This window comes from Lithobates pipiens, unplaced genomic scaffold (genome assembly GCF_037356315.1).
Source record: "Lithobates pipiens isolate NorthernLeopardFrog02 unplaced genomic scaffold, aLitPip1_a1.2 Scaffold_18, whole genome shotgun sequence".
In the NCBI taxonomy this organism is placed as follows: Eukaryota; Metazoa; Chordata; class Amphibia; order Anura; family Ranidae; genus Lithobates; species Lithobates pipiens.
In genome coordinates, this window is record NW_027507758.1 from 643449715 (window position 1) to 643510662 (window position 60948).

General features: G+C 45.8%; 2 protein-coding genes across 2 annotated transcripts; both read left to right on the forward strand.

The window, feature by feature from the left end:
- Positions 1-10829: 10829 nt before the first annotated feature.
- On the forward strand, positions 10830-47022 carry LOC143989781 (uncharacterized). The gene is made up of 7 exons (XM_077490052.1): positions 10830-10845; positions 12207-12334; positions 12423-12546; positions 12663-12760; positions 12848-13069; positions 13337-13478; positions 44549-47022. Exons 3-7 carry the CDS (start codon positions 12462-12464, stop codon positions 45445-45447), a joined length of 1446 nt encoding a protein of 481 aa, XP_077346178.1. The 5' UTR covers positions 10830-10845; positions 12207-12334; positions 12423-12461; the 3' UTR covers positions 45448-47022.
- LOC143989648 (uncharacterized) lies at positions 15927-19507 on the forward strand. The gene has a single exon (XM_077489903.1). It carries the CDS (start codon positions 17544-17546, stop codon positions 19215-19217), a length of 1674 nt encoding a protein of 557 aa, XP_077346029.1. The 5' UTR covers positions 15927-17543; the 3' UTR covers positions 19218-19507.
- Positions 47023-60948: the final 13926 nt, after the last annotated feature.

Consider the following 60948-nt stretch of genomic DNA (forward strand, 5'->3'; position numbering starts at 1 on the left):
TCTGACGTCCAGACTGGTCCCCTCTGACATCCAGACTGGCCCCCCCCTGACCTCCAGGCTGCCCCCTCTGACATTGAGACTGCCCCCGACCTCCAGGCTGCCCCCTCTGACATTGAGACTGCCCCGACATCCAGACTGCCCCTGACATCCAGACTGCCCCCTCTGACATCCAGACTGCCCCCTCTGACATCCAGACTGGCCCCTCTAACATTCAGACTGCCCCCGACATCCAGACTGGCCCCCTCTGACATCCAGACTGCCCCCTGACATCCAGACTAGCCCCCTCTGACATCCAGACTGCCCCCTCTGACATCCAGACTAGCCCCCTCTGACATCCAGACTGGCTGCCCTCTGACATCCAGACTGGCCCCCCTCTGACATCCAGACTGGCCCCCCTCTGACATCCAGACTGGCCCCCCTCTGACATTCAGACTGCCCCCCTCTGACATTCAGACTGCCCCCCTCTGACATCCAGACTGGCCCCCCTCTGACATCCAGACTGGCCCCCCTCTGACATCCAGACTGGCCCCCCTCTGACATCCAGACTGGCCCCCCTCTGACATTCAGACTGCCCCCCTCTGACATCCAGACTGGCCCCCCTCTGACATCCAGACTGGCCCCCCTCTGACATGCAGACAGGCCCCCCTCTGACATTCAGACTGCCCCAGACATCCAGACTGGCCCCCCTCTGACATCCAGACTGGCCCCCCTCTGACATCCAGACTGCCCCCGACATCCAGACTGCCCCCTCTGACATCCAGACTGCCCCCTCTGACATCCAGACTGCCCCCTCTGACATCCAGACTAGCCCCCTCTGACATCCAGACTAGCCCCCCTCTGACATCCAGACTGACCCCCGACATCCAGACTGGCCCCTCTGACATCTAGACTGCCCCCCAACATCCATACTAGCCCCCCTCTGACTTTTAGACCGTTGTTGCCGCGCGGAAAGAGATTGAGCTGCAGCGCCGCCCATCTTCCGCCCCTTTCCATTACAGTGCACAGACACTGGCAGCGGGGCAGGGGTGGGCGGAGCCGCAGCATCTCTTTTGTAGACTTCTTTAAAATGGCGGCCGGAGGTGAAAAACCGTGAAAAGCCAAATTTCCCGGGACAAAATTAAATCGGGACAAGGATCCTAATCCCAGGAATTTCCTGGGAAATTCGGGACAGTTGGCAACTGTAAGGTGTTCGTCTTCTAGATTCCCCTGGATATCCTAGGCTGGAGTGGCTTAAATGGAGGTCCCATACGCCGGCGGTTAATCAATACACATACACTCCATTTGTACGTGGTGAAGATTACAAGGTTTAATGGAAAGTGGACCTTCTTTTAAATGGTATTTCACAAAGCCCTGCCCAGTGAGGGGCCAATCGGGTGATTTACACATACATCGTCAATTTCTTAACTCATGACATTAGTTCTTTCCTGAAATGTAAGTCAAAGGTTAATACAATCTCCTGACAGTTATTTTGCCCTTTCAGCATCTACTGACTGACCATATTCTTACGTAACCAGTCCTTATCTTAGCTTTGTGCCTTTCAATAATGTTCAGAGAAGAAAACACAGGCAGATATTTTCCTGAGATATCAATATCTTACATAGACCCTCTGGAGAAACATACAGCTATCTGTCATTTAGTCACGTTATCTATATAGTTTGTCACGTAAGCCAGTATGCTTGTGTCTTAATTCTGAACCTATTGAAATGCAAGCCTAAGCATATTGGTACTCGACTTAGTATATCTTTTGGTAATTTCAATAAGTATTCCCTTATAATCCTCCCTTTGATCATTCTGTGATTTACATAATGATCATTCCTTTTCTAATTTAATAGCACAGGCTTCATACTCCGAACCCTCGTGCTCTTGGTTTTTATACCATACCGTTGGACCTTTAACAATGGAAGTGAGTTTCAGATCCTCCGGAGCGGCCGTGTTTCCCTTTTTTTACATAAACATTTGATTATCTTATAACAGGCATATAAAAATAGAATGAAGAGAATCACAGTGACAATTGTCATGGCAGCATTTCGGAGCCAAGATATTAATCCCCCAAAACTAAAACTGCTCGAGAAGGGATCCCAGTTTTTTCCTATGTTCCTTGCCTCTTTCTGTAGTTTATTTACCTCTTCCCTGTGTTGGGCAATAACGTCATAGTAGTCTGGGACTTCGATGCTGGTATTATGAATCCAGGTACAGCACTCATAATCCTCAGTAGTCTCACAGAGGCCAGTAAGGGCTGCACTCATACTTTCTATAGCTAACTCATGTAGTTCTAGTTGCTTCCTAATTGCCCTAGTTTCTAGATTTAGTTTGGTTATATCATCAGAATTTTCCTCCAGAATCTCATCAATTATGCCAGTGTAATTATTTAATCTTTTCATTAGGTCAATTCCCCATCCTGTCCAGGAAGGGAACCATGCCCAGGCCATATCTTTTTCTAAAAACAATTCTCGTTTATTACGGTGTCTAAGGGGATATCTAGGATGCATGCTAGCTTCAAGGAGGTGACTTCCCTTGTTATCCCCTAATACCCCCATGATAGGAACCAGGGCTGCAAGGTAACACCACCCCTGGGGTTTGGTTGGGATCCAGGGGTGACAGAGTTTGCCGCAGCATATATATATGGTATTTCCTAGAGCTAGGGGCCGTTTATGGAACACGTTCCTAAGAGTATCAGAAAGGCCAGAGAGTATCAGAATTGACATTAATTGGTGTATTGTAGACTTAGTACTGGAGCTAAGGAAGTCTAAAAAGGTGGCATTTAGGGTGGGATCTGAAGTATGGAAGAAAGAAGGACTGTTAAGCGATGTCATCGAAATGTTAAGTTTTGCTTGTTTGCAAACCTCGGCTCCATCTGTGGTGTTTCCCAGTCGGAAACACCAGTCTGGGAAGTGGCTTCTACCTATAATTTGGAAAGTGAGGGTTTTATTTGGAAGGGTCCTAGTAACATTCGTTAGGACAATAGGGGGTGTTCCATTAAGGAGGGGGGTAAAATTCAAGGGGACTGCCATGAGAGGGATTCTAGCTGTACTGGGATGTAGCTTGCTGCAAATCCAGCATTTCTCAAAACCGGATTTTTGAGCATAGCTATATTTGAATTTTAGTAATAACATCTTGTCAGTCAGTCCCTTAGGTGACTCATTAACGGGTATAATACTTCTAATATGTCTTTGGCCGGGGGTATTATTCATCTTAGGTGGTCCACATATCCCTTTTAATAGACCTAAGTCTTCTGGATGATATATACAGTTGGCTATAAACCATGTGGGCAGGAATACAAGTAGTACCAGACTACCCCAGAGGCATACAGCCTTCCCTGACACTGAAGGTAAAAACATTTCTACAAGTTCTTATGCTTGTCCTTCTTCTTCGCTATCATGTAGGGTTTCAAGGGTTAATTGTCCAATGCCTTCCTGAATCTCTTGCAGTTCCGGTAGCTGTTCGGGTGGGTCGGGTTCTTCTTCAATAGGTGGGGGGTCGGGGGTTGTGGGAAGCGGTGGGCACTTTTTCAGCCTGCTGGCGTGGATCCAGGTGTTTCCTTGGTCAGTCAGGACCGCAGTTCTGGACACCTTTTCAACCTTCCAAGGTCCAGAGTAGATTGGTCCGATCCTCTTTTTGTGGGCCAGTTGCTTGACTAGCACTTGATCTCCTGGGATGAAGGGGTGTGTTGGCTCTGTGGAAATAGGAGAAAAGGTGACAGAAACTTGTTCGTTCGTTTCATGAAGCATACTTACCAGGTTTTTCACGTACATTTCCTGTTGGGAATAAATGTCAATATCAGTGTCTTGGTCTAATGGGGGTAGTTCTATGTTTGCGGGGACTCCCATCAAAATTTCAAAAGGTGAAAGTTTCGTTCTAGCGTGGGGTGTCGTCCTAATCTGGAATAGCACAGAAGGGAGGTGATCAAGCCATCCCTTCATTGTGCCCCCTGTGGCCTTTTTCAATTTATCCTTTATATTTCTATTCATTCTTTCCACTACCCCTGCGCTTTGAGGGTGATAGGGGATGTGTAGTTTCCATTGCAGCCCTAACAATTTAGCCACAGCCTGGGTAACGGAGGAGCTGAATGCAGGTCCCCTATCTGACCAAATAGATGTTGGTATGCCAAACCTACAAATCCAGTTATTCAGCAAGCATTTTGCTGCTATATTGGCTGTCTCACCTGCACAGGGAGTGGCTTCAACCCAGCCTGAAAATTTATCTACGACAACGCACAGGAATTTTAGGCTCCCCTTTTGTTTTGGCATGTGTGTGAAGTCTACTTGTAAATCTGTAAGGGGACCTATTGGTGGGGGTAGATGACCATGTAGGCCATGCCGTTTGCCCTGCACATTGTTTTGAGCACAGGTAAGGCAACTTGTGGTCAGGAGTTTGACTTGTTTATTCAAGGCGTTTGTGCAGAAAGATTTGGTGTACATAGTGGCTAAAGGGACGGCACCTATGTGTCCTGGACCATGAAGGTAGGAGAGAATTAGAATACTGCTTGCCTCAGGTATTCCCAATATCTTCCCCTCTTTTGACCACAGACCCTCTGGGTCTTTGGTCAAGCCAGCCTTCACCCAATACAAGACATCTTCCTCAGTGGCTAATGATTGCATTTGAGCCACTACAGATTTAAAGTTAGGACAGGTGAAATGATCCTTAAAGTACATGGACGTGGGGGTGGGCTCCTGGGTGGAGGACTGGGCTGCCTTTTTCGCTTCTCGGTCAGCTAAAGCATTTCCCTTGGAAAGTTTGCTATTATCTGAAGAATGTGCTTTTACTTTAATTATTGCCACCTCTTTTGGGAGCAAAATAGCCCGAAGAAGTGCCTGAATCTGGGTAGCATTGGAAATAGGTTTATTATCTGCTGTTTTAAAACCTCTTTTTGCCCATATTACTCCGAAGTCATGCACCACCCCAAATGCATATCTACTGTCTGTGTAAATGTTCGCCTTCTTATCTGTAAATAAAATGCAGGCCCTGGTGAGGGCTTCTAGTTCAGCCACCTGAGCCGAAGAGGGGGGCAGTGGTTTGGCTTCTAATACCTTGTTCGGCAACTGGACTATTGCATATCCTGTTTGGAAGGTGGAATCAGAGGGACGGGAGCAACTACCGTCCACAAAAACATCGTCTGCATTGGTAATCGGTACGTCGGTGAGGTCTGGTCTTGGTGATGTGATAGACTCCACTTGTGTTATACAGTCATGAAACTGGTCTGGGTCTTGTGGTAGGCGTAACATGGAGTGCAAGAGACGGACGGCAGGGTTGTTGGCGGGAACATATTTGAGAGACAGATTGTCTGTGTTCATGAGGGAAATCTCATATCCACTGAGTCTTTGTGAGGTCATGTGTTGGGTGTTCATGTTCTGTATGAGGTGGGTGACAGAATGTGTGGTGTAAAGCGTCATCGGGTGTCCCAAGACCATCTTGTTGGCATCTTGTACGGCCATAGCACAAGCGGCTAAATTCTGAAGGCATGATGGCATGCCTTGAACCTGAAGGGGGAGTTTTTTAGATAGGTAGGAGACAGGGCGGTAGCCTGTTCCATGCTGTTGTGTCAAAACCGCGGCAAAAGAGGTCCCCGAGACTACACAGTATAGTTGAAAAGCTTTACCATAGTCTACCAACCCCAGGGCGGGTGCACATGACAAACTGTTCAATAGGGCCTGGAAGGCCTTAAGCCGTTCCTCTGTCCAATCAACCTGCCTAGGTGCTGTTGAGGCGGTGGCCTCTCTTAGTATGCCATCATAATGAGAACAGTCAGGGATCCACTGGCGGCAATATACCACAGCGCCCAAGAATGAGAGCAGGGCTGCCTTGTCTTTTGGGGGGCTCAGAGCTTGTAGGGCTGCGGCGCGTTTGGGGGAGACCATCCTTGTTCCCCCTTTCAGTATGCACCCCAAGTATTCCACTTGTGGCATACACCACTGTATCTTCTTTCTGGATGCTAAATGCCCGATGTGGGCTAGATGGTTCAACAGAGATGTGGAATCGACTGCACAATCTTCAGCAGTGCGACTGCACAAGAGCAAGTCGTCCACATACTGTATTAGCACCGACCCTCGCTCAGGCGTCCAAGACTTGACAGTCTCATTGAGTACCATAGAGAAGGCAGCAGGACTATCAACATACCCCTGAGGCAGGCGTGTCCAGGTTAACTGACCCGTCAACTGGCCCTCCGTCCAGGAGAAGGCAAACATAGGCTGGGCCTCTTCCGTAATGGGAATGCTAAAGAAGGCATTTGCTAAATCAATCACTGTGTAGCATAGAGAATGTGCCGGTATACATGAGAAGATAAAAGTGATGTCTGAGACTAGGGGTGGAAGTGGAATCACTTGTTTGTTAACTGCCCTTAGGTCTTGTACAAGTCTCCACTCCCCACTGGCCTTTTTTACGGGGTAAATGGGCGTGTTCCAGGGACTGATGATTGGTCTCAGGATAACTTTTGATATGTAATCATTAATTTGAGGGGAGATGCCTTTGACTTTCTCTGGGGGTAGGGGATACTGTTTTTGATATTGTATCCCCGCATCTGATCGCATTTGGGGTGCATATGGTGTGCAATTAATAAAGCCCACACTACCTTTGTTTTCTGCCCAAATTGTGTGATGGTCAAGGGAGGAAGGTATCATTAGAAAGAAACTCCTGTGTGCATGTCTTTTTGGGCTGTGTAAGTCACAAAGAGGGGAACTCGCAGTGAGGGAGCCGTCTTTGTCAAACTTAATGGTAATGTTCAACTGGGACAGTAAATCTCTGCCCATTAGGGATACTGGACAGGAAGTCAGGACAGCGAAACTCTGCATACATAGCTCTAGTCCATCCGGGGTAGAGACTGGTAAAGGCGGGGTGACAGAATGAGTAACCGATGTCCCATTTATTCCAATAGAGTGTCCCTCAGTACACAGTGGTGTGTCATACCTCTCATCATTTAATGAGCTAAAAGTGGCACCTGAATCAAGCAGGAAACACACTATGTGGTTGTCTACGCGTAATATAACTTGTGGTAGACTCTTCCATGATAGGTTGTGGCACACCAGACTGAGGGAAGGGACATACTCTAGGCATCCCTATTGGGGGTGTGTTTGTCGGGTAGACGGCCACTGCATAGGGATTCGAGGGGGAGGTCTGTTAGAGGTTGGGGTGTAGGGTGGCTGTGCGAGCGCATGGTTTTGAGATGGTGTTTGGGGAGGTTGCGGGTATTGGGGGTACCTTGTAGTGTGAGGGGGGGGGCGATTAGCAGTGTTGTACCCCCTTCCCCTGCCCCTTGGATAGCTCACCCTCTATCTATTTGGGCACTGTGATTTCCAATGTCCCTGTTCCCCACAATTAAAACATCCTTGGTCAGGTGGGTAGGGCTGCATGATCATGAGGTGCGGTGGTGAGGATGAGGTTTCAGGTGTGACTAGGGTTTGTGTTTGTGTCAAGGAGGGGAAAATTCCCCCTTTTTGTTCAAAGACCCCTGAAGTCTCTCTGGACCTGGCGTCCTTCATAAATTCATCTGGTGCTTGCTCCGCCCATTTGGGGTTTGTGAATTTGAGCAATTGCGTCACTTTGGGATCGCCTCCCGACATGATGGTAGTGGTAAATAATTGTGGTGTGGCCCCATCTACAGCTTTCCATAGGGAGTATACTCTGGTACAGTAATCATAGAATTTCTCTTTAGGTCCCTGCTTGGCTAGGATCAGTTCTTGGAGTGCAGATGGTCCTTTGTATAATTTGGACCAATGACCTCCCATGCCTTTCCAAAAGGATATCCAATCCTTATCGGTCTGGATATGGGTTGTCCATAGGTCGTCTACAGGGGCTACTTCTGGGCTGTCTGGGTCTACAATGCTAAGAATACCTTTTATGTCATCCTTGTCAAGCCCTGTGCCTGCACTATACTTTGCCAGAAAGGTACCTGCATCTCGTGGATACTTCTTGGGATTGGGACATAGTTCTTTTATTTTGGAGAGTGTACCCAAAGGTAATGGTATATGCACTTCGGTGTCCCCTATGGTCATCAAAGGTGCTTTGAATGAAGCCCCTACTGCTTCTTTCTCAGTTTCCTCTTCTATGGATGATGTCCCTTTTTTACTAATTGGACCTGACTCCTCAATTTTGGGAATAGGTGTCTCTTTTGTATGGCTTCTTGTAGTGGTGGGGGGCAGCGCTATAATCCTATCCTGCGCTTCTTTTAACATTTCCTCCTTCTTCCCTAATTGCCTTTTTATCTTTTCTAGTTCCTTTTTTAAGTCCTCCATCCTTTGTTCCTCTCTCTCTTTTCCCTCCTGGAATTCCTTCACCCTTTCTTCCAAGTCTTTCTGATACCTTTCTAACTCTATTTTCCTATCCACTTGTACCTTTTCTGCCTCATTGAGGACTATTTCTTTTTGTTTTAGGTCTTCCATAAGTGTTTCTAACTCAGTTCTCCTTTTCCCTATTCTCTCTTCTTCCTCCGTTTTCTTCTCTTCAAACTCTTTTATTTTTGCCTCTAATTCCTGCTTTTCGGGACTACCCACCTCTTCTTGTCCTGTAACTTCTTCCTGTCTCCCCTCTTCCTCTCTGCCCCTACTTACTTGTTCCCATTGGGCCACTTGTTGTGGTGTTGCTGTGGTGTGTGCTATGGCGGCTAGGACTACAGGATCCAGTGAAGGATATAGTTGAAGGTATGAACCTGGCGTCCCATCCTCGTTTTTTACCATAACATAAGGTGGGGGTGGACATTGAGGCGGGGGAGGTGAAGGGGGTGCAGGGGCTTCAGCCATAGCACTGGGTCCTATATTTGGAGTAAGCTTTGTAGTTTTATTAATATGCTTCTTTTTATATTTGTGTAGACATTTATCCCATGCATGGTAACAATCTTTTATATATTGAATATTTTCCCACTTCCCTGGAGGGTACGAATTTTTGTGGATTTGGCATATTTTACTTACTTCCTGCCAGTCTTCCTCAGTACAAGGACCATATGGCCCTGGGTCATGTATCCCCAATTGCTGACACCTTTCTCGGACTTGTGTCCAAAATGGTTCTACCTGGGGGCCAGGGATCATATTACTGACAAATTCATAGGGTGATGGGGTGGCCATGGCTTGGGTTGCTGCAGAATTCCCCATCTAGTAGTCTGGGCAGTGTGTCTAGTGGCAGGACACAGGTGATAACACCCGGTTTGTTCAACAATCCGGTCTCTGGTCTGGGAGTAGGATCCCTGATCTTTTTTGGGGCAGATGGACTTATATAAAACTATAAAGATTTACCCTTAATATACGATGAAGGGTAAATCTTTCCTGGTGGCGGGATATACCCCTCTTACACCAAGTCTGCAAGAGAAGCCTGTAGGTCTAGTGGTCAAAAGAATCTACCTTTCATAAATGCTAAGAAAAAATAAACCTAGCGTGCAGTGTGAACAGGCGGGTGCTACCTCACTACAATCTGGTTCTTAATACTCTGTATTCATTTAACAACATTTGGGTTTATTCAAACAGATATCCACTCTATATAATTATATCTTATACAACGTTAATACTCTATATACTTACGCTTGCACCTAAAGAGAAACAGACATATTTTTATGGTTTAAGATTTCAGCTTTAAAACATTACATGTACATTTATCAAGTAATCACATCATGATGCATTTCATTATTTATAGTGCACTTTTAAAAGTTCTCAAAGTGGGCGTCCATTTAGCCAATCCTTATGTCACGGGCGTATATGATACCTCCCGTGTTAGAATATAATCATAAATATCTCTCTTAGGTTATAGTCGGACCAACCTAGTCAGACTCCTCAATACCTGCGAACCCTTTTCACCCCCCAAGGGACCAGCCTAGTCCGTTGCGAAGGCACAGTTTATATATATATATATATATATATATACAATTAAATTTCTTATAATGGTTGTTTGGACAGGTCAAGCATAAACGCCAATTACCATAAAAAGAGGTAAAAGGTGTAAATATGACTTACCTGTGCAAACCCCACTTTCTGGTACCAAAACTGTAAGGTGTTCGTCTTCTAGATTCCCCTGGATATCCTAGGCTGGAGTGGCTTAAATGGAGGTCCCATACGCCGGCGGTTAATCAATACACATACACTCCATTTGTACGTGGTGAAGATTACAAGGTTTAATGGAAAGTGGACCTTCTTTTAAATGGTATTTCACAAAGCCCTGCCCAGTGAGGGGCCAATCGGGTGATTTACACATACATCGTCAATTTCTTAACTCATGACATTAGTTCTTTCCTGAAATGTAAGTCAAAGGTTAATACAATCTCCTGACAGTTATTTTGCCCTTTCAGCATCTACTGACTGACCATATTCTTACGTAACCAGTCCTTATCTTAGCTTTGTGCCTTTCAATAATGTTCAGAGAAGAAAACACAGGCAGATATTTTCCTGAGATATCAATATCTTACATAGACCCTCTGGAGAAACATACAGCTATCTGTCATTTAGTCACGTTATCTATATAGTTTGTCACGTAAGCCAGTATGCTTGTGTCTTAATTCTGAACCTATTGAAATGCAAGCCTAAGCATATTGGTACTCGACTTAGTATATCTTTTGGTAATTTCAATAAGTATTCCCTTATAGCAACTATGATCACTGCACGTCCCTGATACACACACAGTACAAGGCCGTGTTCACACTACCAGACATTTCTCTGGGCTGCAGTTCCACTGATCTCCACAAGGTGGTGATCTCACTTCTAACCAGGAAATCTCTATGGAAGACAGGAAGTGATGTCAGATACACACAGGAAGTCTCTAAGGAAGACAGGAAGTGATTTTGGCACACACAGGAAGTGATGTCAGATGCAGACGAAGACGATCCATGAGGTACAAAGTACAAAGGAGACATTGCTGGAAGAGGCAGCAGAGGAGGTAATAAGATCTTATTTTCTATTTACACCCAGTAACCCCCCCGTCATGTCCGTCCTCTTCCTCCATAGTCACTGTGATGTCTTTTATCTCCAGCAGATGATGATACACACATATATAGTGTGGAGACCTAGATTAACCCCTTCAGGGGGATCAGTTGATGATGAATATATCTTCCTTCCAAAGCTGGCCATACATGGTTCAGTTTTATCATTCATCCAGCGGGATGAGAGGAAAAAACGGAAGTGATTCCCCCATCCACACATTGGAGGGGGATGGGGGAATCCTCCCCGCTGCACTATTGTATTCTGACAATGGGGGGCGCTCCTCTGCTCTCAGAATACACAGATCAGTGATGAAGCTATTGGCTGCAGCCGCTGATGGAGTGACTTTTATCTGGCAGTGACCACACATGGATGGAAATGTGACCGATCCCTGCTGAACCAGCTGAATTTCCATGTCTCTATGGTCACCATAAGTGACTTCCTCCCCTCCCCCTCATCTCCTTCATTATGTAAGTCATGCTGAGATCATCTCCCATTGGCTGAGCAATATTCTCATTTGTCTCTGAGCTCCTTCTTGCTATTCCTCGTCCTGCCTGTTGTTTCCTTGGATTGATTTTCTGTGTAGTGACCCCGGCTTCATCTCTTGGATGCGCTCGTCTGTTGCTTGTCCTGACCTTTATCCTGATTCCTGGATCTCCTCCTCATCTCTCCTCCATATCCTCTTACACAGCTTTTCTCCACACCTGCAGTGACCCCGGGGGGGGGGGGGGGGGGGGGTGGGACTTGGCACCAACACTCAGCAAAATCCATCCCCACCATAAGGAGCTCTGGGGAAATTGTCTGCTATTTACACTTTGTTCCTCCGCACGTCACCTGATCACATGAGAGCTTACTTTCACAGATTTCTGTATGGTAAAGGTCAAAGTTCACTCTTCAGTTTAGGAGAGGAAGGATGCACCCAGGAGCAATGATTTGGTTTGTACAGGAGCCTCATATAGAGGACCCCTCAAATCTCCCCATCCAAATTTCCCTCCATCCAGAATCTATATGTCCTATGACATCACACTGACCTCACAGCTCCTCCTCCCAATGTCCCTCTATCTGGATTTTTTTTTTTCTGATGTTCTTAGGATGTGGGCGGACCCTTGGTATCCTCAACAGAAAACTAGGACTGTTGGTCCTGCATTGTATGTAATGACATCAGAATACCTGCTACAAGCTTTTATCCTGCATAGTGTGGGGGTCCTGTGTGGGTAAATCATATCTCAGTCTGAAGTGGGGCTTTAATAAAATGGAGACCTGAATGGAGAGGTGAGGAGGATTCTGGGAATATCATTTGATTTTACTATTTGTGTTCAGATCTAGAGTTTTCCTCCTGTGAAGTCTGGAGATCATATGACCATCACATTGCCTCCACCTCCCTCCCTGATAGAATAGAGAAATACAAAGAAGATTCTAGAAGTCACCAGAGAGATGATGGAGGAGAGGTGAGGAGGATTCTGGGAATTCTGGGACATTATCCAGTAACAGACAAGGGATGTGTCTGGATGGTGACTGTATCATTGTGTGTGTCAGGTTCCTATAAGGTGTCAGGATGTCACTGTCTATTTCTCCATGGAGGAGTGGGAGTATTTAGAAGGACACAAGGATCTCTACAAGGACGTCATGATGGACAATCAGCCGCCCCTCACATCACCGGGTAAGAGGAGACTTTATTGTAAAGGAGAGAGCAGTACGGAGGCTCCACCTAGATCCCCCATCATCTGATAAACACATAGAAACAATGTATTCAGTCAGTGTGTGTGTTTCCTACAGATGGATCCAGTAATGGGAACCCACCAGAGAGATGTCCCCGTCCTCTGTATTCCCGGGATTCCACACAGGAAGATCACACCATCCCCCACCATCATCAGGTAGATGAGGAACAATCACTGATAGTATCATTAGGATCTGTACATTATCTGCATTGTTACCATTGATGTCATTTTTATTATATTCAGAGTGGAAACCTGAGAGATTCTAAAGTTGATGCTCAAGAAGAGTTTAAAATGGCGGATGAGCAGTATAGGGCGATGAAGGAGTTTTTTGAAGGAAACGCGGATCTGTATAAGGATTTCATGATGGGGCCACCAAATACCAGGAACCCACCAGAGAGATGTCCCCGTCCTCTGTATTCCCGGGATTCCACACAGGAAGGTCACACCATCCCCCACTGTTACAAGGTTGGTGGGATGGAGATTATAAAACACAGACTCGTGCAGACAATTTGTGGATTTTCTATGTCAGTGATGGCGAACCTTGGCACCCCAGATGTTTTGGAACTACATTTCCCATGATGCTCATATACTTTGCAGTGTAGTTGAGCATCATGGGAAATGTAGTTCCAAAAAATCTGGGGTGCCAAGGTTCACCATTACTGTTCTATGTGATGTCACAATAATAAATCTTCTATCTTACAGATGATATTCTCTCTCATTTTCTTGGTTTAGAGTGGAGATCCAATGGATATAGAATTTGAGGTGAAATCAGAAGAAGAAGAGAGGTATGTGAGGGATGATCAGCAGTCTATGGAGGAGGATGGAATAACGGGGACATTTATAGAGGAGGACACTCCTACAGAGATCAGCACAGGTGGGTCATTAACACTAAATCCATTCCTCCACCCATACTGCTCACTGATTGGTCCAGAGTAGGGCGGGGACTGGATGATATCAGCCTATAATACCCTGGTCACTTTCCTGAGCTGTGTTCCCCGTCCTGTATTCCTGTATTTCTCTCAGATAGTCTTCCTTCTCTGTGCTGCCGACACAATTTATGTATCTAGACTAGACATGTGCAGAGTAAAATATTTCGTTTTGGAATTTCGTTTTCGTCCGAAAACTTAATTTATTTAGTTACTCCCGAAATTCGTTTTTATTTATTTCGTTTTTCGTTCAAAAATTGCATTCGTCCGAAAATCCACATGAATTACGGTCGAATCTGTCTTTAAAGCTTATGGTGTCTGTCGAATGTATAAAGAAGATTCGACGGAGCTAGTATATAGCATACTTTAGAACCCTATTAAAGTCTATGGGACTCCAACATTCAAAATCTAAAGTGCTCATTTTAAAGACTAATTTGCAAGTTACTGTCCTAAAAAGTGTTTGGGGACCCGGGTCCTGCCCCAGGGGACATGTATCAATGCAAAAAAAAGTTTTAAAAACGGCCGTTTTTTCAGGAGCAGTGATTTTAATAATGATTAAAGTGAAACAATAAAAGTGTAATATTCCTTTAAATTTCGTGGGGGGGGGGGGGGGGGGTGTTGTCTATAGTATGCCTGTGAAGGGGCGCATGTTTCTGGTGCTTAGAACTGTCCCTGCACAAAGTGTCATTTATGCAGGAAAAGAAGTCCTTTAAAATCATTCGCAGCTATTATGAATTGTCGGCTCTGTAATACAGAGAACACTCATTGAAAGTCATTGATAAAAAAATAAATAAATAAATAAATAAAAAGTGTGGGGGTCCCCCAAATTCAATTACCAGGCCCTTCAGGTCTGGTATGGATATTAAGGGGAACCCTGCCTCAAATTTAAGAAAAAATTTGACGTGGGGGTCCCCCTAAAAATCCATACCAGACCCTTTATCTGAGCACGCAACCTGGCAGGCCGCAAGAAAAGAGGGGGGGACGAGAGAGCGGCCCCCCTCCCTCCTGAACCGTACCAGGCCACATGCCCTCAACATTGGGAGGATGCTTTGGGGGTCTGTGACCCCTCAAAGCACCTTGTCCCCATGTTGATGAGGACAAGGGCCTCATCCCCACAACCGTGGCTGGTGGTTGTGGAGGTCTGCGGGCGGGGGGCTTATCAGAATCTGGAAGCTCCCTTTAACAAGGGGACCCCCAGATCCCGGCCCCCCCCTGTTTGAAATGGTAAGGGGGTACAAAAGTACCCCTACCATTTCACAAAGAAAGTGTAAAAAATAGTTAAATAAGACAAACACACTTTTGAAAAATATCTTTATTAAAAATAAAAAAAAGATTCCAGCGGCGGTAATCCACTCTTGCTATCCAGCGACGGACGGTCATCTCTCCAGCGTTGGCTCATCTCATCCAGCGCAGCGAATACATCCTTCTTCTGTCTCCGCGGAGGAGACACCGAAAGGATTCCGGCGGCCTGACGTTTCTTATATATGGAGGGCGGGGCCACCCGTCACCTGACCCCGCCCCCCTCTGACGCAAGGGGAAACCCGGTGTTCCCCGTGACGTATGGGTGACCCCGCCCCCTCTGATGTAACGGAAACCTGCCTGTGTTACATCAGAGGGGTGCGGGGTCACCCATACGTCACAGGGAACACCGGGTTTCCCCTTGCGTCAGAGGGGGGCGGGGTCAGGTGACGGGTGGCCCCGCCCTCCGTATATAAGAAACGTCAGGCTGCTGGAATCCTTTCGGTGTCTCCTCCGCGGAGACAGAAGAAGGATGTATTCGCTGCGCTGGATGAGATGAGCCATCGCTGGAGAGATGATCGTCCGTCGCTGGATAGAAAGAGTGGATTACCGCCGCTGGAATCTTTTTTTTATTTTTAATAAAGATATTTTTCAAAAGTGTGTTTGTCTTATTTAACTATTTTTTACACTTTCTTTGTGAAATGGTAGGGGTACTTTTGTACCCCCTTACCATTTCAAACAAGGGGGGGCCGGGATCTGGGGTCCCCTTGTTAAAGGGGGCTTCCAGATTCTGATAAGCCCCCCGCCCACACTTTTATTGTTTCACTTTAATCATTAAAATCACTGCTCCTGAAAAAACGGCCGTTTTTAAAACTTTTTTTTGCATTGATCCATGTCCCCTGGGGCAGGACCCGGGTCCCCAAACACTTTTTAGGACAGTAACTTGCAGAATCTTTTCTCTCTGTCAAATCTTTTTTCTCTGTCGAATATTTTCTCTATATAATCTTGGACTAATAGAGGTAAGGTTAGGCACATTCGACCACAGGTTCTATAGACAGATTGTTATTGTCAGAGTCATGTCGAATCTCCTATTCTATATCGAACTGTTGTAACAATGAAAACGAAAATAAAGCATTTATTTATGTCGGATCTTTCGTTTTTCGGATTTTGTGCTTTCGTTATCGTTTGTCAAAACGAAAACGAAAATAGCTGAAATTCGGACGAAAACGAATGCACATGTCTAATCTAGACTGGATTTATGGAGATTCTGGGGATCAGCTGGCAGCAAAATGTTCATTTTCCCCATAGATGTTACTAGATCTAGGCACCTGGGGTATGTGATTTGGGTCTTCTGCCCCATACCCGGGTATGACAAGATCTCTGACAGAACAATCCCCCCAGGATTACTTGTTGTGTTGTCTGCTGGTTGTGCCGGGTGGAGGGATATGTCTGTATAGTCTCAGACCCAAGTCACTGAGTGCAGTCTCAGGAGATGGGAGGCAGCGGTGTGGGACCTCTGCAACTTGTCTCATGTAATCATTTCATCTTCCACTGATTACTGAATACCAATATTATGAGTCCTGACCCTTACACTGTATACTTTATATTCTACATTACATACTCCTGACCCCTGCACTATATACTCTATGTTGTACATTACATCATTCTGATACTATATAGTCCTATCTGTTGTATCTTATACAATATGTTGTACATTACATAGCCCTGACTTCTGCTCTCTCCCCTCCCCCCACTGCTATATATACACATCATATGTATTCTCTTTTGTTACACCCATTTCCTACCAGCTGGACATTTTATATCTGATGATTTGATTGGAGAACAGGCTTTTATATGTTGATAATAGTGTGATAACATCTTCAAACTCTAGAACTTTAAACAGGAAGTGATAATGAGGGAGGAGTCAATAACCCAATGATGGGGGTCTTCAGGATCAGTCCAGTCTTCATCTTGGTTGTTCTCCCCCCATCCTCACTCTCTGACCTCTGGTGGGGCTCAGCCCCGCTGTTATTCATGACTAAATCATGGAGTAAATAAGGAAGTGCAGGACTTCTTGTGTTGGGAAGATGTCAATGAGTGATAGAGGGGGAGGGGACACTAGTCATTCTGCCCATATATTATCATAGTAATATGTGCTATGTGCTGTTACAGATTATACTGAAATGTTAGTTTGACGTTGCTGCCATCTAGTGGTCAGAGTTAGTTATTATTTTGCCACAGCTTGACAGGAAGTGATATTTTCTTCACAGTGAAAGGTAGTGACCTTTAACCTGGAACTGTATTTCCTTCATTTCATGATCGGTCCTTGATCCAAGCAGTCTGCATGCAGTAGAGATCTTAACTATTCCTAGAGTAATGGTGGAATTGTCTGAGTTCTTTCACTGATAGAGTGAGGCTGCTGTATAATGTTGTAATGTACTGACACATATGTTTTTTATGCTCATGTTGTAGTTTTACAAAGTTATTCGGAAAAAAGATTAGATACAGATCTGATGTCTCACGTTTCTTGACTTCTGAATTATTGTTAAGCTGTCTGACTGTCTGTGTTATAAAACAGTTCAATAACGAGAAGCAGAACACTCGTCCTACAATCCCCTCATCACTGTCACTCCTATAAAAGACAGTTCTCGTTGTTTCCTCACTCTCTGACTAAGGTCCATGAATAAAGAAATGATCTGGTAGGAGATCAGAGGACCCATTTACTAGTTACCTTGAGGGGGGAATTGTAAGATCCTCAGAGACAAAGCTGCCTGATGTGGGCGGAGTCCTGGTTTAGGGGAACCAATCAGCTGATGTCTAGTAATAATCTTTGTATTTCTATTTTAGTAGATGGACGGGAGATGAGGAAAACCTCAGAGGATTGTCTCACTTTGTCTCCAGACTGTAAAGTAGAAGATGAGGACATCACACAGTATAGTCCAGGAGAAAACCTGACTACCTCAAATGTCCATCCGGCACCACACAGTGTAGATGGACCATCGTATTCCTCTTATCCTGAGGAACCTCAGACTGTGAGGGACGGTGCCGTCCTTCCGACAGAGAAGAGGCTTTCCTGTACTGAGTGCAGGAAGTGTTTCCGTTCTAAATCTAAACTTAATGTGCATATAAGATCTCACACAGGAGAGAAGCCATATTCCTGTCCTGAGTGTGGGAAATGTTTTTCAGAGAAGTCCAGTCTTTCCACACATCAGAGATCTCACACGGGGGAGAAGCCGTATTCCTGTACTGAGTGTGGAAAATGTTTTTCACAGAAGTCCGATCTTTACAAACATCAGAGATCTCACACAGGGGAGAAGCCGCATTTCTGTCCTGAGTGTGGGAAATGTTTTTCACAGAAGTCCGGTCTTTCCGCACATCAGAAATCTCACACAGGCGGGAAGCCATATTCTTGTCCTGAGTGCAGGAAATGTTTTTCAGAAAAGAGCAATCTTTCTACACATCAGAGATCTCACACGGGGGAGAAGCCGTATTCCTGTCCTGAGTGCAGGAAATGTTTTTCACAGAAGTCCGGTCTTTCCGCACATCAGAAATCTCACACAGGGGAGAAGCCATATTCCTGTCCTGAGTGCAGGAAATGTTTTTCAGAGAAGTCCAGTCTTTATATACATCAGAGATCTCACACAGGGGAGAAGCCATATTCCTGTCCTGAGTGTGGGAAATGTTTTTCAGAAAAGAGCAATCTTTCCACACATCAGAGATCTCACACGGGGGAGAAGCCGTATTCCTGTCCTGAGTGTGGGAAATGTTTTTCAGAGAAGTCCAGTCTTTCCGCACATCAAAGATCTCACACGGGGGAGAAGCCGTATTCCTGTCCTGAGTGCGGGAAATGTTTTTCAGAGAGGTCCGGTCTTTCTGCACATCAGAGATCTCACACAGGGGAGAAGCCGTATTCCTGTCCTGAGTGTGGGAAATGTTTTTCAGAGAAGTCCAGTCTTTTCAGACATCAGAGATCTCACACGGGGGAGAAGCCGCATTCCTGTCCTGAGTGCGGGAAATGTTTTTCAGAGAAGTCCAGTCTTTACAAACATCAGAAATTTCATGCGGGGGAGAAGCCGCATTTGTGTCCTGAGTGCGGGAAATGTTTTTCACAGAAGTCCGATCTTTACAGACATCAGAGATCTCACACAGGGGAGAAGCCGCATTTCTGTCCTGAGTGCGGGAAATGTTTTTCACGCAAGTCCTATCTTCACACACATCAGAGATCTCACACAGGGGAGAAGCCGTATTCCTGTCCTGAGTGCGGGAAATGTTTTTCAGTGAAGTCCCATCTTTCCACACATCAGAGATCTCACACGGGGGAGAAGCCGTATTCCTGTCCTGAGTGCGGGAAATGTTTTTCATTGAAGGCCAATCTTTCCAGACATCAGAGATCTCACACAGGGAGAGGCCGTATTCCTGTCCTGGGTGAGGGAATTGTTCCTCACTGAAGTCCTGTCTTCCTGTACATCAGGGATCCCACACAACCCTTGAGGTGTATTAGTGCCTTGAGTGCGGGAAATGTCTTCTATATGAATGTTGCTGGACATCACAGCTCTCATGTGGGGAAGAAGCACACCCAGTTGATAAGGAGAACAGAGATCACCAAAGACATGGATGAAGTGTTGTACCGTGTCGGCCATTGATAGCAGGAGAAAAATAAAAATGGAGTCATTACCTTTCATCCATTTTGTAGCTTTTGTAAATATTTAGCGGACTATTAAAAAAATTGTTAAATGAACGTTGCACGTATTCCTCCCACTGTGAGTAATATTGGTCATTTTTCTTGTAATTCTTAAAACATGTTATGATAAAAGAGGTGAAGTCCGATGGCACAAAGGCCTCGGAATACACAAAGGGGCAGTGACTCCAATCATCAGTAACATGCGATTGTAGAAACAATATTCAGCATAATAAAGACATGTGAAATGTGTTGATATTCGGAGACTGTGACGGGGCGAGCGTCTTCTCTCTATGGACAACATGTCAAAGCTGGTCTTTAGGGATGCGCTTGGTGTTCGAGTCGAACGCATGTTTGAGTCGAACGCCGGCTGTTCGCCCGTTTGGCGAAGTCAGAACTCTGTGGGCCGTTCGCGCCAAATTCGTGTGGCGCTCACGGCCCACAATGCACTGCGCCATCGCAGTGCATTGCTGGCTCATGATTGGCCAAGCATGCACTGTGACCCCGCATGCTTGGCCAATCACAGCACCGGCAGCGAGGAGAGCCATGATTGGCCACAGGCAGGATGCCTATGGCTAATTATAACTCAGGCTGTGTAGTACACGCCCCACACTATATAAGGCCGCCAGCGCGGCGGCCTTGTGTAGTATTCCGGCGTCTGCAGGAGTTAGTGGGTGTTGTCGGTGTGCCTTTAGCGCAGTATACACCTGTTTCTAAATATATTGCTATATTGCTCTTCTCTAATTGAGCCATCTGCAGGAGTTTGTGGGTGTTGTCTGTGTGCCTTCAGCGCAATATACACCTATATCTACATATATTGCTCTTCTCTAATTGAGCCATCTGCCATCTGCAGGAGTTAGTTGGTGTTGTGTGCCTCCAGCGCAGTATACACTTGTAGCTACCTATATTGCTATTCTCTAATTGAGCCATCTGCAAGAGTTAGTTGGTGTTGTGTGCCTCCAGCACAGTATACACCTGTATCTACCTATATTGCTCTTCTCTAATTGAGCTATCTGCCATCTGCAGGAGTTAGTGGGTGTTGTCTGTGTGCCTTCAGCGCAGTATACATTTGTATCTACCTATATTGCTCTTCTCTAATTGAGCCACCTGCAATCTGCAGGAGTTAGTTGGTGTTGTGTGCCTCCAGCGCAGTATACACCTGTAGCTACCTATATTGCTCTTCTCTAATTGAGCCATCTTCAGGAGTTAGTGGGTGTTGTGTGCCTCCAGCACAACACAATATACACCGGTATCTACCCTTTAATTGCTGGTGTTCTATAATAAAGGCATCTGCAGGAGTTAGTGGGTGTTGTGTGCCTCCAGCACATCACAATATACACCCGTATCTACCCTTTATTGCTGGTGTTCTATAATAAAGGCATCTGCAGGAGTTAGTGGGTGTTGTGTGCCTCCAGCACAGTATATACCTGTATCTACCTTATTGCTCTTCTCTAATTGAGCCATCTGCAGGAGTTCGTGAGTGTTGTCTGTGTGCCTTCAGCGCAGTATACACCTGTATCTACCTATATTGCTCTTCTCTAATTGAGCCATCTGCAGGAGTTAGTGTTGTGTGCCTCCAGCGCAGTATACACCTGGAGCTACTTATATTGCTCTTCTCTAATTGAGCCATCACAGGAGTTAGTGGGTGTTGTGTGCCTCCAGCACAGCACAATATACATCTGTATCTACCCTTTATTGCTGGTGTTCTATAATAAGGGCATCTGCAGGAGTTAGTGGGTGTTCTGTGCCTCCAACACTGTATACACCGGTATCTACCTTTTAATTGCTGGTGTTCTATAATAAAGGCATCTGCAGCAGTTAGTGGGCGTTGTGTGCCTCCAGCACAGCACAATATACAACTGTATCTACCCTGGCTGGACGTGTTGAGCCGCATCATGCCGAAGACTTGGTAGAGTGGATGACCAAGCCCTCTTCATCATCCTCATCCGCTCTCCCCCAGGCTTATGGTACTAGCAAAGCAGCTGCCAACGCATCCCCTTCCCTCGTCGCAATGTCATCATTAGTGAATCCTTCGCTAGACCCACCACATTCTCCTGAGGAGTCCCCCGAACTCTTTGAGCACAGTGTTGGGTACATGCTCCAGGAGGATACCCAGTGTTTTGTAGGCTCTGATGATGATACACAGCTAGAGGAAGGCAAAAGCGTGAGTGCAGAGAGAGGGGATGCTCAAGAAGGACAGCAATCTAGAAGTCATGTTCCACAAGCTGCAGCATACTGCCAGGTTTGCTCCAGTGATGAAAAGGTAGGGGATGATGAGGGCACTGACTCCATGTGGGTGCCTGGTAGGAGGAGGAGGCACATCTCCAACGAGACAGGCTGCCCTCCGGGGGCCAGCTTAGGAGCATCACTGTCCTGTCACCATTTGAGGAGGCCACAAGGATGGTGAGCAGTGACAGTGCATGCATCAGTGACACTGTACCTCTTGTCCACCTCTTGGAGCATATGCTGCGTGGAATAATGGACAGGGCACTTGAGGCAGAACAGAGGCAGGAAGAGGAGGACTTCCTTGCCTCTCAAGGCCCCCTTTATCCAGACAGTGTTCCTGCTGTCCCACCCATCACACAGGAGGAGGATGATTGTGTCAGCATGGAGGTGGAGCCTGGCACTCAGCATCAGCAGTCTTGTAGGGATGATTTACAGTCCCAAGAAACCCCTGGACTTGTACGTGGCTGGGAGGAGGTAGTTGCGGATCATGTTGTCCTAAGTGACCCAGAGGACACCGGACCAAATGCCTCAGCTAACCTACGCTGCATGGCTTCCCTGATCCTGCAAAGCCTGCGGAAGGACCCTCATATTCTTTGGATCAAGGAGAGGGACCATTACTGGCTGGCCACTCTCCTTGATCCACGGTACAAGGGTAAGGTTGCCGACCTTAACTTGCCGTCGCAGAGGGAGCAGAGGAGGAGACATCTCCGGGAGGCCTTGCAGAAAGGTCTGTGCAACACGTTCCCAGAGACTGGGAGGTTACAAACTCCTGGTCCTGGACAACGTGTTGCTGAGGCATCGGTCAGAAGGAGCGGTGGAGAAGGTGGCCGTCTGATGCGTTCAGACAATTTTTTAGTCTGCAGCCCCAAGGTATGATCGGTTCCAGCAACCATCGCCAGTGTCTGATTTACATGGTGCAGGAATACCTAGGGGCAAGGTCAGACATGGACACCTTTCCCACCGAAAATCATCTGGCTTACTGGGTCTTGAGGATGGATCACTGGCCAGAGCTTGCACAGTAGGGATGAGCTTCGCGTTCGACTCGAACATCGGCTGTTCGCCCGTTCGGCGAATACCAAACATTATGGGCCGTTCGCGGCAAATTCGTGTGGCGCTCACGGCCCACAATGCACTGCGATGGCGCAGTGCATTGCTGGCTCATGATTGGCCAAGCATGCACTGTGACCCCGCATGCTTGGCCAATCACAGCGCTGGCAGCGAGGAGAGCCATGATTGGCCACAGGCAGGATGCCTGTGGCCAATCATAGCTCAGGCTGTGTAGTACACGCCCCACACTATATAAGGCTGCCAGCGTGGCGGCCTTGTGTAGTGTGTTGGCGTCTGAAGCAGTTAGTGGGTGTTCTGTGTACCTTCAACACAGTATACACCGATCGTTATCGGCCGATTTTTCGATCTTGCTCTTCTGTAGTGGTTGTTGTCTGCGTGCCCTGACCGCAGTTTACACCACTATATTCACCTCACCTATATAGCTAGCGATATATCTATCTTTTATAATAGAGCTTGCAGTCAGTGTTAGGAGCTTGTGCGTGCTGTCTGCGTGCTCTGTACCCAGTACACACCGCTATATCCACCTACATAGCTCTTCTCTATTTGAGCCATCTGCCATCTGCAGGAGTTATTGGAAGTTGTGTGTGCCTCCAGCACAACACAGTATACATCTGTATTTACCCTTTATTGCTGGTGTTCTATAATAAAGGCATCTGCAGGAGTTAGTGGGTGTTGTTGCCTCCAGCACAATATACACCTGTATCTACCCTTTATTGCTGTTCTCTAATAGAGCCATCTGCAGGGCTTAGTGGGTGTTGTGTGCCTCCAGTACAGTATACCCCTTTATCTACCCTTTATTGCTGGTGTTCTATAATAAAGGCATCTACAGGAGTTAGTGGGTGTTGTGTGCCTCCAGCACAATATACACTACCCAATTGCTGTTTTACCCAACTCCCTTCAGGCCATTACCATGTCTGAAAGGCCAGCAAGGAGAGGCAGACAGGCGCGAGCCGATAAAAGAGGGCAAGCAGGCTCTGTGTCTAGAGACAACAGTGCTGGTCGTGGACGCGGTGCATCATCATCATCAGCACGTGGCCATGGGACATGCTTGTCCTTCTTTTCGGCAGCTGGACATGTTGAGCCGCAACATGCCAGCGACTTGGTAGAGTGGATGACCAAGCCCTCTTCATCCTCCTCATCCTCTCTCACCCAGTCTCAGGGTACTAGCAAAGCAGCTGCCAACGCATCATCTTCCCTCGTCTCAATGTCATCATCAGTGACTCCTTCCCTAGACCCACCACGTCCTCCTGAGGAGTCTCCTGAACTCTTTGAGCACAGTGTTGGGTACATGCTCCAGGAGAATGCCCAGTGTTTTGTAGGCTCTGATGATGATACTCAGCTAGAGGAAGGCAGTAGAGTGAATGCAGAGAGAGGGGATACTCAAGAAGGACAGCAATCTGGCAGTCATGTTCCACAAGCTGCAGCATACTGGCAGGTTTGCTACAGCGATGAAGAGGGAGGGGATGATGAGGGCACTGACTCCACGTGGGTGCCTGGTAGGAGAGAGGAGGAGGCACATGTCCAACGAGGCAGGATGCCGTCCGGGGGCCAGCTTAGGGGCAGCACACTGACTGAATCACACCGCAGGGCGCTGCCTCTGTGCGTTATTCTAAAAGTTCTTTGGTGTGGGCCTTTTTTGAGACGAGTGCATCAGATCGCACCGCTGCTATTTGCAACATATCTCTCAAACGTATCTCGCGTGGCCAAAACATCAGCCGCTTGGGCACCACATGCTTGACCAGACATATGTTGACCTGCCATGCAGCTCGTAGGCAAGCGTACCTCAAAGACCCACACCAAAGTACAAAGCGGACCTCTCCTTGCTCCTCATCAGTTGGCATCACCAACCCCACTAGACCTTCAGTCCTCTCTGAAACCTGCTCTGAGAGGAATGAAGGTGTAGAATTAGGTGTGTCACAGCCAAGTGCTTCCGGGCACTCTGCTAGCAGTACACCCACGTCCGATTATAGCAGGCAAATGTCCCTGCCCCAGCTGCTGGACCGGCGAAAGAAGTTCACTCCCAGCCATCCACATGCCCAGCGGTTGAATGCTAGCTTGGCTAAATTGCTAGCACTTCAACTGCTGCCTTTTCAGTTGGTAGACTCGGCCCCCTTCCGTGAGTTTGTACAATGTTTGTACATCACACAGGAAGAGGAGGAGGAGGATGATTGTGTCAGCATGGAGGTGGAGGCTGGCACTCAGCAGCAGCAGCAGCAGTCTTATAGGGATGATTTACAGTCCCAAGAAACACGTGGACTTGTACGTGGCTGGGAGGAGGTAGCTGCGGATCATGTTGCCCTAAGTGACCCAGAGGACTCCGGACCGAATGCCTCAGCTAACCTATGCTGCATGGCCACCCTGATCCTGCAAAGCCTGCGGAAGGATCCTTGTATTCTTCAGATCAAGGAGAGGGACCATTACTGGTTGGCCACTCTCCTTGATCCACGGTACAAGGGTAAGGTTGCCGACCTTATGTTGCTATCGCAGAGGGAGCAGAGGATGAGACATCTCCTGGAGGCCTTGCAGAAAGGTCTGTGCAACGCGTTCCCAGAGACTGGGAGGTTACAAACTCCTGGTCCTGGACAACGTGTTGCTGAGGCATCGGTCAGAAGGAGCGGTGGAGAAGGTGGCCGTCTGACTGATGCTTTCAGACAATTTTTTAGTCCGCAGCCCCAAGGTATGATCGGTTCCAGCAACCATCGCCAGCGTCTGATTTACATGGTGCAGGAATACCTAGGGGCAAGGTCAGACTTGGACACCTTTCCCACCGAAAATCCTCTGGCTTACTGGGTCTTGAGGATGGATCACTGGCCAGAGCTTGCGCAGTATGCAATTGAGCTACTGGCCTGTCCTGCATCCAGCGTTCTTTCGGAACGCACCTTTAGTGCTGCTGGTGGCTTTGTTACCGATCACAGGGTGAGCCTGTCCACCGAATATGTTGGAAGAACATTTCTGGTTCTAGGTGATGCCATCAGCCCAATTTTTCTGCCCCTGTTTAACAGGGGCGTTTAATTTAAATTTTTGATGCAATGCTTTGCAGCAGGGCTAATTCCTGCAATAAAACTAGAGTATATGGGAGAGGTTGCAGTGTGGTGGCACCAGCAGCAGTGCCTAAGGCCCAATTTTTCTGCCCCTGTTTAACAGGGACATGTAATTACAATTCTTGATATAATATTTCACAGGAGGGCCCCTTCCTGTGCCCACCCAGAGTAACGGTGAGGACTTATAGTGTTGTGGCACCAGCAGCACAACCACCAAAGGTCAGTTTTTCTACCACTGTTCAACAATGGCATGTAATTACAATTCTTGATATAATCGTTCACAGCAGGGCACTCCAGCGTCCACCAAGAGTCACTTTCAGGGCTTACAATGTTGTGGCAAAACCAACACCTTGTTCCGCCATTTCTGCAGAGCATATAGGGCAGGCCCCTACTTTCAAACATCCAATTTACAAACATCTCCTACTTGCAAACAGAAGGAGACAACAGCAAGTGAGATGAAAAAAGATGGACGACAAAACAAATTATACAGGGGTGATAACCCTTCCCTATGTTTTCCAAAAAGCTTAAAAATTGTTTTTTTGACTGGAGCTACACTTTAAAAATGTACCAGTTGAAAATTACAAACAGATTCAACTTAACACAACAAACCTACACAGTCCCTGTCTAGTTTGCACCGCCTGTATACTGCTGTTCTGAGTATATAGGGCCTGGGGGCCACACGCATTTCCTTTTTTTAATATGGGTACAGGGTTCCCCTTAATATGCATACAAGACCCAAAGGGGCTGGTAATGGGCAGGCGGGCTACCCATGCCATTTTTCTCAATGATTTTCAACCATATTGCAGGAACCAGATATAACATTAAAAACGCAAGCAGTTTTAAATGATGTTATTTCCGTTAAATGTCATTTTGTGCAGGGACTGTTCTAAACACGGGAAACACGTGGCACTTCACAGGCATACTACAGACACCCCCCAGGCACCATATTTAAAGGAATATTTCACTTTTTTTTTCAATGTAATCATCAATAAAATCAGTGCTCCCGCCAAAACTGCCATTTTTAAAAACATTTTAGGCATTGACCCATGTCCCTTGGGGCAGGAGCCAGGTCCCCAAACCCTTTTTAGGACAGTATCTTGCATATTAGCCATTAAAATTAGCACTTTTAATTTCGAACGTTCGAGTCCCATAGACTTCAATGGGGTTCTAAAGTTCATACGAATTTGGGGTCCGTTCGAAAGTTCTGGTGCGAACCGAACCGGGGGGGGGGGGGGGTGTTCGGCTCATCCCTAATCCTGAACACAAAGCACTTTATGTTGTATATGAATTTGCACATTGATCAGTTTACTTCATTTACTGATAAACACCATAAGATCAGTGAAGTAGGTGTAAAGTGGAAGCAGTAGATCTGCAGAGAATAATATTTGAGCCCCTAGCACTTTATATATGAATGTTCCTCTGATGTCCACAAGGTGGTGATCTCACTTCTACCCAGACAGGAAGTCTCTATGGAATACAAACAGGAAGTGATATGAGGAACGACAGGAAGTAAAGTCAGCTAGCGATAGGAAGTTCCATGTGTTAGAGGACACCTTGTTGGATCTGGTGGCAGAGGAGGTAATATGTAGATTAACCCCTTCAGGGGGATCAGTTGATGATGAATATATCTTCCTTCTAAATCTGGCCATACATGGTTCAGTTTTATCGTTCATCCAGCGGGATGAGAGGAAAAAACGGAAGTGATTCCCCCATCCACACATTGGAGGCAGATGGGGGAATCCTCCCCGCTGCACTATTGTATTCTGACAATGGGGGGCGCTCCTCCGCTCTCAGAATACACAGATCAGTGATGAAGCTATTGGCTGCAGCCGCTGATGGAGTGACTTTTATCCAGCAGTGACCACACATGGATGGAAATGTGACCGATCCCTGCTGAGCCAGGTGAATTTCCATGTCTCTATGGTTACCATAAGTGACTTCCTCCCCTCCCCCTCATCTCCTTCATTATGTAAGTCATGCTGAGATCATCTCCCATTGGCTGAGCAATATTCTCATTTGTCTCTGAGCTCCTTCTTGCTATTCCTCGTCCTGCCTGTTGTTTCCTTGGATTGATTTTCTGTGTAGTGACCCCGGCTTCATCTCTTGGATGCGCTCGTCTGTTGCTTGTCCTGACCTTTATCCTGATTCCTGGATCTCCTCCTCATCTCTCCTCATATAGTTACATAGTAGGTGAGGTTGAAAAAAGACACAAGTCCATCAAGTCCAACCCATGTGTGTGTCTAAATGTCAGTATTACATTGTATATCCTGTATGTTGCAGTCGTTCAGGTGATTATCTAATAGTTTCTTGAAACTATCAATGCCCCCCGCTGAGACCACCGCCTGTGAAAGGGAATTCCACATCCTTGCCGCACTTACAGTAAAGAACCCTCTAAGTAGTTTAAGGTTAAACCTCTTTACTTCTCATTTTAATGAGTGGCCACGTGTCTTGTTAAACTCCCTTCTGCCAAAACGTTTTCTCCCTATTGTGGGGTCACCAGTCCGGTATTTATATATTGTGGGGTCACCAGTCCGGTATTTACATATTGTGGGGTCACCAGTCCGGTATTTATATATTGTGAGGTCACCAGTCAGGTGTTTATATATTGTGGGGTCACCAGTCCGGTATTTATATATTGTGGGGTCACCAGTCCGGTATTTATATATTGTGGGGTCACCAGTCTGGTATTTATATATTGTAAGGTCACCAGTGCGGTATTTATATATTGTGGGGTCACCAGTCCGGTATTTATATAATGAAATCATATTCCCTCTCAGGCGTCTCTTCTCCAGAGAGAATAAGTTCAGAGCTCACAACCTTTCCTCATAAATAATATCCTCCAGACCCTTTATCAGCTTTGTTGTCCTTCTTTGTAGTCGCTCCATTTCCAGTACATCCTTCCTGAGGACTGGTACCCAGAACTGGACAGTATACTCCAGGTGCGGCCGGACCAGAGTCTTGTAGAGCGGGAGAATTATCGTTTTATCTCTGGAGTTGATCCCTTTTTAATGCCGATATTCTGTTTGCTTTGTTAGCAGCAGCTTGGCATTGCATGCCATTGCTGAGCCCAGGGGTTGACAAATTTGCTTTGAATTTAGGAGCCAGTTAAAAAAGTTAGGAGCCAGTTTTTTTTTTTTTAGAGTGGTATGGATTGTCAGCTCCCGGGGTACGGCCACTCATTTTCACCCCCTATCCCTAACTCACAATGGAGCACCCAGTCAATAACTCCAATGAAACACTGTTACATCAGGGTTATGGGCTGACCAGAAAGAGTAAGGCTGGCAGGTGGCACTGGCTGGTGGCACTGGGTGCCACTGGCAGGCACGTGGAACTGCCAGATGGCACTGGCAGGTGACACTGGTTGGAACTGGCAGGTGACACTGGTTTGGCACTGGCGGTGGCACGTGACACTGATTGGCAGGTGGCACTGGTTTGGAAGTGGCAGGTAGCCCTGGTTGGTGATGGCAGGTGGCACTAGTTGTCACTGGCAGATGGCACTGATTGGCGGTGGCACTGGTTGGTGTTGGCAGGTGGCACTGGTTGGCGGTGGCACTAGTTGGCACTGATTGGCAGTGGCACTGGCAGGTGGCACGTTGCACTGATTGGCAGTGGCACTGGTTGGCACTGGCAGGTGGAACTGATTGGCGGTGGCAGGTGGCACTGATTGGCTGTGGCAGGTGGCACTGGCTGGCACTGGTTGCCACTGGCAGGCACGTGGAACTGCCAGATGGCATTGGCAGGTGACACTGGTGGGCATTGGCAGGTGACACTGGTTTGGCACTGGCAGGTGGCACTATTGGCACTGGCAGGTGGCACTGGTTTGGAAGTGGCAGGTGGCCCTGGTTGGCGGTGGCACTAGTTGTCACTGGTAGATGACACTGATTGGTGTCGGTGGTGGCAGGTGGCACTGGTAGGTGGTGGCAGGTTGAACTGATTAGCGGTGGCAGGTGGCACTGGTTGGCACTGGCAGGTGGCACTGGTTGGCAGTGGCACTGATTGGCGGTGGCACTGATTGACGGTGACACTCGGCACTGGCAGGTGGCACTGACTGATGGTGGCACTGGCAGGTGGCACTGATTGGTAGTGGCAGGTAGAACTGATTGCCACTGGCAGGTGGCACTGGTTGGTGGTTGCAGGTGGTATTGATTGGCAGTGGCACTGGTTGGCACTAGCAGGTGGCACTGGTTGGCACTGGCACTGGTTGGCACTGGCAGATGGCACTGGTTGGCGCTGGCAGGTGGCACTGGCAGGTTTCACACGGGACACTGTTACTAAAATGTAACAGAGGAGCTGTCAGAATTGAGCTTAATGTCAGAATGGGCGGGACCCGGCCGGGGTGGGCGGGACTCAGCAGCTATCTAACACCAGCCAACGATTGGGCTGCTTAAGAAAAGGGGCGGGCCACATACACGCAGCGACCCGCCCATATCCCATTGGCTGGTGTTCGATAACTGCCGGGTCCCGCCCACCCCGATATCAAACTGAAATCTGACAGATCCTCCTCTCTCCGTTGCTTGTCAGTTTCACACACTTAGCGTGGTGCCACTGAGTGTGGAGGAGGACGGCAGTCAGTGTTCATGCGCTGCATGTCTGGGGCAACAATAGTGAGTGGGCTGGTGGCAGCTTAGGCGCCAGGTTGCGAGTTCTGGTCGCATTGGCGACCTGGCGCCTCGGGTTTGTCGAGCCCTGGCTGAGCCTATCATCTACTAAGACCCCCAGGTCCTCCTCCATCCTAGATCCTCCATATCCTCTTACACAGATTTTCTCTACACCTGCAGTGCCCCTGAGGAGGGTGGAATAGGGTTGCCACCTTTTCTTCAAGTCAAACCTGAAGACTTTAGTGGTGGCATTTTTTTGCATATACGCTATAAGATTGTAAAAGACCTATGACACTTTTGGTGGCCCGAAAGAGAGCAATATTGTGGCACGACTTCCGTGCCATGGTGAACGGTACATGTGGCCAAATTGTGAGTGCTCTGCATGGAAAGTGGGGGCAGAAATAAATAATGCACAAAATGCAGGGGTCAGATATGTGGGGGGGGGGGGTGCTTGGGGATCTGATATGTGCTGGGGGGCACTTTAAGAGGGGAGAGGGCTAGTGCAAGGGTGGGTTGGATATGTGCTGGGGGTTGCTTAGGGGTCTGATATGTGCTTCGGGGGTGTTTTGTGAGTAGAGAGGGCTAGTGCAAGGGGGTTAGATATGTGCTTGGGGGAGTTTAGGGGTCTAATATGTGTTGAGACGCTTTGGGAGTGGAGAGGGCTAGTGCAAGATGGGGGTGGGGGTCAGATATGGGCTGGGGGAATGCTTTAAGAGAGGAGAGGGTTAGTTCAAGGAGGGGGGGTCAGATATGTGCTGGGGGGGTGCTTTGTGAGGGGAGAGGGCTAGTGCGAGGGGGTGGGGGTTAGATATGTGCTGAAGGGGTGCTTTGTGAGGGGAGAGGGATAGTGCAGGGGGGTCAGATATGTGCTGGGGGGCGCTTGAGGGTCTTATATGTGCTGGGGGGGTGTTTTGTGAGGGGAGAGTGCAAGAAGGTGGGGGTTAGATATGTTGTGCTGGGGGGCACCTTGGGGGTCTAATATGTGATGGGGTCCTTTGGGAGGGGAATGGGCTAGTGCAAGATGGGGGTGGGGGTTAGATATGTTGTCTGGGGGGGGGCGCTTTAAGAGAGGAGAGGGTTAGTGCAAGGGGATCAGATATTTTCTGGGGGGCGCTTGGCGGTCTGATTATCCTCTTAACCCCCCAATCACTACACATTATTTTATGTTTTTCTCCTTCCCAGCCACTCTCCCCCTCCTCCCTGCCCATCTACAGAGCATAGAAAACTTTGTACAATCCTCGATCAGCACGTCCCCCTCCTCCTCCATGTGTGTAAACAGAGCGGAGAAGGAGGGGGGTTGGGGGGGCTTTGATGGAAACCCCTGGAAACCCCTGGCTTCCCTCGCTAGCGTCAGAGTGGGTGGGGGTCAGGTGACGGGTGGCCCCGCCCTCCTAATATAAGAAACGTCAGGCGCTGGGATCCCGCAGTGTCTCCTCTGTGGAGACAGAAGATGGATGCATGGATGGACTGTGCTGGACTGAAAATCACCCGTCGCTGGATCAGATCAGCCATCGCTGGACCCCGGAGAGATGATCATCCGTCGCTGGATAGCAAGAGTGGATTACCACCGCTGGAATCTTTTTTTTTTAATTTTTTTTATTTTTAATAAAGGAATTTTTCAAAAGTGTGTTTGTCTTATTTAACCATTTTTTACACTTTCTTTGTGAAATGGTAGGGGTACTTTTGTACCCCCTTACCATTTCAAACAGGGGGGAGGGATCTGGGGGTCCCCTTGTTAAAGGGGGCTTCCAGATTCTGATGAGCCCCCTGCCTGCAGACGCCCACAACCACCGGCCAGGATTGTGGGGATGAGGCCCTTGTCCCCATCAACATGGGGACATGGTGCTTTGAGGGGTCACAGACCCCTAAAGCATCCTCCCAATGTTGAGGGCATGTGGCCTGGTACGGTTCGGGGGGTCGCTCTCTCGTCCCCCCCTTTTCCTGCGGCCTGCCAGGTTGCGTGCTTGGATAATGGGTCTGGTATGGATTTTTAGGGGACCCCACGTAATTTTTTTTAACTTTGATGCAGGGTTCCCCTTAATATCCATACCAGACCTGAAGGGCTTGGTAATTGAACTTAGGGGAACCTTTTTTTTTATCAATGAATGAATTGTTGGCTCCCATAATACAGAGAACACTCATTGAGTGTTACGGGAGCCGACAATTCATTATAGCCGCAAGTGATTTTAAAATACTTTTTTTCCTGCAGAAATGACACTTTGTGCAGGGACAGTTCTAAGCACGGGAAACATGCGCCCCTTCACAGGCATACTATAGACACCCCCCAGGTATGAAATTTAAAGCAATATTACACTTTTATTGTTTCACTTTAATCATTATTAAAATCACTGCTCCTGAAAAAACTGACGTTTTTAAAACGTTTTTTTGCATTGATCCATGTCCCCTGGGACAGGACCCGGGTCCCCAAACACTTTTTAGGACAGTAACTTGCATATTAGCCTTTAAAATTAGCACTTTAGATTTTGAACGAGTCCCATAGACTTTAATAGGGTTCTAAAGTTCACACAAAGTTTAGGTCTGTTCGCAGGTTCTGGTGCGAACCAAACACGGGGGTGTTCGGCTCATCCTTAGTAAAGACAAATGGATTAACATATCTGTGTTGATTGCATCATTATGTATTTACATTAATTATATGATATATGTTACATTCATCAACACTCTATTTGTAGAATTCACACATTTACATCTGTGCTATCATCAAGGCCCTGATGAAGCAGAATCACCCGTGAAACGCGTAGCCCATTTTCTATATAACTTGCTGGGAACTAGCACATCCCTGAACTCAAATTAAATCATTAAGACTGTAATGTATCTTAAATTTAGTTTTTTTGAAATATTATTTTTTATTTTTGTAGAATTATATTGTCTTTCAATTTTTTGTACTCCTCTGATGCACAATTAGTGTCCTACTTTATTCTATTATTTTTTCCCTCTTTCGTCTTTCAGGACAGCACACTTGAGACCTCAGCTCCTCCCTTCTCAGGTAACACCGCCTCCACCAGATCTTAAAAACCACTCCTTCCCTCCAGCCCTTCAGTTTTGGTGTTTCCTCCGGCGAGGAGACATCGCTAGGAACCTGGGCTTAATTCAGCTGGGGAGGCTGAGGCCCGTGTTATCCTGAAGGTGAATCGATCGTTCTGGCCGAAGGGATGTCTAGAGAGATGGAGGTCTCTCATACACAGCAGCAGGGCTGGGGAGTCTGTTACCTGCAGTGTTTGGCGCGTCCCATCCTCCCTTGGGGAAAGTGGAGGCCTGGGACGTTCATTTTGGCGCTGCCTGGGGAAGATGTTTACTGGAGTGTCCGAGTCTCCCCCTCGTTAGTGCGGCCAGCATGGAGCTCAAGGCTGGGTCGGATGATGGGCGACGTCTTTTCCGACGGGAGAGGTCACTTCCAGTTCACCCGTGACTTCTGGTTCTGGTCGTGGGACGCTAAAACAAACAGCGCGAAGGCTGGTGTGTGCCCCATTCAGGCTGTAGCGACAGCTAAGAGGAGCAGTTTTGTGGCAAACCGATCATTTTGGCCGAAGGGATGTCTGAGACTGACGGTTCCTGTTCGGTTCCGGGTGATGCCAGCACTAGCCATTCTATGGTAAGTGGAACCCTAGGGTGGTGTTCCCTTACTATTTTCCCACTTAGCTCTACTGGTGAACCCCCTCATTGGTGGGAGGGGAGGAGTTGCACGTCTGGGACCCTTGTGGTGGTCGTTCCTGGGAGGTGCACTCCTGGTGTTGGTCTGGTGTTGATTTTTTTTCTGGCAGGGGCTGATGCTGGTGGGGTTTTTTGTTGTTGTTACAGGACAAGTTCATGGAAAAATTTAAGCTCTCAAAGAGGTCCAAGAAGAAGTGCCCCTTATGTAGAAGTGTTTTAGGGGAATCCTGGGGGAAAGTGTTATGCAGGAATTGCATTGAGGGCTTAGTTAGGGATCATGCTGAGGAACAAAGTTCTGGTCTGGTAGCTTCTGTTAAAGAGCTTTCCAGCACTTTTCAATCTTTTAAGGCTTTGTTTGAAAATGTTCAGCCTATGCAACCCCCAGCTAGTCCTCTGCCAGCGCAGCAAGGTGTCAAACCTGGCCCCTTAGCAGGTCCCTCTGCTAATGAAGGGTTACTTGGGGGTAACAGAACGACATTAGAGGATGATCCTGACAGTGAATCCTCAGACTCTTTAGAGTCAGAGGGAGAGAAGGTGGATGGTGAGTCCTCCAGATCCTCCCGATACAAGCTCTCCCTGGAGGAAGTGGAAGAGCTCCTGGGAGCTATTCACACTACACTAGGTATCCAAGAGGAGAAAAAATCCCGGTCTCTCCATGACCAGGTGTATGAAGGTCTCAGAGAACTGAAGGAAAGGGTCTTCCCGGTCCATGAGGTTCTGGTAGAGACCATTAGGAAGGAATGGCGAGACCCAGAGAGGAAGCCTTTCTTTTCTAGAGCATCGAAACGCAGATTCCTCTTTTCAGAGGATGAAGCTGATGTGTGGAACAAATCTCCTAGACTGGATGCAGCCTTTTCTCAGGTATCCAGAAAGACAGATTGGGCCTTTGAAGATATAGGTATGCTAGCAGACCCTATTGACAAGAGGATGGATTCTCTCCTCAAGAAATCTTGGGATTCTTCTTAAGCAATCTTAAGCCTGCCATGGCTGTCACAGTGGTGGCACGTAACATGGAGCATTGGTTGACTCATATAAAAGCTCATATTAAGGTGGGGACCGCAAAGGAAACAATTCTTTCCTCCTTCCCAATGCTTTTAAAAGGAGTCGCATACATAACAGATGCGTCAGAGTCGCTCCGCATGTCTGCTAGATCCTCTGCCTTGGCTAATTCAGCCAGAAGGGCACTTTGGTTAAAAACATGGCAAGGGGACAATGCTTCAAAGATCAAGCTTTGTGAAATTCCCTTCAAAGGGGATTTACTGTTCGGTCCACACTTGGAGGCTTTCCTTGATCGAACAGCGGATAAAAAGAAGGCTTTTTCCTTAAAGAAAAAGTGGGGGAGAAATCTAACAAGAAGACTCGCCCGTAAAGGAAGTTTAACCTTCCAAGGACAGAGTCCCAGGAAAAAGTCTGGACCAACAAGGGCAGAGGGCGTGGGGGAATGATTTTTCGCCCTCCTGAGCAGTCCCAAAAGTCCCAATGACAGGCTAACCCCGGTGGGAGGAAGACTGGGGGCTTTTCTCCCACAGTGGGAGTCGGTTACCTCTAATCCATTTATACTAGGCATTGTAAGGAGGGGGTACAGACTGCAGTTCTCAGGCCACCCCACACAGAGTGTCCAAGGTCATCTCAATGGAGCGGCACGGGTTGGGGAGCACACCTGGAGAAAGGTCTGGCCTAAGGATCCTGGAGTTTCGAGGATGCAGGGAAGTCCTTGAATTGGACAGAACTGAGAGCCATCTCCCTGGCTCTCAGGTTTTTCCAGCAGGAATTCCAGGAACATCATCTTCAGGCCCGTTCGGACAATTCTTTGCAGTTGCTTACATCAATTGACAGGGGGACACAAGAAGCTCTTCCCTTTGCTCTCTAACAGAAGCAATATTCAGCTGGGCAGAGGTCATGTGCCCTCTCTATCAGCAGTACACCTGAAAGGAGAGCTAAATCAGAGAGCAGACTTCCTTAGCAGGAGGAACCTGGGAGAGAGCGACTTGGTCCTGAATCTGGGAATCTACAAGATGATTGTCCAGAAGTGGGGGATCCTGTATGTGGATCTTTTTGCGTCAAGAGAAAACACAAAAACTCCTCTATTCTTAAATTGGGGGGACGGAGCAATAGGAGATGCTCTTTCTCAGAGAAGGCCTTTTGCCAAGTGCTATGCCTTTACCCCCTCCTTTGCTGTTGCCGGCAGTTCTGAGTAAATTCCAGTTACAGGACACAACCTTAATCTTGATAGCTGCACACTGGCCCAGGAGGCCTTGGTTTTCTGTTCTAAAGAAGCTGGTGGTGGAATCGCCTTGGATACTTCCAGTCAGGGAAGACCTACTCTTTCAAGGCCCAATCTGCTGACCTCAGGTGGAGAGGTGGAGTCTGGCAGCCTGGCAACTGAAGCGGAGATTCTGAGAAACAAGGGGTTCTCCAAAAGAGTTCTAGAAAGGAAGACACACAGGATTTATTTGAAAGTATGGAAAAATTCAATTCTTGGTGTGCGGAAAGCTTCTTTAACGTTCGTAGTCCAGTAGCAGTGCTGGAGTTCCTACAGAGGGGGGCAGATAAGGGACTGGCTCTCAGTAGTCTTAAAGGACAGGTTTCGCCTTTAAGTGTTTTTCTTGAACAGCAACTGGCAGCAAATCCTTCGGTTTCCAGGTTCTTTAAAGGTTTAAGTAGACAGAGACCAGTCAGTTTCTATCCCTTTCCAGTTTGGGATTTATCTTTAGTGTTGCAGGCTCTTACAGAGGATCCTTTTGAACCTATCAGTTCTTGTATGGTAACATTTTTAACCCTCAAGTCAGTTTTTTTGGTAGCAATCGCTACCGCGAGAAGGGTTAGTGAGCTAGAAGCCCTCTCAAGGAGGGCGTCTTTCCTTCAGATTTTTGTGGATCGGATTATTTTTAAAAACCGATCCGCCCTTTTTGCCAAAGGTAGCTTCAAAATTTCATAGAAGTCAGAAAATTAGTTTTCCCACTTTTTGTTCAAATCCTGTGAGGGAACAGGAGCATGTCTTTCACAAGTTAGATGTCAGAAGGTGTGTGTTAAAATACCTGGAGATTACGGAGAAATTCAGGAAGTCTGATTCATTTGTTTGTCTCTTTTAAAGGGGCTAGGAAGGGGTCCAAAGCCTCAAGAAATGCTATAGCCAGGTGGATAAGTTTGGCAATCTGTCAGGCATACATAGCAAAGGGGGTGGAGGTCCCGGAAGGTATTAGGGCCCATTTCACTAGGGCTATGGCAACGTCACAAGCAGAGTGGGCTGGTGCTACACCCGAGCAGATCTGCAGAGCAGCAATGTGGTCAAGTTTTAAGACTTTTGTTAAGCACTACAGACTGGACTTATTGTCTGCCCAGGACCAGGCCTCTGGACGTAAAGTCCTACAAGCAGTAGTCCCACCCTAGGGTAAGTGCTCCCTTATCCTCTCAAGTGTGCTGTCCTGAAAGACGAAAGAGGGAAAATCAAAGTTACTTACCGGTAATGTTTTTTCCAGGAGTCTTTCAGGACAGCACCGGTACCCATCCAAAATAAGATCTTACCATTAGGACATGAGAGCATAATGTATGTGTAATTTTTTTATGATGTATCCTTATGTCTCCCTAGTCTGGCCGGAGGTGCTCATGCAAAAACTGAAGGGCTAGAGGGAAGGAGTGGTTTTCAAGATCTGGTGGAGGCGGTGTTTCCTGAGAAGGGAGGAGCCAAGGTCTCTCAAGTGTGCTGTCCTTAAAGACTCCTGGAAAAAACATTACCAGTAAGTAACTTAGATTTTTTTTTATTTACATTTATTATAATGGAGTGGTGAGGAGGATTCTGGGGGTGTTGTTTGATTTTACTATCTGTGTTCAAATCTAGAGTATTCCTCCTATGACATCCAGTGATCATATGCCCATCACATTGTCTCCACCTCCCTGATAGAATAGAGAAATACAAAGAAGATTCTAGAAGTCACCAAGAAGATGACGGAGCTGCTGACAGGAGAGGTGAGCGGTGCTGGGAATTCTGGGACATTATCCAGTAACAGACAAGGGATATGTCTGGATGGTTACTATATCATTGTGTGTGTCAGGTTCCTATAAGGTGTCAGGATATCACTATCTATTTCTCCATGGAGGACTGGGAGTATTTAGAAGGATACAAGGATATCTACAATGATGTCATGATGGATAATCTGCCACCCCTCACATCACCAGGTAAGAGGAGACTTTATTGTAAAGGAGAGAGCAGTACGGAGGGTCCACCTAGATCCCCTATCATCTGATAGACACATAGAAACAATGTGTTCAGTCTCAGGGGATGGGAGGGAGTGGGTCGGGTCCTCTGCAACTTGTCTTATGTGACTATTTAGACTAGCACTGATTGCCTGACCATTACACTTTAAAATTCATATTGTACATTACATACTCTTGACCTCTGCACTATTTACTCCATGTTGTACATTACATAATTCTATTACTATATAGTCTTATCTGCTGTATCTTATACAATATGTTGTACGTTACATAGTCTTGACTTCTGCTCTCTCCTTTCTATCCACTGCTATATATACATATAATATGCATTCTCTTTTGTTACACCCATTTTCTACCAGCTGGACATTTTATAACCGATGATTTGATTGGAGCATAGACCTTTACATATTGATACAAATGTGATAACATCCTCAAACTTTGGAACCCTAAACAGAAAGTGATAAGGGAGAGTCAATAACCCAATGATGGGGGTCTTCAGGATCAGTCCAGTCTTCATCTTGGTTGTTCTCCCACCTTACTCACTCTCAGACCTCTGGTGGGGCTCAGCCCCGCTGTTATTCATGACTAAATCATGGACTAAATAATGAAGTGCAGTAATTCTTGTGTTGGGAAAATGGCAATGAGTGATAGAGGGGGTGGGGACACTCGTCCTATAATCCCCTCATCACTGTCACTCCTATAAAAGACAGTTCTTATTATTTCCTCACTCTCTGACCTCTGGTGGGGCTCAGCCCTGCTGTTATTCATGACTAAATCATGAACTAAATAAGGAAGTGCTGTACTTCTTGTGTTGGAAAGATGGCAATGAGTGATAGAGGGGTAGGAGCACTCATCCTATAATCCCCTCATCACTGTCACTCCTATAAAAGACAGTTCTTGTAATGTTTCACATGCTTTGTGATATGCCTTTAAATGTTATATATATATTATTATGTCCCTGGTTCCTCCCCTTCCTGTAGCTCAGATTTATCATGTATAGTTAGCTCCAACCTTTGTTCATTCTCCCAGTAATGCATCTCAGCCTCATGTCTCATGGAGTGGATCACGTTATGATCTTTTGATCTATCCAATGTTTATTCTTGTAAGATCCTCAGTTTATAGAATAAACTTCACAAGGTCTTCAAGATGTAGTCTGAATTGTTGCTGTCTGTTTATTCAGCTAAGATTGGGTTATCGATATCTCAACACAACTGTAACTTACAGAGATCACACTTTCAATGCTTAGATTGGAGAGGCAGAACAGTCAAAAGATTGTTAGAAAGATCAGTGAAATGTGTTTCATAGGATCCTTGCTATTTCTGGCTAAGCAGTGAGCTATAATATGGTCACTGGAAATAGGAGGTAACAGACAGTGAAACCATTACTATACAATCCTGTATGGGTCTGCAAGCAAATCTCAGCATAGCAGTCATCAGCCACAGGACAATGTTACTGCTGTGAATGTTCATACAACTGTGCCATACAAACAGTTTATACACTGCCTCTGTATGCATTAGCATATGGCTTTTTGTCTATGAAATCTTATAAGAAAGTTAAAGCAAACCTTTCTGTAACTGTAGCCTTGGAAACCTGAACTCAGGCACAGCAAAATCATACATTGCTGCTGGAAGGACTTTACTATGAAACCTCTCACAATGTTTAAGCAAATTAATATGCAATCTGGGGAAACTAAGACACAACCAGAATCAGAACTACTACCAGATCAGGAATTAAACCCTGAATCAAACAAAAGAGAAAAACGCTTAACAAAACCAAACTTGAAAGTGTAATGCCCCATACATATGGTCGGACATTCCGTTCACAAAATCCTTCAGATTTTTTCTGATGGATTTTGGGCCAAAATTGTCTTGCATACACGCGGCCGCACAAAGTTGTCAGAAAATCTGATCATTCGGAACGAGGTAACGCCAAACGCATACGTCAGGAGTATAAACTGGCCAGTAGCCAACAGATTTCATCTGTTAGTTTGTTCTTAGCCTGCGTGGCACTTTGTCCGTCGGACTTGTCTACACACGATTGGAAATTTAAGCAATCGGATTTTGTTGTGGAAAAATTTTAGATCCTGCTCTCAAACTTTGTGCGTCAGAAAATCGGATGGAAAAAGTCAGATGGACTCCACACATGATCAGAATTTCCAACAACACAGTCCAATCGCACATTTTACGTAGAAAAATCTGATCGTGTGTATGGGGCATTAGAAAATCTCAAAGCTGACAAGGAAGAACTGCTGTCTAATTTCAATGACTTATGGTCTAATACTGTTAAATGCATGTCTGCTCTCTCACAACAATCTCATGAGCCATTACAACTAAAGGGCGCTATCAAGAAATTGAATGTTCCTTATGAGAGTTATCAAAGACTGTGTTAAATATACTGATCTCCTTAATGCGGTACAACAGTCAACTGTCATTGGAAGAATTAAAGGGATTTGAGTAGCTCAATCTTGAAAGACACATAATTTAGTGGTGCATACAAAGGCAGAATTGAGAATAACATAGCTTCAAAAAGCAGAGATGGAAGCTCAAGCTGCACACCAGAAAGCAGAGATGGAAGCTCAAGCTGCGCGGCAGAAAGCTGAGATGGAAGCTCAAGCTGCGCGCCAGAAAGCAGAGATGGAAGCTCAAGCTGCGCGCCAGAAAGCAGAGATGGAAGCTCAAGCTGCACACCAGAAAGCAGAGATGGAAGCTCAAGCTGCGCGCCAGAAAGCTGAGATGGAAGCTCAAGCTGCGCGCCAGAAAGCAGAGATGGAAGCTCAAGCTGCGCGCCAGAAAGCAGAGATGGAAGCTCAAGCTGCGCGCCAGAAAGCAGAGATGGAAGCTCAAGCTGCGCGCCAGAAAGCAGAGATGGAAGCTCAAGCTGCGCGCCAGAAAGCACAGATGGAAGCTCAAGCTGCACGCCAGAAAGCAGAGATGGAAGCTCAAGCTGCGCTCCAGAAAGCAGAGATGGAAGCTCAAGCTGCGCTCCAGAAAGCAGAGATGGAAGCTCAAGCTGCGCGCCAGAAAGCAGAGATGGAAGCTCAAGCTGCGCGCCAGAAAGCAGAGATGGAAGCTCAAGCTGCATGCCAGCAAGCAGAAATGGAAGTTTTGGAAAAACAATGTGAGCATGCCACAGCTATTGCAAGGTTAAAGGTCTTAGAACAAGCTGCTAGCTAAAGCAAAAGAGGCAACAGTTGCAGACACTCATTTATATCTTATGCCTCAGATTCTTCACATACTTCTCCAGAACATCAACTCCCTCTCACAGCAGCCAAGACACTCAATTGAGGGCTCTGCATCTGCTGTGCCTCCAAGATGATTTGCCTTTATATCTTCCAGCAAGCAGCAGACACTAGTATGCATATAATTGTCCACCTTACTCTAGCACTAACCAAGTACCTACTAGCAAGTGCACTACTCCACAGCTGCAAACCAACATATCGATGAACTTTATGCCAGTTCCAGCATTGAATGCCTTAGCACCAACAAATGTCTTCTGTATGAATGTTGCTGGACATCACAGCTCTCATGTGGGGAAGAAGCACACCCTGATATACACCTCAGATATACTCCATGGCTGATCTTCATCATGTAAGAAACAGTTCCAGGGGTGTGGACTTTTTTAAAAATGACTCGTTCAAGGGACCAAATCGGGGGCTCATCTATTAGTCTCTTATGACAATCTCCTTGTGCTGATAAAATAAAAGATAATTTTAACCAAAACCGTATATAAATCTGAGGTGCTTTTAGGAATGTCGGGGTATTTTTTAAATTGGATGCTCAGTACAAGCGCATGCGCAGCAAAGTAAGGCCGAGTCCTCCCTGTCTTGAACACTTTTCTAAGTGGTCCTTTGTTGTATGAGTCATTGCACATCTTATTCACGTTGCTCATCAATTTGCAAACTGCTCTAGCACTGAAAAGGAGTGTCACAAACGGGACATCTGTAAAGGCTCCTCCATAATTGAGGAAGTCGGTCAAACAGAAAGGGTTATCATCCAATGTGTCCAACATAAAGTGTACTCACAAGAGATTGTTAACATATCAAAGGAACTCAACCTCTACGGATAGCCCTCTGTACAAAATAAATCCAATAATTGATCACAAGTTATTTCGAGTTGGTGGTCACATTGGAAGATCTAATTCGTTCAGTGGAGAAAAAAATCCCCTCATTATTCCAGGACATCATCACATTATTGCTTTGTTAGACAGTGCACATCAAAATGATAGAATCAATGGTCTCTTCCTGTTTCATTAATGCCTTCATAAGATGTGTTTCTGTGCGAAGACCTGTTAAGTTACTTAGATCTGACTGTGGGGCTAATTTTAAAGGAGAAGTAAAGATAGTGAACTTCTTGAATGACAACAAGTGTAAATGTGAAGTCAACCCACCTCATTCCCCTCACATGGGAGGCTCTTGAGAACGCATGATTGGAGTTGTAAGAAAAATACGGGACTCTATGCTACTGGACTAGAAAACTTCCCAGCTTACCCATGAAATCTTAGTCACTCTTCTTGTCTGCTATAACCGATGCAAGGCCACTGGTCCCTGTGTCCTCAGATCCAGTGTCTCCAGTATTGCTCACTCCAGCCACTCTTATTACCCAAAATATTGGGATAGCCACTATTCCCACAGAGGAAGTTGATTACTCTAACGTTTACAAGCATCAATGGAAACAGGTTCAACATTTTTGCTATTGTGTTTTGGAACCACTGGAAGATGGAGTACCATTCTAAACTTCAAAGTCGCAGTAAATGGCAAACTAGCAAACCCAACCTACAAGTGGGAGACATAGTTTTCTTGAAAGAGACAGATTCTGAATGAATGAATGAATAACTTGTATAGCGCTACACATGCAAACTAAATCGCCTCAAGGCGCTTTTGCCGGCATTGTCCATCTGGGTCTTCAGAAGAGATGGGTCTTGAGCTTCTTCCTGAAGGCCATATGGTTTTCTTCCATCATAACTATTGGCATATGGGTCTTATTACAAAGACTATACTAAGTAACGATGGAAAAGTAGGAGGTAACCAATTCAGCCCAGGAAGAATTTACCCCCCCGCCTGGGCCATTTTTTTCGATAGGGCACTGCATTGATTTAACTGACAATTGTGCTGTCATGTGATGTTGAGTTCAAACATAATTGATGTTCTTTTTTTCCCACAATAGCTTTCTTTTGGTGGTATGTGATCGCCTCAGCGGTTTTTATTTTTTGCGCTATAAACAAAAAGAGTGACAATTTAAAAAAAACACAATATTTGTTACTTTTTGCTATAATAAATATCCCAATTTAAAAAGAAAATATATAAAAAATGTTTCCTCAGTTTAGGCCGATTATTTATTCTTTTTAACATTTTAAAAAAATGCAATAAGCGTATATTGGTTTTCGCAAAAGTTATAGCTCCTACAAAATGGGTTATTGATTTATGCCATTTTTATTTATTTATTTTTTACTAGTAATGGCGGTGATCTGCGATTTTTATTGTGACTACGACATTGTGGTGAACAGATCAAACACTTTTGACACCCTTTTAGAAACCATTGACATTTATACAGCAATTAGTGCTATACATAGCCACTGATTACTGTGTAAATAACACTAGGGGAGATCAAGGAGTTAAATGTGTTCCCTGACTGTGTGTTCTAACTGTGGGGGGTGGGACTGACTAGGGGAGGAGACGATCAGTGTTCCTATATACTAGGCACACATGATCTGTCTCCTCTCCCCTGACAGGACGTGGATCTGTTTGTTTATACACACAGATCCAGGTTCCTGCTCTGTCACGAGCGGACATCGTGGCCGCTGGGCACATGCATCAGTTTCTTGGTGACGTGGCAGCCACGTGTGCCCCTATACCGGCGGGAAGCCAAGGACATCATATGATGCCCATCCAGGATGAGAGAGCCACCTTGTGGACGTCATTTGATGATACGTGGGATGGGAAGTGGTTAAACATCACAAGATCTTCAAGGTGTCATCTGGATCGAGTCACTGTCAGCTGAATAAACAAAGATTGCTTTACTGATATCTCAACACAACTGTAATTTACAGAGATAACACTTTCATTGCTTAGATTGGAGAGACAGAACACTCATTGTTTCCTCACTCTCTGACTAAGGTCCATGAACAAAGAAATGATCTGGTAAGAGATCAGAGGACCCATTTACTAGTTACCTTGAGGGGGGAATTGTAAGATCCTCAGAGACAAAGCTTCCTGATGTGGGTGGAGTCCTGGTTTAGGGGAATCAATCAGCTGATGTCTAGTAATAATCTTTGTATTTCTATTTTAGTAGATGGACGGGAGATGAGGAAAACCTCAGAGGATTATCTCACTTTGTCTCCAGACTGTATAGTAGAAGATGAGGACATCACACAGTATAGTCCAGGAGAAAACCCGACTACCTCAAATGTCCATCCGGCACCACACAGTGTAGATGGACCATCGTATTCCTCTTATCCTGAGGAACCTCAGACTGTGAGGGACAGTGCCGTCCTTCCAACAGAGAAGAGCTTTTCCTGTACTGAGTGCGGGAAGTGTTTCCCTTGTAAATCCAAACTTAATCTACATAACAGATCTCACACAGGAGAGAAGCCGTATTCCTGTCCTATGTGCGGGAAATGTTTTTCACAGAAGTCCTATCTTTCCATACATCAGAGATCTCACACGGGGGAGAAGCCATATTCCTGTCCTGTGTGCGGGAAATGCTTTTCACAGAAGACCAGTCTTTACACACATCAGAGATCTCACACAGGGGAGAAGCCGTATTCCTGTCCTGAGTGCGGGAAATGTTTTTCAAAGAAGTCCAGTCTTAACACACATCAGAGATCTCACACAGGGGAGAAGCCATATTCCTGTCCTGAGTGCAGGAAATGTTTTTCAGTGAAGTCCCATCTTTATACACATCAGAGATCTCACACAGGGGAGAAGCCGTATTCCTGTCCTGAGTGCGGGAAATGTTTTTCACAGAAGTCCAATCTTTACATACATCAGAGAACTCACATGGGGCAGAAGCCGTATTCCTGTCCTGAGTGCGGGAAATGTTTTTCACAGAAGTCCTATCGTCACAAACATCAGAGCTCTCACACAGGGGAGAAGCCGTATTCCTGTCCTGAGTGCGGGGAATGTTTTTCACTGAACTCCTGTCTTCCTGTACATCAGGGATCCCACACAACCCTTGAGATGTATTAGTGCCTTGAGTGCGGGAAATTTATTCTATATGAATGTTGCTGGACATCACAGCTCTCATGTGGGGAAGAAGCACACCCTGATATACACCTCAGATATACTCCATGGCTGATTTTCATCATGTAAGAAACAGTTCCAGGGGTGTGGACTTTTTTTAAAAACGACTCGTCCAAGGGACCAAAGCGGGGTCTCATCTATTTGTCTCTTATGACAATCTCCTTGTCCTGATAAAATAAAAGATATCATTTTAACCAAAACCGTATATAAATCTGAGGTGTTTTTAGGAATGTCGGGGTAATTTTTAACTTGGGTGCTCATTACAAGCGCATGCTGAGCAGACAAATCACATTCCCGGTGTCCGCTCTGTTAAAGGAAAAGTTCACCTTTTATAAAAAATAATAAATTCACATTTTCTGCAGGTAAAATTTTTTTAATTTACAATATTTTTTTTTTTTAGGAGCCTGGAAAGCATTGATGTGGTTATGGCTGGTGCTATGCAGGGCTCCTGCAGGCTGTCCGTGTAATCTGTCTGCCTGTACATTATACGGGAAGGCAGTTACAGTGACAGGAAGAACCAATCATCTACCAGAGAGCTCACAAGCCGACATTGGCAAAGGACAGAACTCTGTGAATGAATGGCACAGCCGCGCTCTGTTTTTTTTTCTTTCATAAAGTGACAGCCGATACGGGGAAGATCTCCCCGCACTGCTGTCACACAGAGGACTCAGATCGCTGAGCCACTGCAGGAACAGGAACATGTAACATCTTCCCAAAGGTGAACATTTCCTTTTAACTCTTTCACTGCCAGAGCCGTTTTTGTGTTTTTTGCCCACATATGAAAAATAATTTTAGGCCTGAAGATTATATAAAACCCCCAAAACATTATATATTTTTTGAAAGCAGACACCCTGGGGAATAAAATGGCAATAGTGCCATATTTTTATGTCACATGCTATTACTGAAAAGTCTAGGAAGCACAATTGTTTTTGTAAAAAAAAAACACACTTCTCTTAATCTTAGGGGGCAGAAAAACACAAAAAATGTACCATTTATTTTTTTACAATATAAAAGCCAAGTAAATAGATACCCAACATGTCAAACTTTAAATTTGTGTGTGCCTGTGAAATGGTGACTAACTTCATTTTATGTGCTTGGGTGTAACTTTTATTTTGTACAAGTAAAAAAAAATGTTTTTTTTTCATGCACATGTCTATTATCATAACTCATGACCAGTTGACTGTGCAAACTACTTTGACCCCGCCATTTATCGCCGTCTCCTTATGTCCCCCAAGTGTTATGTAAGTGGCACAGATGATAATTTATGATGTTATAAAATTATGAGATTGCTATGTGTTTGTATTCTGTATGGTTTTTTAGTTAGGATGATTTTCTTTTCTGACAAGGCATAAAAGGTCCTGAAGAAGCTTATTGATGTGAAACGCGTCAACCTCTTGGACAATTTGGCAAAGCTAAATGAGTCATTATGAATCTATATGGCCTAATGTTTGATGGATTTGTTCCCATGTGGTTTTAACACAAAATTTTACTATTTGTAATAAAGATTTATATTTTATGTTATTTTTGTGTTTGCCCTTTTTTGTACCAATAAAGTCCGACATACAAGGTTCTTTTTTGAAATGATATATACAGTATATTGGATGTGGTACATTAATAGTAGCCAAATCTTCCTCATTTTTTATATTAAAAAAATAAAAATTTTAATGTGAGCAGCATTCACCCGGCTGTGATGAATATTGGATGTATTGTATTTCATACACTGATTTCCTTGGCTCCATCTAGTGGCCATAATGCAGTATTGTGATATTTTTTTACTGATGGAGGTATGTCACGAAAAATACCCCATTATGGTCACTAGATGGAGCTGACCATCATAGGAAATCACTTTGCTACATTATGGACAGAATTTGGATGAATGCTTGTCAAGTAGACCCCCTTAGTTTTCTTCATCAGACATGTCTTCATACAGATAACTGAGATCATCCTCATACACTGGTGAGTACAGAACACACTGAAGGGTATAAATTAATCAAAGCAACAATATTAAACCTGAAAATTTGCATTTTGCCATTAGATGGCGCTAAGAATCATTATTGCCATCTAATGAACAAATGTAACATTGTTTATTTTCATTTGATGGAAAAGTTTCAACCAGCTCAGCAGATCTCTTATTTCCTTCAATCCCCCCATCCACACAGAAGGGATGTACATGCATTGTCACCGGGCAGATTGCTATGTAAATTATTTATAAATAGACCCCTAAATGTCAGGAGACGTTTATATAAAGATGGGAAGTATATAGCAGATAAATGAATAGACCTAGCAATGTTATTACCAGGCTGCAGCTAGGGGGAGCTCTAATGGTTAGAGTGTGACCACAGCAGAGTGATCCCATCTAGCTCACATTAACCCTTTCACTGCCAGAGCTGGTTTTCCATTATTTTTGCACACATCTTAATATGGAGATTTTGGGCCTGAAGATTCGATAAAACCCCCAAACATATTTTCTGAAAGCAGAGGCCCTGGAGAATAAAATTGTGGTAATTGTTAAGGTGTTCCTCGTACACAAATGTCACCTTCATATCCGGGTTTATTTTCTACGTTCTATGGTGTGATCTTTTCTACAATACTTTTTTTATGCATAAAATTGTGGAAAAATTGGTGTAATAACCACAACAACACCTCTCCATTCACATTGGTGCCATGATGAAAATATACAAACAGTAAAAAAAAATCACATTCCAAACATTCCTCAAAGTCCATTAATAAGTGTGAAGACGAAATCGCTCCATTCCCTTTATATATATACACCACTTAGTGCTCGTGTCACCCCTCCCCCCTCTGGGCACCACTCACCTGAAATAAATGCCCCCCACTTTCATGGGTGGGAACACACACACATTATACACAATTTTAAGGTAAAATATAAAAGATGAGGTTGTGATGAGTAAATAGATACCAAACATGTCAAGTAATAACATCGTGTGTGCCGGTGACATGGAAAAATACTACAGTACCTAAAAATCTCCATAGGAGGCGCTTTCCTGCTCATCAGTTTAGAGATAAGTGTGATCTCTGGTGGTAGAATTATTCCTCTCACTCCGACATTCGTGGTGATCCCTCACATGTGTGGTGCAATCACGCTCTACATACACATATAGACAGTATGGGTGCGTTTACAGGTATGTGCGGGGCAATGGGGGTCACTTTTCATGTTTTTATATACATTTTTTTCATCATTTTAATTTTTTTAATACATTATATTACAATTATTTTTTTTCTTATTTCACTTTATTGCTATCACAAGAAGTTAATAAACCCCCCATGTGATATCATTGGGCAGGTGACAGGTCCTCTTTATGAGACATGGGTGGTGTATTAGACCTCCAATGTCCCCTCTACCCTCCAATGCACAGATGGCGCTCTGGTAGATGCTTCCTTAGCGGTGTCATCCGGGGAATAACGGCTCAGGAAAGGGAAACACTCAGAGCTGGGGACTGCCGCCTTCATTCAGAGGAGATTGGGGGATGGACATCACCAGTCCCCTCCCACTTGGCCTCCTGAAGCCGCTGGGTGTGGTCTTGGGATCCCAAGAAGAACAAGAGAGCCCAGGAACCACACTGCGGGGGCCGTGCTGCTTGCAGTGTAAATGGGATCAGGCAGCTATACAGCCACCCAAATCACTCTTATGCCCTGTACCCACGGTCAGATTTTCCGACAGAAAAAGTGTGAAATTCCGATCGTGTGTGGGCTCCATCTGACTTTTTTCATCGCAGTTTTCCGACACACAAAGTTTGAGACCTGGATCTAAAATTTTCCAACAACAAAATCCGATTGTTTAAATTCCGATCGTGTGTAGACAAATCCGACGCACAAAGTGCCACACATGCTCAGAATAAATTAAGAGACAAAAGCTATTGCCTACTGGCCCGTTTATAGTCCCGACATACATATTGTAGGTCACTGCGTTCAGAACGATCGGATTTTCTGAAAACTTTGTGCCATCGCGTGTATGCAAGACAAATTTGGCCCAAAATCTGTCAGAAAAAATCTGATGGATTTTGTTGTCAAAATCTCCGACCCGTGTGTACAGGGCATTACTGTGCAGCTGGGAGCCGGCTGAATAAAACAAGCACTGCTACTGCCTCCATCAGCTTGTGATTAACCCTTCACTCTCTGGGTGTACTATGTACCTCCAAGGAGCTGAACTGTGTAAAATAACAACATGTCTTGAGGGTGTCCTATTTCTGGGGGTCCTAATCCTACCTGTGAAGGGGCATCTCTGTGATGTACAGAAAGTGCTGCAGCTGTGTTGACATTTACAAAGGAAGAGTGTTTTACAATTTACCAAAACAGCACACAGTCTCTCCCCCACCCCCGAGTTCCTTCTATGTATTTGGGGGGCTTTTGGAGGGTCTGTGTGCCGTTTAAAAAAAAAAAAGAAGCCAGGAATGAAATGTCCACAGACTGTGGAAACTTTACACTGAACCTCATGCAATTTGGATTCTGTGCCTCTCCACTCCTCAGACAGACTCTGGGACCGCAATTTCCAAATGATATGCAACATTTTCCACACCCCGTGATGATTTGGGGAGTCATGTCATCTGCTGGTGTTGGTCCACTGTGTTTTATCAAGTCCAAAGTCAGTACAGCCCTCTACCGGGAAATTCTAGAGCACTTCATGCTTCCCTCTGCTGACCAGCTTTATGGAGATGCTGATTTCATTTTCCAGCAGGACTTGGCACTCGCCCACACTGCCAAAACTACCAATACCTGGTCACATGATCATGGTATCACTGTGCTTGATTGGCCAGCAAACTCACCCTGACTTAAACCCCATAGAGAATCTGTGAGAGATTGTCCAGAGAAAGATGAGAGACACCAGACCCAACAATGCAGATGAGCTGAAGGCCGCTATTAAAGCAATCTGGGCTTCCATAACACCTCAGCAGTGCCACAGGCTGATCACCTCCATGAAATTGAACCATCAAAAGGACAGCGCATCAGAGAGACTCATAGTCTGATGTAAAAAGCATAACAACAATTTATTAAATAAAAAAAACAAAAGACTCAATAAAGGACGTTTGATCCTCTTGGGATCTTAAAACCTTTTCATCAGTCAATCACGGCAATAAAACAACAGTTGCTTGATGACAAATTAGCCCTGGTACCTTCTATTTGTGACTTTGAGATGTTGGTGACTGCAAGGCTGTGTTACCAGTGTAGTCTATTGTGCACGTGAAAAGGGCTGTAGGTGGTTAACTTCCAGAGGCAGGGGGAACCAGTAGAGTTCATATGCAAATGAAAATAAATGATTGGAACTGTGTTCCCAAAGTCACTCACTGTTATGAATGGTTGGACTGTAAGGCTGGGGCACCGTCATGCTGGGCTGGAGGAGTGGAAGAGAAAGGATCAATCGTGCTTCCTGTGCTCCGGGGCGGAGGTGCAATAAGCGCTGGAGGGTGTTGGTCCAAGTTGGACACAAGGTGGCGTCCACCTTGTGTATCCGGAAGGCTTGGAGCGCAGCGCTCCGCTTCGCTTGCCCGAGCGGTTTGCGGGTCACTATTCGTCACGTGGGAGGCTCCGTAGCGAGGGGGGTTACCATGCCAACCGGCCTGCTAACATGTTTCGCGCTCATGCGCTTTATCAAAGCTAAGGCGGCGTGTGGCACACATCAGGATATATGGCATCGGGTTGTGTGGAGGGGCGGGGAGTATCGGAGTATACCATATACTCCCCGCCCCTCCACACAACCCGATGCCATATATCCTGATGTGTGCCACACGCCGCCGCCGAATAGTGACCCGCAAACCGCTCGGGCAAGCGAAGCGGAGCGCTGGGCTCCAAGCCTTCCGGATACACAAGGTGGACGCCACCTTGTGTCCAACTTGGACCAACACCCTCCAGCGCTTATTGCACCTCCGCCCCGGAGCACAGGAAGCACGATTGATCCTTTCTCTTCCACTCCTCCAGCCCAGCATGACGGTGCCCCAGCCTTACAGTCCAACCATTCATAACAGTGAGTGACTTTGGGAACACAGTTCCAATCATTTATTTTCATTTGCATATGAACTCTACTGGTTCCCCCTGCCTCTGGAAGTTAACCACCTACAGCCCTTTTCACGTGCACAATAGACTACACTGGTAACACAGCCTTGCAGTCACCAACATCTCAAAGTCACAAATAGAAGGTACCAGGGCTAATTTGTCATCAAGCAACTGTTGTTTTATTGCCGTGATTGACTGATGAAAAGGTTTTAAGATCCCAAGAGGATCAAACGTCCTTTATTGAGTCTTTTGTTTTTTTTATTTAATAAATTGTTGTTATGCTTTTTACATCAGACTATGAGTCTCTCTGATGCGCTGTCCTTTTGATGGTTCAATTTCTGCTTTCTTCCACCAAGTCCAAAGTGGTCTAGCAGCTGCACATTGAGACTTTTTACAGGTCCTCCTCGAGACAACAATTAACTTAACATTTGGACAAAGCGTTCTCTACAAAAGGTTTTATTCATTTGTGCGCCAATAATTTTTGTTTTTAATACTGTGATCACCTCCATGCCACGCTGCATTCCAGCCTCTCTCACCCAGGGTTCCTCCAAAGATTTCTAGGGGTTCCTTGAGAAATTAACAATTTCTGTGTCTCAGTGACAACTGACATTAATGATCTGTAAGGTGGGCAGTCTTCCCACTGATGATGATGTAAGAATTTCCTTCTCCCACTGACCACAGAGATAAGGGGGTCTTTCTCCCATTGATCACCAATGTAAGAAACCACTACACTAACCATTGATATAAGGGGACATTTCTCCCATTGGTCACCAATGTATAGGACCAGTACACCGATCACTGATATGGGATCCTTCTTCAGCTGGTCACCAATGAAAAAGGCCCCTACACTGACCACTAGAAATGAGCTCCAGGTTTGGACTGACCCCAGATTCAGAATTTAGCTTGTTTGGGCATTTGGTAAACAACTGAGCAAAATAGGTGTTTGACTCAGTGAACCTCTGACTGCAGTAATACTAGTGCTCTGATATATAGGAGCTCAGGCTGGTTATTCGGGGTTTAGAAACTTTCAGTGTCCCAACAACTGATGACGTGTCTCCATCCAGTCCATTCAGCTGTCACCTGGGGATTAGTGGGTTAGTGCAAATAACTTTGTCCCTGTACTGTACTGCCTGGAGGACATTAGAGGATCCTCTACGTCTGACAGTAAAGCTGTGAGTGAGGCCAGAAATCTGCTTCATGATTGGACATGATATGGATCCTTCCTCATCTCATTCCTGGTTATGGAAATCTATAATATTACCAGTCTGGTATCAGAGTATCGGCAAACACAAAGATTAGATATTTTATAGGCATTGCCAATTGTGAAACTCGCCAAATTACGATATCCAGGGAAACATTACAAAACCAACCTACAATGGTGGAATCATTTCTCACAGAGACCAGCGGTACCCTTCTGGAACATTTTGGTGAAGACTAAATGCGCTCTCAGATATCCTTACAGGGCAAGCTTTCCAAACTGATGCTGGATGGTTTCCACATATGCCCACTATCCCACCTATGGGCCTAGCATGATGGGTGCCACTGGGTAGAAGAGAGAGACCAGAGAACATCCACTCACTGATCCCCGTAGCTAGAATGAACCCGGAACTGATATGTATTAGGTGACTTTTGAGTTCATTGCTATCATCCCTGACGCCTGTGGCTGGAGAAGCTGTGAATTATTATTAATTTGCAGGATTTATATAGCGCCAGCACTTTTAAGTCTTGGAGGTGAGTATTGGAGGAGAAAACAAGGGAGCTAGAGAGCAGGAGGCCTTGGGAAGAGCGGAGAGGATGATTTGGGAGATATCTGCAGATGAGGTTGGTGATGTAGCTGGGGGTGATGCTGTGGATGGCTTTGTACGTTGTGGTTAGTGTAACGGAATCGCTTCCCACTCTGCTTGAGTGCTTCCATCATATACCACTTCCTCCAGTCTGAAGATAGATATCAGATATTATAGCCACATATTACAACCAAGAACTAGGCAGGACTCATTTAGCTACAAAGCTGGAACACATTTATTTGAACAAACTAACATAGAATATATACACCATAGGAGGACATCCCCCTCCTGATCATATTACCCTAACAATACAAACTGCACACAGGAATATAATTAGAACAGACATATACAATAAACTCAATGTTAATTAGCTACCTGTCCTGGCTAGGTCAGTCACAGTTAGTATTTTGCGTTTTATACAGTGGGGGAGGGGAAGCCAGTGAAGGGATTGGCAGAGAGGGGCAGCAGTCACGGATAAGTTAGTGAGGTGTATTAGTCTACCAGCAGCATTCATAATAGACTGAAGGGGAATAGTCTGTGTAAAGGTCAGCCAGTGAGGAGAGAGTTGGAGTAGTCGAGGTGGGAAATAACCAAGGAGTGAATAAGTTATTTTGTGGTGATGTTAGTCAGGAGGGGGCAAATTCTAGAAACATTGTGGAGGTTAAGGGGCAAGATGTAGCCAGTGATTGGATGTGGGGACTGTAGGAGAGATCAGAGTCTAGGATTACACCCAGCACCCTGGCATGTGTGGGGGGACCAATGGTTGTGCCATTGATCTTGATGGTAAAGTGCTAGGGAGGGGATCAGGGAGGAGGAAATATTACAAGCTCAGTTTTAGAAAGATTAAGTTTGAGGAAATGGTGTGACATCCATAGTGATATGTCTCTCTGTAAGTTTGTGATATGTGAGGAGATTGAGGGGTAAGAATGGAGCGTGATCTGCTCTCCATTATCTTCAGTGGAGGGCAGGAGGGACATGAGGGGTCTGATAGACTCCTGATGTCTCATTAAAGAGAACCTGTCACAACAAAAAATGCTATCATATTGGGGCTTATCTGTCCCTTAAGTGGTAGCAATAAAATTATGTGAAAAAAAAATGTAATTGCACCCAAGCATTTAAAACCCCACCCCAAAACTCTGAGTTCCCTCTTATTTACAAACAAACAACATTATTCCGATGTCTATATAATAAAGAAAACAATGATTGCACTACATATACTACATAACACCATGCATGGCAGAGTGCGGGAAATCATTCTACATCCATTATTCTGGGTTACCTCTACACACAGGACCTGGAAAGGCTTTTAAAGCGTCACCTATGGGACAATATTGAGTACCAACGTTTGTCATCATTTCATCAGCACACAGAATTTCAGGGCTGGACATGTTGGGTATTTATTTACTCAACCCAACCTCATCTTTTATATTTTACCAAAAACTGGGTAAAATATTACAACTGTCCTTTAAAATTACACTTAATGTATTTCTTAATGAAATTTACACTTGATAAACCACTGAGCTAATATCATGTGACATGAACTACCATCCTTTTATTCTCCAGGGACTCTGCTTTCAGAAAATATATGTTTGGGGGTTCTAAATGAATCTTCAGGACAAAAATTTACATTTTAACATGTGTGCAAAAAAAAATAATACAAAAACAGCTCTGGCAGTATAAGGCGATAATGAGATGAGGATAATGAGAGCTAGATACATTACACTGAGCACACCAGAGGGATTCTAACATCTCCATCAGTAAATGTAGTGCAAAACACCATTATAGCCACTAGATGGAGCCAATGATCATATGGAAAAATATATGACCAAAACTTGTCACATTCGTTCAACAAATTTTCTTTTTTAAAGAGACCTCTAAGTGTTTGTGAACGCTTACACCCACCACACAATGCCACTGAGAGGTAATGACTCCATTTTTATTTTTCTCCTGCTATCAATTGCCAACACGGTACAACACTTCATCCATGTCTTTGGTGATCTCTGATCTCCTTATCAACTGTTTCTTCCATGATGAAGATCAGCCATGGAGTATATCTGAGGTGTATATCAGGGTGTGCTTCTTCCCCACATGATGTCCAGCAACATTCATATAGAAGACATTTCCCACACCCAAGACACTAATACACCTCGAGGGTTGTGTGGGATCCCTGATGTACAGGAAGACAGGACTTCAGTGAGGAACAATTCCCTCACTCAGGACACGAATACGACTTCTCCCCCGTGTGAGATCTCTGATGTTTGTAAAGACTGGATTTCTGTGTAAAACATTTCCCGCACTCAGGACAGGAATATGGCTTCTCCCCTGTGTGAGATCTCTGATGTCTGGAAAGATGGAACTTATCTGAAAAACATTTCCTGCACTCAGGACAGAAATATGGCTTCTGCCCCGTGTGAGACCTCTTATGTCTGTAAAGATTGGCCTGCAATGAAAAACATTTCCCGCACTCAGAACAGGAATACGGCTTCTCCCCTGTGTGAGATCTTTGATGCATAGAAAGAGCGTATTTCAATGAAAAACATTTCCCACACTCAGGACAGGTATATGGCTTCCCCCCTGTGTGAGATCTTAGATGCTTGTAAAGATTGAACTTCAGTGAAAAACATTTCCCACACTCAGAACAGGAATACGGCTTCTCCCCTGTGTGAGAACTTTTGTGCACATTAAGTTGGGATTTAAAACGGAAACACTTGCCGCACTCAGGACAGGAATGTGGCTTCTCTCCTGTGTGAGATCTTATATGCACAATAAGTTTGGATTCAGAATGCAAACACTTCCCGCACTCTGTACAGGAAAAGCTCTTCTCTGTTGGAAGGACGGCCCCGTCCCTCACAGTCTGAGGTTCCTCAGGATAAGAGGAATACGATGGTCCATCTACACTGTGTGGTGCCGGATGGACATTTGAGGTAGTCGGGTTTTCTCCTGGACTATACTGTGTGATGTCCTCATCTTCTACTTTACAGTCTGGAGACAAAGTGAGACAATCCTCTGAGGTTTTCCTCATCTCCCGTCCATCTACTAAAATAGAAATACAAAGATTATTACTAGACATGAGCTGATTGGTTCCCCTAAACCAGGACTCCGCCCACATCAGGCAGCTTTGTCTCTGAGGATCTTACAATTCCTCCCTCAAGGTAACTAGTAAATGGGTCCTCTGATCTCCTACCAGATCATTTCTTTATTCATGGACCTTAGTCAGAGAGGGAGGAAACAACGAGAACTGTCTTTTATAGGAGTGACAGTGATGAGGGGATTATAGGACGAGTGTCCCCTCCCCCTCTATCACTCATTGCCATCTTCCCAACACAAGAAGTCCTGCACTTCCTTATTTAGTCCATGATTTAGTCATGAATAACAGCGGGGCTGAGCCCCACCAGAGGTCAGAGAGTGAGGATGGGGGGAGAACAACCAAGATGAAGACTGGACTGATCCTGAAGACCCCCATCATTGGGTTATTGACTCCTCCCCCATTATCACTTTCTGTTTGATGAAGTTAAGAAATTATTATGAACACGTAAATGTCTGTGCCCCAATCAAATCTTCAGATATAAAATGTCCAGCTGGTAGGAAATGGGTGTAACAAAAGAGAATACATATTATGTGTATATATAGCAGTGGGGGGAGGGGAGAGAGCAGAAGTCAGGACTATGTAATGTACAACATATTGTATAAGATACAACAGATAGGACTATATAGTATCAGAATGATGTAATGTACACCATAGAGCATATAGTGCAGGGGTCAGGAGTATGTAATGTACAATATAAAGTATACAGTGTAAGGGTCAGGACCCATAATATTGGTATTCAGTAATCAGTGGAAGATGAAATTTTCACACAAGACAAGTTTCAGAGGTCCCACAAATTGTTTCTATATGAATATATATATATATATATATATGTAGGAAGGCCAGTGTGGTGGCCTGAATTTATGGGAGGAGCCTGGAGGGTATTTAACCAGCCCGCTCGCCTGTGGTCCTTGTCGGTTTCCGGTGCGCGGCACTACGTCACTAGGCCGACGGGTCGTGTTTCGTTTCCATTCGCATAAACGTCTCTCTACTAGAAATCTCGTGGTTTTGTTTCCCGTTCGTTTTTGTACAACGTCGCCAGCTCGACTGCCTCAGGTAAGGGTCTCGATTGACCTTCCTGTACTATTTTGAGTGTCGTTAAAACCTCAAATATCGAATCGTTCGTTATGATACCGGTTGTTATCACTCAATACGCTCTAATTACGCAGCGCCGTTTATTTCACGGGCGTCATTCCGGTAGATATTGTTGGTAGAAAAAACTGCACTGTTTTAGTAACTTGTTATGTAGTCTCGTTACCGTGTTCCACAGTCAAAATCGTTGCCAGTCGTGTCTCACGGCACAACGACTCATACCTCTGCCATAGCTGGCTCACGTAGGTCATTTCATCATTTCACTCATTTCTGTCACGCACGGAGCTCCGATTCGAATCCAGTCGCATCCGCTAAATGCGCCGATTCGTTCTGGTGTGCCCCTACTTGCTCGGCCTCATTTTGGTACATGCTCCAGAGCCCGCTCGTTGTTAAAACGACCCGGGTCTTTGTCATGGGAGTCATTTCACCTCACCTATTACGTTCGAATCGAAACCAGTCGCTTTTCTCAAAACACACAGGTTCGATCGATGTGTCCCAGTTGTGTTGGCCTCATTTCGGTACATGCTCTAGAGCCCGTTCGTTGACGGTCGCAGGTTGCGTCCTCTCCGATTCGTAGCTCTATCATGGGAAGCATTTCATTTGTCACGTAGTACGTTCAGTTCGAATCCGGTCGCACCCCCCGTGCACCAATTCGTCCTGGCGTGCCCCAGGTATTTTTTCGGCCTCATTTCAGTACATGCTCCAGAGTCCCGTTCGTTGTCAGTCGCAGGTTGCGGCGCACCGATTCGTGCCTCTGTCATGGGAAATCATTTCACTCTCACGTATCACGTTCCGATACGAATCCGGTCGCATCTACGATGCACCAATTCGTCTCGGGGTGCCCCAGGTATTTTTCGGCCTCATTTCAGTACATGCTCCAGAGTCCCGTTCGTTGTCAAGCGCAATCGCGGCACGACCGGTTCGGGCCTCTGTCATGGCAAACTTTTGTCACTCATTTCATTGTCACTTACCGCGCTCCGATTCGAATCTAGTCGCATCTGTGATGCACCAATTTGTTTCGATGTGCCCCAGTTGGTTACGGCCTCATTTCAGTACATGCTCCAGAGTCAGGATTCATTATCGGTTGCAGGTTTCGGTTCTCTGATCCATGACTTTGTCATGGGAAATCATTTTCACTGTCACGTATCATGCTCCGATACGAATCCAGTCGCATCGTGCACTAATTCGTCTCGGCGCGCCCCAGGTATTTCAGCCACATTTCAGTACATGCTTCAGAGCATGCTCGGTTAACGGATAGTCGCATCAGCGGCATGATCGATTCGTGCCTCTGTCATGGCAAAAAAAAATATATAATAATTTCACCGCCACGTACCGCGCTTCGTTTCGAATCCAGTCGCATACATGCACCGATTCGTTACGGTGTGCCCCAGTGCTTCAGCCTCATTTCAGTGCATGCTCCAGAGTCCGGTTCATCATCAGTCACAGTCACGGCAGTCATTACAAGTACGCACACAAGCGTAGACTTCTTGCAATCATTGCAAACACGCAGCCAAGCGTAGACTTCTTGCAATCGTTGCAAGCACCCTTCCAAGCAGAGACTCCTTGCAATCGTTGCAAGCACGCTTCCAAGCATAGACTTCTTGCAATCGTTGCAAGCATGCAGTCAAGCATGGACATCTTGCAGTTGGTACAAGTTCGCATACAGGCGTTCACTTCTTGCAATTGTTGCGAACACGCATCCAAACGTAGACTTCTTGCAGTCACTGCAAGCACGCATCCAAGCGTAGACTTCTTGCAATCATTGCAAGCACGCATCCAAACATAGACTTCTTGCAATCATTGCAAGCACGCATTCAAGCATGGACGTCTTACAGTCATTGCAAGTACGCATACAAGCGTTGACTTCTTGCAATCGTTGCAAGCACGAATCCAAGCATAGACTTCTTGCAAAATCGTTGCAAGCACGCATTAAGCATAAACTTCTTGCAATCGTTGCAAGTTCGCATACAAGCATAGATTTCTTGCAATCATTGCAAACACGCATCCAAGTGTAGACTTCTTGCAGTCTTTGCAAGCACGCATCCAAGCGTAGACTTCTTGCAATCGTTGCAGGCACGTATCCAAAACATAGACTTCTTGCAATCGTTGCAAGCACACATTCGGGCATAGACCTCTTGCAATCATTGCAAGCACGCATTTGAGCATAAGACCTTGCAAGCAGATGTCCAGGCACAAACTTATTGCAATCATTGCTAGCAGGCAGTTCTGGCTAGCTCAATAGATTGCTTTAGGAAAAGCCTGAATACTTTCCTAAATGTACGTTATAACGGGGTACTTATGTTCATAGGTAAAGTTGATCCTAGCATAACATCTTGCAATCATGGCAAGCACGCATCCTGGTGTGACTCCTTGCAATCGTTGCAGGCACGCATCCTAGCATAACATCTTGCAATCGTTGCAAGCACGCATCTTGGCATAACATCTTGCAATCGTTGCAAGCACGCATCCAAACACATGTTCAAGCACAACTCCTGCAGTCTTCGCAAAGCACATGCGGTAACACGAATTTCTCGCAGTCACTACGAACACATCTCCAGTGATATACTCCCGCGCAATTGTCGCAAGTACACGTTTAAACACTACTTTTGCAATCATGCCAAGGCTCGCGACTTAGCATAACTTCTTGCAATCATTCTTTTGCAAGCACATTCTCAGTGGCACACAAACTGGCTACACGTCGTTTTCAGCAGCACTTAATTGGCCACTTGTCTCCTGTGGCTTTTCTTACAAGCCACTCACCGTTTCCTGTCTGTCTGTCTCTCCCTTAGGACAGTTGAGTTCAACTTCCATCCTGCACCAGGATCGTGTTGACACACGCAACTGGCTTCTTCCTGTAACACACTCAGGCTATACCTAGCCAGCGTTCAGCATTTCTTATCCTTACAGGGCCCGGAGAGCCATCTGTCTTTACGGCCCATACAGCAAGATCCCCACTACGAGGCATCCAGAGGCATCGCCCATAGCCAACGGCAAACGCTCGCCCATCACAACTGCCATCTTTAGGGACATATAAAATCTTCGCATATTCCCCAGTCTAGTCATCCATGCGGCCATCTACCTGGCCCTTTGTGGTTTTCCATGGCTTAGCAAATTTATTGTTGGTAGCACTGGCAACCAGGTTCTACACAGACACTACCTGACGAATGTTCAAATCTGCAATACGGGCCATTCCCCAGGGTCGATCTTTATGTCACGCCTCCTGGTCCTCCTCTCATGGACACAGGACCCTTCTCAGATCCTTAATTTAGATGCCGTGGCAATAGCAGACTTATCAATGTCGGAAGATTCCTTACTGCATGGATTGGTGTAGCGATGTTTAGACCATCTACAATGCCCCTGTCACCCCTGGTAGTGACAGATGCCACAGCCTCCACAGGCTTCGCTGCAATTTTTGGCCACCACTGGTTTACAGAACCATGGCATCAGGGATACTCCTGAACCCCGGGTTTACCTGGA

What these genes read in the sequence shown, in the direction of transcription:
- LOC143989781 (XM_077490052.1), top strand. Translation starts at nt 12,462, where the DNA reads ATGGAGGAGTGGGAGTATTTAGAAGGACACAAGGATCTCTACAAGGAC. An exon ending in CCATCCCCCACCATCATCAG is followed by an intron (nt 12,761 to 12,847) that starts GTAGATGAGGAA and finishes TATTATATTCAG; the next exon opens with AGTGGAAACCTGAGAGATTC. An exon ending in TCCTACAGAGATCAGCACAG is followed by an intron (nt 13,479 to 44,548) that starts GTGGGTCATTAA and finishes TTTCTATTTTAG; the next exon opens with TAGATGGACGGGAGATGAGG.
- LOC143989648 (XM_077489903.1), top strand. Translation starts at nt 17,544, where the DNA reads ATGTGGGCGGAGTCCTGGTTTAGGGGAACCAATCAGCTGATGTCTAGT.